General features: G+C 34.8%; 1 protein-coding gene and 1 long non-coding RNA gene across 5 annotated transcripts; one reads left to right on the top strand and one right to left on the bottom strand.

The window, feature by feature from the left end:
• Positions 1 to 1,582: 1,582 nt before the first annotated feature.
• Positions 1,583 to 60,138, bottom strand: LOC129943486 (integrator complex subunit 11). Of its 4 annotated transcripts, none has more exons than XM_056052981.1 (3): positions 59,412 to 60,138; positions 30,027 to 31,004; positions 1,583 to 2,430 (listed from the first exon to the last, which is right to left on the bottom strand). In XM_056052981.1, the coding sequence occupies exons 1-3, from the start codon at positions 59,623 to 59,625 to the stop codon at positions 1,820 to 1,822; spliced, it is 1,803 nt and encodes a 600-aa protein (XP_055908956.1). In that variant the 5' UTR covers positions 59,626 to 60,138; the 3' UTR covers positions 1,583 to 1,819. The 4 variants fall into 4 exon arrangements, with proteins under 4 accessions (XP_055908956.1, XP_055908954.1, XP_055908955.1 ...); XM_056052979.1 differs by lacking the exon at positions 1,583 to 2,430 and adding an exon at positions 8,291 to 12,131; XM_056052980.1 differs by lacking the exon at positions 1,583 to 2,430 and adding an exon at positions 22,374 to 23,044.
• On the top strand, positions 52,429 to 53,632 carry LOC129943487 (uncharacterized). Its single transcript, XR_008781257.1, has 3 exons — positions 52,429 to 52,582; positions 52,646 to 52,774; positions 52,870 to 53,632. It is a non-coding gene; the product is annotated as an uncharacterized LOC129943487 (long non-coding RNA).
• Positions 60,139 to 60,948: the final 810 nt, after the last annotated feature.

Consider the following 60,948-nt stretch of genomic DNA (forward strand, 5'->3'; position numbering starts at 1 on the left):
AAAGTTGATGAATTTAAATATTTAGGGCTCACTATTGATTCCAGAATGAATTTTTTAAATCATACGAATAATTTGAGACAGTATCTTCGATGCACACTTAGACATTTCTATTATTTCCGTAGTATCGTTTCCTTTTATTTTGTGACCTAAAAATTCTACCTGTGCGCCATTTGTATTGTTTTAAGGTGCTTAAAACTTTGTTTATGAAGTCTGGTAATCGTAATTTTCGATTAATATCTAGTCACGGTTTGCGTGGAAACTCTTTGAACATGTACACGGTACCTTTTTTCGCACTACTGCATTTCGTAACTTTTTTTCTATTTTCTCTTTTCGTTTATTTAACAAGCTTCCTCAATCTGTAAGAGGAATTTCATCCCTTGGTTTGTTAATAAAACATTTGAAAATTTGGCTTTTTGGTTTTAATTATTCAAATTTTGAGTCATTCATTTCTGGCACTCTGGTTTAATTGAGTTTTTTTTGTATACCTATATTGTTTAAATATTTCTTATTTTTTTTTTGTTCCTTCTTGCATCTTTTCTTTGTGTTTTAAAAATATGAAAGCTAATAATAATGAATGTATTGATTGATTTTTGAAGTATGTACCTTGGTTTAATTTCATATCTTTTTCTTTTCTTTTATTAATTTACTAGCTATTTTTTAATCATTGTAATTTTTTACCGAGGGTCACCCTACCCATTAATTCATTTTCAATTTTTGTATTGCTTTTTTTTTGATGTGGCATTCAACACTATTTAATATACCTTGTATATTCGATACAGAATGTCACCATTTTTCTTATTTATATGATTTATTACATTTTATATATATATTATTATTTTGTAATTATGAATTTATAAGAAATAAACAAATTCTATCTATTCTATTCTATTCTATTCTATTCTATTCTATTCTATTCTATTCTATTCTATTCTATTCTATTCTATTCTATTCTATTCTATTCTATTCTATTCTATTCTATTCTATTCTATTCTATTCTATTCTATTCTATTCTATTCTATTCTATTCTATTCTATTCTATTCTATTCTATTCTATTCTATTCTATTCTATTCTATTCTATTCTATTCTATTCTATTCTATTCTATTCTATTCTATTCTATTCTATTCTATTCTATTCTATTCTATTCTATTCTATTCTATTCTATTCTATTCTATTCTATTCTATTCTATTCTATTCTATTCTATTCTATTCTATTCTATTCTATTCTATTCTATTCTATTCTATTCTATTCTATTCTATTCTATTCTATTCTATTCTATTCTATTCTATTCTATTCTATTCTATTCTATTCTATTCTATTCTATTCTATTCTATTCTATTCTATTCTATTCTATTCTATTCTATTCTTTTTGTTTGAGTTCACTTTTAACAAAATGTTTCTTAAAGGTTGTAAATAATACTCAGAACTGCAACATATCAAATTTTTAGACTGATTGCTTTTCGAATGTCGGACCCGCTATGTTTTCAGCATAGTTTTAATGATGAAGTAAGCGATTTTCTTCTGTGCTATTTAAATAAAAAAATATTAACAATAAATAAAATGAAACGCAACGTTTTAACAAGTTAATACTTTTTATTTGAGCCTCCTGCCTATTTTATACTGAAAAATTAATTATTATATCTTGTTTTTAAGTCGTTAACATTATCCGTAATAATAATAATAATAATATTAAAGTGATTTGTACCATGTATTCTTAAAATTAAAACAAAGATCGTATTCCCAGCTTATCTACACTTCTTAGATTCATTCCTTCTGCTTATATTAAAATCAAACTTAAAAAAAAAAAACTCTCACTTTATCAACTCATATTTCTAAATAAATCCAAAATATAAAAACAAATATCTTCATCTTTATCCTTCCATAGAACATTTAAAAGTGTTTCCGATTTATTCCTTCGATTCTTAACCAATCTAACTTCTACCTCTTGCACCGTAATCGTTCGATCATTTCGTATCAAAACATTCCAATCCAATAGTTTGCCTTTAAGAATCAAAAATAACTTATTTATAGTTCCCCAATGATTCGGATCCGAATCCCGAAATCTATATTCAATGGAATACTTTTTGGAAAAGGGCTTAGGATCTAGAATTTTGAGAGCATCTTCGATAGTCATTGGAACTATATGATTGTCTATAATCAAAAGTACTCCCGTCATTCTGGGACGTCTATTGGGATGCGGCGAATGAGCACAATACCATTTGGGCTTCTTTGTCTCTTCCAGGAATAGCTTAGCATTGGAGGGAACTTTTATAGGTACATCAATAACACAAGTTTCACCGATTTCTGGAATATAGCAATCAACTTCGAGAGTGTCTACTATAAGCCTTTTCATTTCCTGCAATTTATCACGCTCGCCATGAACCAGTAAGACGGATTTGGGGTCGCACATCTTGATAAGTTCCATTATGCCTAGGAGTTAAAAGGGTTTTTTTAACGTATGGTTTTTTGAAAAATAAAAATGAAAAATTGCCAAAACCACCACCGCACACACAACACTTATGTTTCATTTTTGTTTTTAAAATATAATTAACAAGATTTTTGAAATTTAAGCAAAACAGAAGAAATTGGAAATGTGTCACAGAGGTACCAATGTGCTAAAGAAACATAGTGCTGAAGCGATGAGGTTTTAGCAATGATTATTATTCGTACTTACATAATTCGAATTAAATCGATTTTCGAAACCATGACTGTAAAAGATAGAGGGAATGGTAATAACATTGCAGACTGGAGTCAAGGTGCTTATAATATTCAACCTTAAACAAGTCCAGTTGTTATTGCGACCCATCCAGTCTCAAAACTATCAAGTTTTCAAATTGTATTGAACAAGTTAACCTTTTTATTGAAAATTTATTGTTATTAATGTTAATTTGCTTACTATTAAAACATATTTACATACTTATCACATAAAGTACATACTATGTTTATATGCATTGAGCTCATAAGAAAGAAATATAAAAATAAATAAAAAAATGTTTTAACAACTGAGAATTTAACTAATTTTCACTTAAGGATAAAAAATATACACTATTTATTTATATAACATAGACTTTTAGTACTTACAAAGTATAGTTTAAATAATAGCGGAATTATAGGTAAAACATCTAAGTTTTGGATAGCCAATAGAAATATATATATTCTAACTTATTTCCAGGAATTCTAAAGGTGCTTGTAAATTTTTAGAGTTGTGAAGTAAAGTTCTTCAAATGCTTAAGAAGCCAATAAAGTTAAAATAATCATAATACAATTTTATAAGTTTTATTTTAGCTCATGCAGATTTGGGTCAAAATGGCTTTCTTATTTTTTAATTCTCAGCAGAACTTGAGGCCCTACAAACGATCAATTATTATATTATTGCCAAGTTTTACTGAATCCTTTTTCTGTCAAGTATCATGTCTACTAATAAGCCCCCACTCCTATGAATTAACATTGAGCAGGTTAAGGGACTTCATTTCAAGTAAACTTCATTCTTTGAACGTAAATTTTGACCATGCAACTAGTTAGTTTTTCAAATATCATGAATTTCAAATGCAGACCTTAACTTCGCAGACTTTAACTTTAAGTTTATAGTACGAAAAGTACCAGCCAAATTATTGCCAAAACAAAACACTTCTCAGGCAACCTACAAGTTCATTACGATTTTATTTTGTATTTCAAGGAAATATTAGTTGTTTATTTTCCAAATTGACAAGGAACACTGTTACAGAAAGTATTGAATGAAGTTGTGCTGAAAATAAATAAATCATAGAGTAATAAAGTTCAGCTTTCAGTTGAATGACAAAACATGATCAACTGTCAATTTGATAGAAGTAGACTTGGTTAATGGCTGCGTTCAATCTCAGACAGATAGGGTATCCGGATACCTTTTTGTTAGTGTTTTACGTGTGAAATAACAGCTGATCAAAAACAGCTGAGATGCAAAAAAGGAATCCAAAGGTATCCAAGAATTTCTGGGGTATGTAGCTATCTGACAGAACAGCTGATTCAACACATGGTTGAATTTCAAGAAACTTGAAAATTGATTTCAGCTTTTTGTATTTGTTGGTAACAAAAGATACAAAATGTTAGTTGAAGTTGTATTTGAGAACTTCTGTACATAATAGACGAGGAAGAAGCTATTCGCCTCCGAATCTTAGAAGGCAATTATGATCTATTTTTTTTTAACTTCAAATTGAGCTTAGGGGAAATATAACGTAGATTACAAATTAAGGTTATCTCTTATTTATTAAATTGTTACGCACCTATCAATTCATCATCGTACGACGAATCAGTTGTATTATCCATTAAATGTTTTATCTTACAACAATTTTGACTTCGAAACTTAGATGTTTCTCTGCTTTTTGTGAACAGCTAAATGTTGTTTTTATTTTTTGACAGCTACCAACTCGTTGCACAACGTATCTAAAAATCCACCTATCCAAGATCCAACACGATATTGAACGCAGCCAATAGTTAGGTAGATTTTTTTCCTTACTTTCCAGTCAACTTTCCATTAAAGGCACCTTAAGGGCATAAGGTACCCAGCTGTCAAAAAACTGCCTTCTAGTAAATGCAACTTTATTAGAAAATTGACTGAAGAAAAATCTTCATTTCTATCAAGTCTACTCTACTTATGTCGAAATGTAAGCTGTTTGTTCATTCAACTGAAAGCTGAGCTTATTTATTTCATGTCTAATTGTATTTAAAGTTTTCTTAAAAGTTTGTTTCTTGTCAAATTGGATGATTTTGAAATCCGTAGCGGAGTCAGACAGGGCTGTACCCTTTCGCCAATATTGTTTATGTTGGTGATAAGCGATGTACTGCGCGCAGCTTTGTCAGGTAGAGGAGGGATCTAATGGACTTTGATACCGTATTTAAAGCATTTGGATTACGCGGACGATTTTTGCTTACTCTATCATAGGATCATGGATCTCCATCAAATGACAACAAGAGTGGAAAGAGAAGCAGAAGTTGTGATGCTGAAAATTAATTCCGTCAAAACAAAAATGATCAGCCTCGGAACCCGACCATCCTCTCAAATAAATATTTCTTCGTAACCGGTGGAAAAAGTAGAAGTAAAGTCTCCATCGAAGGCGGAACCGAACAAGATGTCATCTGCAGCATCGGCAAAGTAAAAGTGGCGTTCGGTATGTTGTCAAAATTTGGAGGTATGTTGTCAAAATTTGGAGGAATAACTCTATCAGCTTAAGAATAAAGCTACGATTGTTTCGCACAAATGTGAAATCTGTGCTTCCTTATGGGTGCCGCACTTGGAGGGTTACTTCAGGCATTACAAGAAAGCTGCAAACCTTCGTGAATAGATGTCTTCGTAACATCCTAAGGATTTTCTAGCCAAACCGTATTTCAAATGAGGTCTTTCATTGAAGGACAGGTCATGAACGTATAGAATCTATAATACGAAGACGTAAGTGGCAATGGATTGGACATATGTACGCTCCGAAAAGGTAACGACTGCATTGCAGGCCAAGCCATGCAGTGGAATCTGCTCACACAAGAAAGATTAAGAGCTGGACAGTAGAGGCGGGTACCCGTGGCATGATGGTTAGTGCGTTGGACTGTCATGCAAGGGGTCTTGGGTTCAATCCCTGCCTGTGCCACCTTAATTTAAAAAAATTAATTTTCGCGGGTACTGCCTCTTGCGAGGAATTGACAAATCCTTCAAGAGTAATTCTTGTCATGAAAAAGTGCTTTCTCAAAAAAAACTAGCCGTTCGGATTCGGCCTAAAATTGTAGGTCCCTTCCATTCCTGACAACAGTACTCGCACACAGGAATGGTTGAGAGTTGTAAGTCACTAGGCCCTGGTTCACAACGGACTGTTGCGCCATTCCATTTGATTTTTTTGAGTGGAGGCGGGATTAACATTACTAGGCAAAAGTGTGAGGAAGCTAAAACACATCTCCGAAAACCGTACACGATTTCGCGTAGGCGTAGTAGAGGCTCTATTTCAAGTTCCCCTTAAGGGGTTCCCAACGGACTTAACAGGTCTGAGGACCTAAGTAAATAAAGTTGTCATATTGGAAAAATACAAAACACAATTTTTGATGGACTTGTAACCTGTGTAAGGAGTTTTGTGTGTAGATAATAATATTGTTGATAATAATAAGATGCTATTGAAACGGCAATTAAATGGAAATATTTCGTTTTTTTAGAGAATTGCCAAATTTTGAAGAGTATGCTCAGATTTTGAGCAGCTTGATTGAAGCGATTCGATTTATTTATGAAACACACTTGAACATGAGTACCCGTGGCATGATGGTTAGTGCGTTGGACTGTCATGCAAGGGGCTTGGGTTCAATCCCTGCCTGTGCCACCTTAATTAAAAAAAAAAAAAAAATTAATGTTTGCGGGTACTGCCTCTTGCGAGGAATTGACAAATCCTTCAAGAGTAATTCTTGTCATGAAAAAGTGCTTTCTCAAACTAGCCGTTCGGATTCGGCCTAAAATTGTAGGTCCCTTCCATTCCTGACAACAGTACTCGCACCCAGGAATGGTTGAGAGTTGTAAGTCACTAGGCCCTGGTTCACAACGGACTGTTGCGCCACCCCATTTGATTTTTTTGACACTTGAACATTTAATTAATTGTTATTGTTAATTTCATTAAGGGCATTCTGACAAAATTTGTGTTTACTTTGGGTACTTTTTCATTTTGAGGAAAAAAATTATAGATCGGCCAAAACCTCGGAGGCCAAGAAAGCGTAACAAATATGTTTGGCTTTATTTCTCTTAGAGAAAGCGAAATAAGTGTGAGTATCCAGCATTATGACTTATTAACAGTGAATTATGGGGGGCATGCTTCCCCCTTACAACCTACCTACTGGGGCTAATCGTGGAAGTGGAAGTGGAATTTGGGTTAGGTGCGAAGTTGGGTGTATGCAAACTTTCTTTGCAAATAAAAATCTGGGTTTATCTTTGGTCATAACGTAGTGAAAGGTTTTTGCAAATAAAATAGAATATCTTATCTTAGGTTTTCTAGAGTTTTATTGAAATTCATTATTTTGACTTTAAGAATAATCCACTGTAAAAAAAATCGTATTCCTTTTCCAATATGTCAAAGAATATTAAAAAAAAGGTAAATAAAATTATGCATTCAAAAATCACAACTTTCAGCTTTCAGTTGAATTAAAAAACATGATAAGCTGATATTTTAGCATAAGTAGACTTGACTTGATAGCAAGGGAAATTTTTCAATTCTAACTTCAGTCTACTTTCCAATTAAATTGACTTTTTTATAACTTACCGGCACTCTAGGGGTTATTAATAGCTGTAACATGCTTACGTTTAAACACTTTGCGAACGCGGTGCAAATTCGTCTTAAAGTTTTGGTAAAGCATTCCACATTCTTGATGTGCGATTTCTTGACAGTACGTCTGAAATTGAGCTCAAGGGTAAACTTATGATCATTTCTGGAAGTATGAGCATTACTTATGAATTTGATAAAACATTGGGCAGTTTCAGACAACATAAGGAACAGTCAACTTCATTCTTTGAACGTAAATTTTGACCAAGGCAACTAGTTAGTTTTTCAAGTGTCATGAATTCCACCAAAAACATAATTGTCTAAAAAACACTACTCAGGCAAACTACAAGTCCATCACGATTTGTATTTTGTATTGTAAAAAAATAATACTTATTTCTGTTCCGAATTGACAATTAAATCACAGAGTAAAAAGTTCAGCTTTCAGTTGAAAGAAAAAAACGTAATCAATTGTCATTTTGACATAACTACACTTGACTTGATAGTTAGGGAGATTTTTCTTGTCTAACTTTCCAGTCCACTTTCCAATAAAGTTGCTTTAATTGGAAGGCAATTGGACAGCTGGCCAATCGGAGACTAGAAACTTGCTTTACTTTCATGTCCCTTATGTCGTTTGAACCTGCCCATTGTCTGTAAAAATATCGGTAAATCAACGAGAGGTATAAACATTGCTGCATTGCGGTGCTCGAGTGATGTAAATGTTTCGGTAGGGGTTCTATAACCTATCGTTTTTATAGACCTTTTCTGATTCTTATATAAAAGACTTGAACTTCTATTAGGGACACTCACTCAAATATTCGAGAATGAAGGCTTTTTAAATTATAGCCAGATCAGGAGGAGTTACAAATTTCTTGCACTGTCGGAGAAAACATAAGCACCTAGTAGCATTTTTGATAATGTAATTCCATAAAAAGTGATGTGTGATAAACATACCGAGTACTGAAGGTTGATAAGTTTCCTAGATGCAAGTGGGTTACGCTTTAACGACAGGAGACAGCAGTTTTTGAAGCATTAAGTTCTGCACGGTTTGGAGACAAAATGGAGCTCTGGGGAATATCAGCATTTATTTTATGAATTTCAGACTTGAAACCTGCCAACACACAAAATCCAACGAAGAACAGATTTACAATACCAACAAAATACACAATTTCGATAAAATAACTTGGTGCCCAACTCTTAACAAATTTGAAAGTCAAGTTTTTGCAAGCTGGTCAATCAGGTAGGTAATATAGTAACTTGCCTTACTTTCAAAATTTTACTTATGTGTCACCTGAACCTGCCCAATAAGTTCAAAATGACTATTGTTAGAAATTGTTGATATGTTAGGCTGCCACCATAAATAATTGAGGAATTGGTTTTATAACTTGAATTTTTTAACAGAAATAAAAAAAAATTAGATTTAGAATTAATTTAAAAACAAAGAATTAATAATTATTTGGAATTCTAAATACTCTTGAATGCTTGAAACAAAGTCAGATCACACCTGTTAAGTTGTCTAGTATCGATGCAGTTGTTAACTTTCCATTTAAATTTGTTTTGCTTTAAACGAGATCACTTAGCAAGAAAAAAATTGCCATACTAATATTATAAATGCGAAAATAACTCTGTCTGTCTGTCTGTCTGTTATACAATGGCGCCTAAACTACTGAACCAATTTGCATGAAATTTGGTATGGAGATATTTTGATACCCGAGAAAGGACATAGGCTACTTTTTAACCCAGGAAAATGAAGCGTTTCTATGGGAAACTTTAAGTGAGCCGATCGCTTTTACGCCTAAGCTACTGAACAGATTTAAATGATATTTTGTAAGGAGATAGTTTGAGACTTAAGAGAGGACATGAGGACTTTTGACATCGGGAAAACAACGCATTCCTATGGGAAAAATTACTTTCCGGGGAATCTGACCGCTTTCACTCCTAAATCACCAAAGATTTGAATAATATTTGGATACTATTGGTATTACGGGAAAACAACGCATTCAAAACCCTTATGAAATAAGTTGTCGAACATGTTAAACTTATCATGCACGTATATTAACACGGGCTTCGCGTGCCACGTTCCTCAAGCCCTAAACGTTAGACGCAAACTGTTGCTCCAGCATTATTTAATTTCAGGAACTTGGATTCTCCAAATTATGTGGATGAAGTTTAAACCTATCAGTCTGGTCGTTATTTCAGCAGCAACGAAGCTATGTGGCGTCTGTTAGGGTTTCCCTTACATGAAAGGCACCCCTCCGTTACACTCGCCACAGAGTGAATTTAGAAAACGGAGAAAGTTATATTTTACGGAAAATAATTTACAAGACCGCTTCTTTGCGTCGAGGTACCAAGGTATTACACCTGAAATGCAACACTAAAAGAAAAGAAACGTGCTCAAGGAGTGTAAGTTCAAAATCTGGATATGCCTTAGTGCGAGTATACACGGTCCATGTTAGTAACATGGAATATTTCTGTTTGAGAATTCTGTTACATCATGTGCGTGGACTAACCTCTTTTAATGATCTTAAAAAGCATAATGATCAAGAATCAAGATTTCGAAAGACGTGTGAGGTCAGAGGGTTATTAGAAAACGGGAACCAGTGGGAATTAACTTTAGAAGAGGCCGCACAATGCAAATCTTCTCCCAAAGTGCGAGAGCTTTTTGTTATATTAGTAGCAACATGTGGACTGTAAAATCCTCAACAATTGTGGGATAAGTTTAAAAATGATATGGCGGATGATATTTTACACAGAGTTCAAGAACAAAATCCGACTGATATAATTTACAATGAGGCATTAACTTTTGTAGAAGATCGCGTTATAAATATTACTGGGAAAGATTTGTCTGAATTTGGGATGACCAGACCACAGAGAATTCGGGAAGTGAGCAGTGATTTAGTTCGAGAATTAAATTATGATAATGTCGCTCTAGAGCAGAGAATAACAGATGTGAGAGGGCAATTTAAGCTCCAACTAATGAGCTAGTTAGGCAGATAAGCGAACAAATTATGTCGGACGTAGAGGGAGATATCTTCGAGTACCTTTCAGTAGACAACGTTATGGACACGGAGCAAGTAACATCATACCCCATATAGTTTCTTCATTCTTTGGAATTATCAGGGGTGCCTTCTCATAAGTTGAGATTGAAGGTTGGTGTTCCAGGCCTGTTAATGAGCAATCTTCACGCACCAAAGTTATGTAATGGTACACGGCTACAAATTACTCACCTAGGACGAAATATTATAAAAGCTATAATAATGACTGGAATAGCAAAAGGACATATAAATTAAATTGGGTGGCGCAACAGCGAAAGGAAAACAATTCCAACCGATTTGCCGTTCAAGTTTAAAAGAGTACAGTTTCCTCTGAAAGCAGCATTTGCAATAACAATAAATAAAGCTCAGGGGCATTTTCCTATTTAATTTCCTATCCATCCACCCTAGTTCAATGCATTAGTCTCTTATTTGTGTTAAATAAATATGGACCTTGTTGAGACTGCCATTATTGTATATTGAACCTTGTTGATAGAGGTTGAAAGTTTTCTAACCACTAATGCAATTGTTGACAGCTTAATAAAAAAAAACAGAGGTTTGTTAAGCAACACTTTTCAATTTATCAAAAGGTTATAACTGATTTGCTAAAGGTTCAAAACGACAGTAAAGCCTCTTTGATAAGTGTCAAAATGACAAATCTTTTTCTAAAAATGTAACTCCAGAATTTAAAGCCGGCCATTCAAGACACACACTAACTATCCAAATTGACTTGAGACTAAGGGAGAATAAAAGTGTTCATAATTATGAAAAAGACCTTCTTTACACACAGGACAGGTTAAACAAAATCTACATTAGCGCTGAGATAAAAAGTGTTACAGTGATTTGTTGTGGCTTGATACAGGCTTTTAGCCTTTTATATTGCAATAGAAATACATCAATCTATACTAAATCCTCTTAATCAAGACCATACATATACGCATAGCATAGCCTCAATGTTTCATATAAATATTTAAAGCTTCTTCTTTTACCTAGTTTTAAATAGTTTCTTAGAAGCTACGGGTTCATAACTTTAACAGATTTATGAGTTCATAACATTTACAAATTTAACAAAACTTTTAACCTAACTTAAAATAACTAAAGCTACGCTAAATTATATTTTTCTCGGTATCGGAATTTCTACTCGTAATCTTTTATTGCATTTTTCCCGGTTTTTAATGTTTATCGATCTCTTCTTTTTTTCAACTTAAATTAGACAAGACTTCCATTATATAACGAGCAATATCATCATCTCGATTTTTCCAAGAAATGGTTAAATTTGTTCTTGAGGGGACTTTTTCGTCAGGAACAACTACATCCAGTTCCACACTTTCCACGATAACTTTCGAATTATCTTCGTCTAATTTTACCTTCCAATCTTTCAGCTTTTCTCTGAACAAAATAAATAATTTATCTAAAGTTTTTAACTTTGGTTCAGATGATGATGACGGCGTTGTTGGATCATCGAGATTATATTTAGCACGAAAATTTAAAGTCTGTTCAATGTTAAAGTTTCCTTTGCAACCTTCAACAACATTCATATTCAACATGACTATTCGCTTTTCTTCAGCAACGTGGACGGTGAAGACGTTGGTGCGTTTAATTGGTGTGGGCGGAGGCCCTCGGGCCCGGCATATTCTTTTATGTTCGTTTGTAAATAGATGCAATTCGTGCTCGGTTGGCATTCTGACAAATGATTCAAATACACAAGTTTCGCCGGTCGAAAGAATTTCACATTCGAATCTGATTTCTTTGTTGGTTTTTGAAAGCAAAAGTTGTCGGTGCTCATGATGACCATGGACCAGGACAACATTTTTGGGAGCACATTGTTCAATAAGTTGTATTAGCCCTGTAATATATTAACAAAAAAAATAAACTAAAAGGTATAAATTTTGATTGTTTCAAAATGGGACTTATTTGTGAATTGATGTCCTTCACAAAGTATTTAGAAGTGATGATATTGCACAGTGGGTTAGTCCATAATTTTTCTTATAGTTTAATTGTGTTGGTTTTATAGTTTTATTATGTTTTGTTAGTATATTTTGCTAAAATGTTTTAGACTAGCGGTATATTGTTAAAATGATGCTGTTCCGAATATCAAGCAACAAAATATTAGGTTAATGTTATTTTTATAAGTTGCAACAATTAGAATATTTTGTTTTAAATACACTGCTTTATTTGGGTTACATGCAATCCGTCATAGTACATTTTTAACTTAGATTAATGCTTGTTGTTTTATACAGTGGTACTCTTATTACTTTTTCAACCAACACGAGAGCTGAGGTACAAATGTTTGACGTTGCACTCAAAACTCAAGCTTCTAATTGTTGTGCTTTCAATTATCTATGTACCTGTCAGATCGGAAACTTACTCATTGGCTTATACTTAGCACTTGTCATTCAGTATTCAGCTAAAAATATCCTATAGTACTCGTATAATATAATATTCTTATAGAATATATTTGAGAATTCCTTAAGAATGACATGGGTAAAATAAATCAATTTAGTATTGATCTACAGTGCATCACAAAAGTCATGGGACAAGAGTAATTATATTATGTACCTAGCAATCTTATTAAAAATTAGTACAAAAGCAAAGACTATAGGCAATCGATTTGCTGCTAAGTAGTAGCTAAGAAAGGCAAACAAAGAAAATTGGTAATTTATTAATTAACGGGAAAGATTCAGCATATAATATAAACAAGTACAAAATCTTATGTCACAAAAGTCATGGGACAAGACTAGAAAGGCAAACAAAGAAAATTGGCAATTTATTAATTAAGGGAAAAGTTTTACTAAATTGGTTGTCTCTTCGGTAGTAATAAGAGACCATTCCTCCATTAAACTTCTCTTCAACTCGGCCTTAGAATTAATCGTATGTTTCCAGAGATGTTCAATGGGGTTAAGATCCGGGGATTGAGGTGGTGTTTCGATGACCTTAGGACAATTGTATAGAAGACAGGACCGAACAGTAAACGATTTGTGTGTAGGATCGTTATCCTGGTAATAACTAAATGTGTTACGAAGTCCCATTTTTTCAGCGCTTTGGTGCAAATGGTTTTTCATTATGTTTAGATACACCCACTGAGTCATTGTCTCTTCAATAAAAACCAAATCGCCAACACCACCAGCTGACATACACCCCAGACCATAACCCCACCTCCTCCATGTTTGACTGTTGGAACAAGGTTCTTCTTTTTAAATTCTTCATTTGGCTTTCTCCATACTGTAATGCGCCCATCACTGCCGAAAATATTAAATTTACTTTCGTCTGCGTATACGACATTCTGCCAATAGGTAAAATCGAAATTTGTATGCGTTTGAGCGAATTGCAATCTATTCTTCCTATTTATTTCGCTGACATAAAATTTGCTGCTCTACCGTTGTAACCTGCCTTTCGTATAGTTCGTCTTATAGTTTTCGGTTTTACTATTTTTCCCGTTGTTTCCTCAAGTTCGCTGCCAGTTTCGGTGCACTAATTCTTGGGTTTTGTCTAAATTCTCTTAGAATCTTTCTTTCATCTCGAACATCTAACAGTTTTGGTCGGCCACTACGCGTTTGTTTTCAAATCTATTTTCTTCCCTATATCTTTTTATTACATTGAAAACTGGCGAATGACTTTTTTTTACTAAACTTGCTATTTCTCTTACAGTTTTATGTTCCTCGTAATTTAAAACAATTATTTTTCTAATTTCTTCCGATATTTCTTTTCGCGACATTTGCTTATTAAAAACGGCAATATTAAACTGATTTTTGAGCACCGGATTATTCTTTAACGACTAGCTAGCCAATATGGGTGTAGCGAAATGCAATAACCATAATGAACAATTTAAGACAAGGAAAAAATGCCGCTATTTCTAGTCTTGTCCCATGACTTTTGTGACATAAGATTTTGTACTTGTTTATATTAGCCGCGTTTTATTATCACCGTGATCTGATCCGGATCAGATCATGATAATAAAACAGCATTGGATCATCATATTTTTTATTATTTAAAGTTTGGTAGCAGTGTCAAATTCGTTCTTTCAAAAGTGACATTTCGAAGCAAAAAAAATATAAACAAATACCCAAAATGGTTGATCGAAGTATTCATTTTAATTTTTATTTCTTTTCTCTATTAAAAACTTTTATAATTTGCAGTTTTTATTTGAAAGTGATGAAAGCGAAGAATCAAACAATTCAATTTTATCCCTATTGAATCTTATCGATGATGATTCAAGTTCCAGTTGTAGCTCCACAACTTCTGAAAATGTGCAAATCACAAAAATCAAAAAAATGTTGAGAATACTTTTACATGGGAATTTTTTGAAACCATTCTTTAAATTGAAAATGGTTGTAAGAAATACTTAGGTGACATAAATTAGAACTCAGAACCGTCTGAACCATCTCAATGAAGAGAGTAGTTTTGAAATGACAGTGGTTTGTATGTAACACTTCCAAGAATTTCGAGAGAAAATCATACAAAATTCTTAAAAGTGTTACATACAACCCACGGTCATTTCAAAACTACTCTCTTCATTGGGATGGTTCAAACGGTTCGGAGTTTTCATTTATGTCTGCTAACTGATTCCGTAAACTCTATTAAATTCAAAAAATTATTTAAAAAAATTATTTCAAAAAATTTCCATCAAAAAATTGTTTTTTTTGAGAATCAAAAAATGTTGAAAAGACTTTTACATGGGAATTTTTTGAAATCCCTCTCTTAATTGAGATGAGTTCTAATTTATGTCACCTAAGTATTTCTTACAACCATTTTCAATTTAAAGAATGATTTCAAAAAATTCCCATGTAAAAGTATTTTCAACATTTTTTTCTGCTGCAGCTTTCGATTTTATTTATGTTTTTTGACATTTAAAGCAGGGTTGCTAATAGAACATTTTGCTCAATGATTTTTTTTTGTGCCTTTTTTTTGGGGAAAATAATACCCATAAATTATGTCAAATATACATTTTTTTGGACTTAATTATTTGAATTTCACCAATTAATTAGTTTTGTTAAAATATCTAATTATTTCATGGATTATATACCAAATAAATAAATATAAAGCTTCTCGCTTTTTATTTAGAAAAATATTTTATTTCAGTCAAATTAAAATGTTTATATGGCAATACAGGTTTTATTTAATTTGTTTGCAATGATACCAACATTTACATGTGAAATCACAATGATAGAGCGCTCCTTGTTGTGAAAAAAAGAATTAAATTTTGGATCTCAAATTGAGATCCAAACACAAAGAAGGATCTTGTGTTGTTGTTGTAATGCATGTAAATCCAAGATCCGGATCAGATCATGGTGATAATAAAACGCGGCTATTATATGCTGAATCTTTCCCGTTAATTAATAAATTACCAATTTTCTTTGTTTGCCTTTCTTAGCTACTACTTAGCAGTAAATCGATTGCCTATAGTCTTTGCTTTTGTACTAATTTTTAATAAGACTGCTAGATACATAATGTAATTACTCTTGTCCCATGACTTTTGTGATGCACTGTATATCTATCAAAATACAAATTTGACGTGTTTTTGCATTTCATGGTGCAAAATAAATTGATTCATCTTTGATTTCAGAACAAATCTTCCTAAGTGAATTTTTCGACAGATTTACCCCTCCTTCCATCAAAACTAATAAACTTTAACAGCTCTACAGTACTCAGTACTACGTACACGAAGTTACATTAAAATAATGACAAAAAATTAAAAAAAAAAGAGGCTGGGACCCACACTGATAACTTCCCATCCCGTCGGCCGATTTCTCTTGCTTAAAAGTTTGTCTACTGTACTCTAATAAATTTTTACCAAATTTGCGTACTATTTTTTGTAGATTTTATTTTTTATAAAAAAAGGACTGTTGGATTTTTATATAAAAATTACTGAATATTGAAAACAATATGTTCTGTGAAATAAAATAAGTTTGAAGCCAATATTTTTAATTTTTGAAAAGCTTTTTGAGCCGAAAGTAAATTTTTACCAAGTTTTAGTACGTATTGTTTTTTTTAGAGTTTTATTTTTTGTACAAAAACTGTCAATGCGAATTTTTTAAAAATTTTAACAAATGTTGCTCATAAGATAAAATTAATTTGAAGCCAATATTTAAAATTTTTGAAGAGATATTTGAGTCGAAATCAATTTTTACCAAATTATATACATTTTTTTTAGATTTTTATTTTTTGTAAAAAAAACTGTCAATTCGATTTTTTTTCAACATTTTTCAAAATATTTAAAACAATATTTCTTGTAAAATAAAATAAGCTTGAAGCCTAAATTTCAAGCTTTTGAAAAGATATTTGAATCGATATTCAATTTTGACGAACTTTGAGTAATGTTTTTTTTAGATTTTTCTAGCGTTTTTAGTACGTAAGATATTAAGGGTTAACCAAAATTTTCACCTTTTTTTCAAACTGCTATAATAAAAAAAACCACCCACGCAATTTTCTTGAGAGCCCTTTCTGCATCTTTCTGCCTTATTATCTGTATAACAAAATTTATTTGAAATCGATATCTCTTCTGGTTCTTGAGCTATGGAGGACGAAAAAAACGTCGCGAACGTACGGACGTACAATTTTCAATGTCGTAACGTCCAAATTAAGAAATAGCGCCCAAAAGATTTTGGTTTGTTGAGTCTTGAGACGCTTTTAAACAATGAGGTGTGTATGGTGCACCCTGCAACGCCTTCCTTTGGGCTCGCTATAGGTTTTAGGGTAGGTGCGAAGTTAAGTGTGTCCAAAGTTTATATTTAAAGAATGTGGATTTAAAAAATGTTTGCAAACACACAACATTGTCAGAATGCCCAAGTGCTGAAACACATAATATGTTTCTCTTGGGCGAGATGTAAATGAGTAATTTGGGATTCATGATATTTTAAGATTGATTTGAGCAATATGACAATTCTTTGTGGCATTTTATTCTAAAAAAGTTTTTGGGTGAAAAATTATCTTGGTGGTTTTCATTTGGCAATTAAAAAAGTTGTAAAAACACGTTTTTCATTTTTAATATTGTTATTTTGACAGATCAATAATTTCTAAGGCGCCAATTATAGCTATCATTGAAATCGAAAGGGAAAAATTTTTGAGTCGATATTACACGGTGTTTCCCTTTGATAAGAAATGAAAATTATGTACTGATCGATCGGAAATCACACAAAGATTAGTTTTGAGAAAAAAACGTCTAATTTGTATTTTTCTGGTTTCCGGACGGAAATTCATTTTCCTGAACAGCTGATACTTTTATGTTCAAAAGTAAAACGAATCGTTCCACTGATTTGTGTTCCAATTTCTCACAATTTCAATGACAGATATCTGTCATTAAAAGTTTTTCAATGGATTTCAATCAGGAATTTTTTTTCAATGACGGAAATGTTTCTTGATACCTATAAACGACCTGTCAAGAAAATTCCAATGTTTGTTTTCAATTATGAAAACCAATGATAGCTATAACTGGCGCCTAATAGTCGCTATGAAATGATTCCAACAAATTCCAACCATTATAAAAGGAACATAATAGGTCTGTTTTCTTTCCTAAGGCGCCAGTTATAGCTATTATTGGTTTTCATCATTGAAAACAAATATTGGAATTTTTTGACAGGTCGTTTACAGCTATCTTTTAAAATTTCAATCATTGTAAAAAATATCTTGCTTAAAATCCACCGAAAAATTTGTATTGCATAAAATATTTAATTGGAATTGTGTGAACTTGAATAGCCCTGAAAAGACCCTGAGTAGAGGGAAGAATGCCCCCACAGAAAAAAAAAATGTCTACTCTGTGTGCCATAAGTGTGTTTTTGTTCAAAGTTCGTTAAGTATATGTATATTAACAGTGCTGTGTTTTTTGTTTTGTGTTTTGTCAAATTATTAACTGTTTTTTTAAGTGTGACTACCGAAATAAACTTTTCCAGATGGCAGCTAATAATTTTCCTATAAGTTGTAATGCATTTTACGGAAATCGTAATCGTGGTGAAGATTCCGATGACGATGAATTGGACTTCGGAGCTTATGTACTCATCGGAGTCAGTCCTTCTGATGGAAATAGTAGTGATTCGGATCTCTCAGATTCTACTAAATCATCTGGAGAAGAAAACGAGGAAATTGAGCCTGAACAAATACCTGGAACATCTAAGAGAACAGACACATGGACATCAGTTACTTGATAGTCTCTAAAAGCTATTGTTTGTGAAAAAAAACACAGCAAGAGCAACTGATATTCCAATTCCGCCAGTGACATCAGCAATGCGGCCAATTGATGTATATAATCTTATGGCTACTGAAGACATTTTTCAGCTTATCGTTATCGAGACCAATAAAAATGTCAACAAATTCTTTCAAAATAACACTATAACACGTAACTCTCGCGGTGGGAAGATAAGATCATACCGGAGATCAAACAATTTTTGGGACTTGTAATGTATATGTTAATTGTAAAATATCCCTCACTATTGGAACACTGACAACTTTTTCAAGAACTCTTTCGTGCCCAAAGTGATGTCACGCAACAGATTTCAGCTGATTCTAAAGTTCATCCATTTTGCAGACAACTCGGCTTTTATAGATATAACCGACTAGGAAAGGTGAGTACGTTTCTTGAGCATCTGGAGAGGAACTTTGTAAACGCGCGAACTCAGAACGAAATTTCGATTGATGACGAATCTATGATTCCATGGCGTGGTAGACTCCAATTTCGCCAGTATAACCCCTCAAAATCACACAAATATGGTGTGAAAGTTCACAAGCTTTGTGATCCATGCGGTTATACCTACACCAGCTCAATATATGCAGGAAAACAGAAAGCAACATCCAAAGAGGTAGACCAACCCCAACAACCTCACACTCGACGCAAATTGTTTTAGATCTGGCCGAAAAATATTTAGATCAAGGAAGAACTATTGCAACCGATAACTTTTACACATCACTGTCTCTAGCCAAACATCTCCTTGATCGTCACACTCATATTTTTGGTACCCTAAGCTAAAAATAACATGAAGTAAAAGGCATGGAAGACTAGGGCATTGTAGTTGCAAAGTGGAAAGATAAACGGGACGTTCTCATGCTATCCACTAAACATGGCTTGGAGGAAGTAGGGACAGGAAAAAGAAATAGAGAAATAAAAAAATTACGTATGATCGTAGACTACAATCATGCTAACCAAGGAATCGATATTTCAGAAATGGCGCGCTACCTTACGCCACTATGGAAAATGGTTCGATGGTACCATAAAATAGCCTTTGAATTTTTGCTATCAACGTCCATATTGAACGCCTTGGTTCTTTACAAAAAACAAACGGGACGTTCTCATGCTATCCACTAAACATGGCTTGGAGGAAGTAGGGACAGGAAAAAGAAATAGAGAAATAAAAAAGTTACGTATGATCGTAGACTACAATCATGCTAACCAAGGAATCGATATTTCAGAAATGGCGTGCTACCTTACGCCACTACGGAAAACGGTTCGATGGTACCATAAAATAGCCTTTGAATTCATGCACAAACATCTAATGCCAAACATCAAATGAAGGAAACTGAAAATAAGAACTCAAGAAACTGAAAAATTAGAAAAAGATGCAGAGATTGTTATGATGCGACGAGTTAAAATGAGGGTCGAGAAGCTGCAGTAAAAAAGGTAAAGAAGGTGACCACCTTTTGTGCCACATGTGAAGGAAATCCTTCTCTATGTTTGGAGTGTTTCAATAAGCATCAAAAGTAAAAAAAATTATATCTATTTTTCGAATTATCTAATTTTTGATTTTTTTTATGTCAATAAAGTGAACTATACTTACATAGTACTTTCATACAAATGTTTTGTCAATAAAGTGAACTATTATTGGATGGATTAACCTGGGATTTTTTTTTATATAATTTAGACCTTTATCTAGGTGCCAACATTAAAAAGTAAGTGTTTCTTCAACAAGCCACTTCAGAAATAAATATTTAAAAATGTATAGCTTGTGACCGCCGCCGGAGGGTCACATGGCCTCTCAGGAGTTAAAAAATGTGATCGAAAGCGGGTCACATGGCAGCGAACGTGTTAATATTGTTTCCTCATTTTAATTGAATTTGCCCCTCACATACTTCCTCTGAAAATATGGGATGTCGTATTGAACGAAGCCACTCGTAAGCTCCTGCAAAGATTGAATCTCCACAGACTACCTTGGTCCGGCGTACTGCAGGAGTTTGGTAAATATCTGTTTGGCAATTTTTACATCCCTAATCATATTCGTTTGCATTAACATTTCAACATATGCCGGTTTTGTAACCCAGGAGATTAGCCTGTCGCTTGCGTAGGGCTCGAATTTTCTCTAAATGGGAAATATTTTCGAGGTTTTTCTCAAATTGTCCAGACGCCTTCCGGTTGCTGGCTTGCCAGATATTCCACTGCTTTGTTCGATCGGGGCAGTATTTGAGAAAACTTTTTACCATTTGTGGCTGGAGCGATACTCGCCAAGGACCATTTGTTGGGTGGGTCCACGGCCATGGACTCCAACAGGTTGGATGGGAAATCTCGAACCATGTTAAAGTTTGTGATATTGTGCACGAAGTTGTTCACAGAAACTTTCACTTTGTTATTGAAATGGGCTTGCTCCTTGCCCAGGTTCAACAGAACATCCTTCAGGATGTCATTGACTTTTACCGATAAGTTCAATTCATTCAATTTTAACTCCAACAAGTATTTAGTAGTACCCGTGGCATGATGGTTTGTGCGTTGGACTGTCATGCAAGGGGTCTTGGGTTCAATCCCTGCCTGTGCCACCTTAATTTATAAAAATTAATTTTCGCGTGTACTGCCTCTTGCGAGGAATTGACAAATCCTTCAAGAGTAATTCTTGTCATGAAAAAGTGCTTTCTATAACTAGCCGTTCGGATTCGGCCTTAAATTGTAGGTCCTTTCCATTCCTGACAACATTACTCGCACACAGGAATGGTTGAGAGTTGTAAGTCACTAGGCCCTGCTGTTCAGGAAAATGAGTTTCCTTTCGGAAGAAAGAAAAATACATTTGTAGAGAAAAATAAACGTGCAATTACACTTTTTTTTGTATATAATTTTCATTTCTTATCAAAGGGAAACATCATCAAAAATCGATTCAAACATTTTTACGGATCGATTTCAATGAAAGCTATAACTGGCCTTTATTGTTAACAGTCGTTAACTATTGTTCTTAGCTAGGCTATAACAAAAGATATCGACAAGTATCCAAGAATGGAGAGGTTCAGGTTTATGTTGTAAAGGACTTTGCAATTCGCCGTATTCCTTGAACGCAAAATTCAGAAGACATTAACTTCAACAAACTTGGAACTCTACTTTACTAACATTTACCTGCAGTTGGTCTTGCAAAAAGTACTAAACACATTATTGTTTACAAAACAAACTCATTGGACATAGTCTTAAGGTATAATGGGTTATACTTTGTATGGTAAAGAAATATTACTTATTGTTATTCCTCTTTAATTTTTTATATCCAACATTAAATAAATTACTGAGTCATAAGATTCAGCTTGATTTGATTGCACGACTTTTTAATAAAGTTGCCTTAATTGGAATGTGATTCTTTGAAACTTGCCTAACTTTCAAGACTGTTATGTCGTCTGAACCTGCCCAATTTCTGGTATATTTGGGCATGTGGCTATCTGACAGAAGAGCTAATTCGACATAAGGTTGAATATGAATGAATCCTAAATACCGAAAATTCAAAAGTGGAAAAAGGGAAGATTTTTGGAATTTTGAGATTTTAGTTTTCGAAAATATGGGCTTTCATTTTTGAATTTCTATTTCATATGGAAAATTAAAAAATGTATTCCAAGTTTTATTAACTTAACATTGTTTTAAAAAGGCTTCGGAAGCATAATTGTTTTATAGATTGAAATTTAACTTTTCTTAGGATTTATCAACCTTTTTAAATTGATTTTATCAGGGGACTATTTACCTACTACCCTAAAATTATCATTCAATATTCTTATAATATACAAAAATAAGAATTTTATTATGCTTTTACCTTAATATTGCCGAATTATTTTTAAAATTTTCACTTAATCTAGAACAGCAACTTAATACGTTTATTATTATAAAAACATTCGAAAGATAGTTTTGAAAAGTTAGTAAAACATAATTTCTTGTTGTAGCATATTTGGTTATGTATTTTAGCGTATGAAACATTGTACATCAGCTTATATTTTTCAGAATGTATAAAATGTATGCAGCAATATCGTCGTCAATATTTTTCCACGTTAGTGACACAATTTTTTGCTTGGAATCGTTCTCATCTGTACTAACACTTATTTTAATAGTTTCAACTGATATTGTATTGTCTTCTTCCATCTTAATCGGCCAACCAGCAAGTTGCTTCTTTAGTATTTCGAAAATCTTTACTGCAATATTTTCTTCCATTTCTAAATCTTCAAATATTATTTTCGAATTGAAATTAAAATTTTTCATAGCATCACATATATCACTTAAGACATCAGTTAAATTCTGTAATAATATTCGTTGTTCCTTAAATACCATAATCGTATAACATCTGGAAGTACTTTTTCGTGTTTGAGGACTTGGAAAGCGATTTGCACATATCTCGGAAATCATTTTAGGTCGCGAAGGAAGTGAAATTGTATCAGATGGAAGTGTTAGGGGTGTTTTTATTGAAGTTATTTCACCAAAAGTCGGAATGAAGCATTTTATTTTGAATTTTGCAATTATTGCGTCTTGCATAGACTTGGAGAGTCTTGGTTTGTTTTGAGCTAAAAGTATGTTTTTCGGCTCGCACATTTCGACAAGTTCTAAAAGGCCTGAAAATTTTGAAATTTAAATAAAAAACAAGAAGTTTTGTGATTTGAGAATATTATCCTTCCCAAGCTTACAAAGTTACACATGGACGATATTAATGTCACAATAATCCGAAGCATTCTATGTACCACAAACAACAAAAACCACTAAGTTGTCACCATTATACTTGAATAGTCACTGTGATGTCCAAGCCTTACTACTTAAATGTTTCACTATTCTTGAAATCAGTGAATTAAAAAAACACACTGGCCTGAGTTTTTGATAATCTTCCTCAAGAGTAAGGAACGATTATCCAAAAGGGATAAAACCTTCACCAATTTCTAAAACGTTCTTACACGATTCACTTCCAATTCTTGCAAGTTGCACTAAGCAAACTTTTATTTTTGTAACTGGTCATATTCATATCTTATTTTACGAATTAATAAATATTGTACCATCAAACATTAAAATTATTTAATTAAAATAAGTCTAAATGAATTTTATTATAATATTGCTCTAGTAGCCAACTTAACCCAGAAAATAGCTCTTATAAGGAATAGTAAATTTAACATTCGACTCAAAGCCGAAGATATCGAAGTACGGGGATGCTCTTTATATCCAGGCTCACACTGTAATATTTCACTTTAAGTGGTTCTATTGTTCCAACATATCAACAAGACTATCAATAGAAAATAATTTTCCACGAAACACGAAGCTTTAAAACAAGGTTTTAAGTTGACTATGGATACACTGACTTTCCTAAAGCTTTTGACCAACTTAGCCAAGGAATTATTTTATTTTAACTTAAATCTCTTGGTTTTCCACTATTTTTCTTAGTTTGGATCAAATTATTTAGATTTAGAAATTGTCATTCTGAACCTTTTGTTGCTCAATCTGCGAAGCCATCTTGGCCTTTTTGTTCATCCTGTCTATTAGCGATGTATCGTCATGCCTACGCTGCCCCTTGATAGGAATTAAGTACTTCCTTCCGGCTTCGACAGATGTGTTCGTAGAGTAGTGTTCAACATACAAAATACAATGACGTTATTTTAAAACTCAAAGTAACTCTGATATCTTGACATAATTTCTTTTCAATTAACTTCAACTAACGTTTGCTATTTAAATTCTTTGTTTCTTTTTTTTTTTTTTGCTAATGAGCTCACGATTCAAATTTTATTTAATATTTTTCACAGCACCATCTGTTGTGCGCGAAGATCTTCACATGCAGTGGGTAACAGGCTGATAGATCCAGCGAATCTAAAAACAATTATACGGTTGTAACGCCAAATTCAACTAAGTTATCGTCTACATTAACCTTACATATTAAAACTTAATATTCTATAACTATCCCACTTTAAATTTGAATTTTCCAAGTAACCCCGCATTTTCTAAGTAACAGTTTCTAAGGTTATCTTGTTCCACTTTTCCAGATTAGCTTTATTAAGGTAATTTTTACTGAAAATTTGATGCTTCCTCATGTTCCTGTCAAGCAATGCCCACAGATTTTTGAAGACATTGATATTCGGTGACAGTGATGTCAACCAAGATTGCACAATACCTGCTTCGGATCTTTGCCTTGGTAGTATCGAAATCAAGTCCCAGCTTCTCCGCTTTCGATTAAATTTTTGTGCAGTTTTGTGCATGTATTGTATAACCAACTCCTACACTGTGTAGGGTTAAAGTTTTCTTTTATGAGCTATTAATTAGGCTTACGCAACACTTAAGAAACCCCATTAAAACCAAAATTATTAAATTCTGAGAAAATAACAGAGTTTCAGAAGTTAGAGTCCCTACTCCACCATTACGGTCATATTTATGAAGCACACGGCATATTGTTTGGGCACTGCATGACTGATAACAATGGGTTTTCGGGACTTGTGAAATTACCTTGTGTTCATCTCCTGGAGTAAATATTTTATGCGGCGCACTTTGCCCTTTGTCTTCAAAACGATGTCCATGGACAAATTTATTTATGATATGCTGCATTGTTGACGGACTCGTGTTGAAGGCAAAAGTAATAAATATCGTAAAAACAATAAGGACAATTATTTAAAAAAATGTCACCCTAAAAAGCTTAACATATTACGGTTAACGCTAATAAAATTAGCTGGATCAAATAAACTACAATATTAAATTTGGCTGTTACAAAGCTTTACATACTTTAGTTTTACTTCTATTTCATTGTTAACATATTATGACTTATGATATATATAACGAGCTTTAAATTTTCTAATTTGAACTTGATCATTTCCCTTCTTTTTCTTATTTCTTTCAGCTTCAATTTTCAAAATAGAAAACAAGAACTAAAAAAATAAATACATATATTAAAGTGACGTTTCTGGTACCAACCAAACTTGTCAGAAAATACAATAATTACAAGAGGCTGAATGCGACCTACACTGATAACTACCCATCCCGTGTCGACAAAATTTAAATAACAATATTCTGTGTTAGATAAATAATTTGAAGTCAATAACGTCATTTATTTACGAGATATCGAGAATCAACATCCTACTATTTTTTGTAGATTTAAATTTTTATAAAAGCAACTGATCGCGGATTTTTATACAAGCTGCTGAATGTCGAACATAATATTTTCTATAAGATGTAATTAGTTCGAAGCCAATATCTACGATTTATACGATACTTACATAAGTCAAAAAACAGTTTTACGAGTAGGCAAGCAGAAATTGAAGTGCAAAAGTGATATAGATGTGAATGAACTAAACTTAAAATTCTTATCGATTCCAGATACTAATATCACCTATGTAAATAGAGTCCCGTTTAATAGCACTGTTGATACCACTGAAACACCGTTTTTCTTTGAAAGAATAGAAAGTACGAATGTCGTGGAAAGCTTTTTATCCATAAACTCTAATGCAGTTGGTATAGATGGAATACACCCGGTTTTTATGAAAGCTATACTACCTTTTTTGCTTCCGTATATAACTCACATTATCAATACAATCTTTTTGACCTGTGATTTTCCTTGTCAGTGGAAAAATGCAAAAATTATTCCAATACCTAAAAACTCATCGGGTGAGGAATTTAGGCCGATATCAATTCTTCCCTTTTTGTCAAAAATTTGCGAACGAATTATGCATAAGCAAGTTAATGATTACCTCGTACGTAATGATCTTCTCGTCTCAGTTCAGTCTGGTTTTCGTGCCAAACATAGCTGTACCACAGCAATTTTCAAAGTAGTTGAAGACATTAGAGCGCAACTAGATGAAGACCAGGTTACTTTTCTTGTCTTACTGGACTTCTCCAAGGCATTTGATATGGTTGACCACTCTATTCTTATTGATAAGATGAGCCACCGTTTCAATATGTCTTCTTCTGCTGTAAAATTGGTTTCATCTTATCTTAGTGATAGAAAACAGGCTGTCTTCTTAGAGACTGCCTTATCAAATGTTTGTCCTGTGTTACGGGGCGTTCCACAAGGATCGATTTTGGGCCCTCTGTTATTTTCTATGTACATAAATGACATACAACATACAATCTTAAATTCATCGAAACATTTTTATGCTGATGATATTCAAATATATAAAAGCTGCCCTCTTGGGCTCATAGAAAACTGTTCCAATGATCTGAACGATGATCTCCAAAGAATTATGAGGTGGTCGGTAAACAATGGTCTCTCGCTCAATCCGAAGAAATGTAAATGTCTTGTTATCTCGAAAAAGAAGCTAGATCTGTCTTATTTTCCCTCAATTATGCTTGGTTCTTCAAAAATTGAATTCGTGGATAAGTCAAAGAACTTAGGGTTGGTATTCAACCGAACTTTGACATGGAATGACCATGTTAATGAAGTTGTGGGTAAAACATATGGGGTTCTTCGAACTTTATGGACAGCTCAAAAGTTTACACCACCAAAGACAAGATTAGTTCTCGTTAAGACTTTGGTTATACCAGTTCTCGTATATGGTTGTGAAATATTTTATAACTGTGATACTGAAAGCAAAAGAAAACTTTCAAGTAGCATTCAATAGTGCTCTGAGCTATGTATACAATCTGAGGAGATTCGACCATATTTCACATTTGGAAAAAAATGTATTAGGCATGTCATTTTTTAATTATATGAAGTTTCGTACCATGTGTTTGTTATTTTCAATTCTAAAAACTATGCAGCCGTCATATCTTTTTGATAAAATCCGGCTTTCGACATCCAACAGATCTGCTTGTTTAATTTTACCACATTACACCTGCCTTACATCCGAGAAACAACTCTTTATCTCAGCTATACGCCTTTGGAATACAATTCCGCGAAACTTGAGAGAACTAAGTGACAAGCAACAATTTAGTGACGAGTTAAGACTGTATTTTATTAACCAAAGCAACAAGCTAACTTTCACCCCCAAACCCGCTCCCATTCACCCTTATCAAGCAACTTCAACTTTAACTTTTGTATGCTTGGAATAACGTAATGTTACTATGATTAATTTGTTTTATGTTTTATTTATTTTTCTTTTTTTATTATTATTTTGTAAGCATATAATTATTTTTTGTTATATTGTAAAGCTTTGTAATTTAAATATTTTTAATTTTCACAAATTTATAAGTGTACTCTTACTGTGAATTGGAATATAATAATAAATAATAATAACTTTTAGTATTGTTTTTGTTAGGTTTTTAATTTTTGTAAAAAAAATTCAATTCGCTTATTCTCAAAATTAATATGTAATTCAAGTCGCATATTGATTCGTGAGATATTTTGGGTTAACCAATGTTTGTTGAGAGTCTTTTCTGCATTATTATCTATAACAAAATTTATTTAAAATCGATATCTCTACTGGACGTACGAAGGTACGAACGTACGTACAGACTTACGCACAGACATCTGTCAATGTCAACATTTTCAATTTGACAAATTAGACCGATTACTATGGGAGGTTAATTAATAAAATAACTTAATGTTAACAATATTTGGTGTATGTTAAAATAATATTTCTTTTCCGAGATACTTTAGTCGAGAACCAATAATTTAAACTTGCTTTTTTTAGTGATCAATCCCATTTTTCTGATATGATTTGGAGTCAACCAATTTCTTCACTTTTTTTTTAAATTATGAAACCATAACTTTAAGTTTAAATAGAATATCTAATTAATGCCAGTCATACTAAAGTCCCAGTCTTGCATTACCAGATTTTGAACAGCATCCATTGTTTCGTACACAACAACTGATTTTGGATAACTTTCACGAGCTTTATAACTAAACTGCCGCTCATCTGAATAGGTTCAGAAATATTTTCACCTCACTGTTGAAAGAGCATCATTTTGTGCTTGTTTTGGGAGAAAGAAATGTGTCTTAAAGTTAGTAACACTAAATGTATCCATAAAATAACCATTTTTTTGGTTCATCTGAATAGGTTCAACAGAAAAAATTGCAGTTTGCGTTGAGTTGCGTGTTAATTGTAATCGAAATTTTATATGTCAATAAGGTTCGCGGAAAATCTTTAAGCGAGGAAGAAAAAGGCAAAATAAACGTATTTCAGCTCCGGGAATCGGTCCTAAGCCAACGACTATAGCGAAGAAAATTAAAAGAAGTCAAATCTGCGAAATATCCAAAATTATGAAAAAAACATGAAAGGATGAACTTATATAACTACATCAATGTCTGATAAACGTGCTATCATCAGGGCAGTTTCTAATTCTCATGATTCCGCGTAAAAAATAAAAACCGATGTCAATTGTAGTTTAGCTACGGTAAAACGCGTTATTAAAAGTGCTTCTCATTTGGAAAGAAAACAAAAAAACAACACTTAACGAATCCAGAAAACAAATTCGTCTCCAATTCTGTAAGAAATACCTGTTGTGTAAGTCAGAGTGGCAAAAAGTGATTATTTCAGATGAGAAAAAGTTTAATTTCAGAGGGCCATGACGGCTATAATTATTACTTTCATGACCTTCGAAAAGAGGAGTATTATGCATAGCTGTGAAGGCAGTGTTATGGTTTGGGTATTTCCTTCTACGGAGCCTTGGAGCTCCAATTTGTTACATCGAGAATGAACGCAAATTTTTATAAAGGTGTGCTAGAAAAAGCCTTCCCACAGATCTCTGACCTTTTTCGGAACAATATCTTGGACATTCCAACATAATAATGCACTTATCCTGACCTTAGCATAATAGATAATGTGTGGGAACTTCTCTCACGTAAAGTATACGAGTCAGGGAGGTAATTCGAAGACAAAAAGTCATTAATCGCAGCCATTAAGAAAACCTGGTTAGAAATTTCGCGTTTGTTTTATTCCATTTCATCAGTTGAACCTATTCAGATGAGCAGCAGGATAGAATAGTGTTATAAGATGGACCTGCACTTCAAACATGGATCTAAGCTGGTTTATGCATTCTTTTATAATCCATATCGAAAATCGTTTAAAACAACTTCATGAAGGCACAACTTTTAATCGCGCTCAAATACCAAAATAGTTTGAGAATAGTAAATCTCGAAAACGACAAACTTTTCAACACCAATTTCAAAAACCCCAACATTTGAATTTTATCAAGGCCGGAAATGTAAAGAGCAACCCCCGTATCAAAAAAGACGAACTTCGTAGTTGTGAACATACTAAATTTTTTCTTTCAAGTTCATTCTCTATTCGTATTAAGGGCCTTTAACTTCATAATTTTCAACATCACTGAATAGTCAATGACAAAATTTATAAATATTGCCCTTTAAATTTTAATTTAGTGAGAACATTAATTTAACAGAATACTTAAAATTTAATATGGTGAGTTTAATCTTACTTAAATACTATAAACTCTCGATATTTTAATTTAGTTTGTTGTCCAATTTATACACCGTTTAATACTTTTAAACACGGATACATATTAAAATAAGATTTAAATGGAAAACAATGTTTTAATCACCATGCGAATATTATGAATTTCACCAATAGTACAACAACAATGATGAAGCACACACAAAACCCAATGAAAAGCGAACACGGATGATTTCTTCCATAAATATACACAACCACATCACAATGTAAGTAAAGAACTCACCATTCAAATCAGCAACAGCATCAAAATCCATCTGCTCCACTTGCAATAGTACTTTGATAATCTCATTATTTCGAAATTGAATTTCCCTTGCACCTGACATAATCTTATGACCCAATGTTCCCTTTTCACAAATATCCGGCAGTATTAACAAATTCTTCTCATCATGTGCCCATTCTTTGAATATTTGCATCGACAAACCCGCCTGCAGCATACCATTTGTCGCCAACACCACCATTGGCTCCGGGTCATCAGTGTAACTCCGATGAAACGATTTGATGTGTTTAAATTCAAAAGCCTCCCCCTCGGGATTAGATTTGTGCATTTGTTGATTGGTCCAACTGATAAACATTTTATAATATGAATTTGTTCGCTCTGTCAAACTTTCTGTGGCAAAGTATATGGGGTAGGTCAGATTCATTTTCTGCCAATATTGGTCCAAAATCAGACAGAGTTCCTGAGCTCGACCCAATATGAAAATCGGTATGAGAACCTTACCCCCTCTCGACAGACAGTCGTGTACATATTTGAGGAAATCTTCATCGCTGCATCGTTTTTTTGTGGGATTTGTGGTGGCATAATGACTTTCGGTTATGAGTACATCTGGTTGACATTTGTCGATCCAGGCAGCACCCAGATGCCGGTCGGGATTCATATTGAAGTCACCAGTGTAGACGACCGATTGGGATCCAACTTTTATCCAGAACATTGCTGCACCTAATACATGACCGGCATAGTAGGCTTTGATTTCCAGCTCATTGTCAACCATAATACTCTGATGCAGATCGACGGCGGTTATTTTCTTTATGCAGTTTTTGACTGCTTGTGTTGAACAATAATTTGTGTTTCCTTTATTTTGGAGGTTTAGTTTACGTAATTCTTCATAGAGAATTGGCACGAGGGCTTTTGTTGGGCGGGTCATGTAAATTGGACCGTTAAAACCAATAACTTCTGACATGTATGGCAGGGCTCCACAATGTTCTAAAATGAAGGGTAAATGTTATATATTTTTTTTTAAACAAAAATTATTCTATTATGGTACTGACAAAGACCGTGTTATAATTGAATAATACCAATTAAGGTGCTGAAATAAGGGTTTAGATCTTGAGTACTTTCCAAAAGGTTTTTTTTAAAGAAGATTGGCATATCCTAAAACTTATCAAGACACACAAAACTTAGAACCTAACTTGCAAGAGGTTGAAATATAAAAGAACAGCCATGAACTCCAACACATGTGATTACTTTCTTACTTACTTAAGATGGCGCTACAGTCCGAGCGGGCCTGGGCCTCAACTAACATGCGTCTCCAGCCAGCTCGTTCTCCAGTTTCGCACGCCAAGTTGGTTGAAGTCCTCTCCCACCTGGGTGCGCCACCTGAGTCACGGTCTTCCTCTACTGCGCCGTCCCTCGGGATTGGATTCGAAGACTTTCCGGGCTGGAGCGTTGATGTCCATCCGCTCTACATGATCTAGCCATCTAAGCCGTTGGACTTTGATTCTGCTAACTAGGTCAGTGTCGCTGTACAGCCCGTACAGTTCGTCGTTATATCTTCTCCTCCATTCTCCATCTATGCGTACGGGACCATCCCGGAGAATTTTTCTCTCGAAGCATCGTAAGACGTTCTCATCTTTCTTTGACAGGGTCCAGGCCTCAGCACCATAAATGAGAACCGGGATGATGAGTGTCTTATAGATGTTCGAGAGAAGACTTTACTTCTCAATTGCCTTCTAAGTCCAAAGAATGAGCGATTTACAAGAGTTATTCTTCGTTTGGTTTCAGCGCTGGTGTCGTTGTCTGTGTTTAAAGCAGTGCCTAGGTAGACAAAGTCCTTAACTACCTCAAAGTTATAGCTATCCATGGTGACGTTTTGTCCAAGACGTCGTCGTTCAGTGTCCTTTTTTGATGACAGCATATACTTGGTCTTGCCCTCATTGACCACTAAACCCATCTTGTCTAAAACCTTTTTTGACATCAAATGAATCGGTAAGATTTTTTCCGACCTTGATAGAGCAGCGTGCATTCTCCATCGTCATTCTGCACAAACGGATAAGTTTGACAGGGATGCAAAAACTAGACATTCTCTGTAGAGCTCTTCCCTATGGATGCTGTCGTATGCGGCTTTAAAATCTATAAAGAGATGGTGGGTATTGATTTGAAGCTCCTGGGTTTTTTCCAAGATCTGCCGTAGTGTGAATATTTGGTCGATAGAGGACTTTCCTGTTTTGAAGCCACGCTGATAAAGACCTATCAAGTTGTTGACGAGCGGCTTCAGTCGTTCACATAATACGACAGAAAGGATCTAATATGCAAAGTTAAGGAGACTGATGCCTCTGTAGTTGGCGGAATTTATAGGGTCTCCTTTTTTATGTATCGGGCAAACTATGCTGAGATTCCACTCATGGGGCATGCTTTCTTCCGACCATATTTTGCAGATGAGTTGGTGCATGATCCCTACCAAGTCATCGCCTGCTGCTTTGAATAGTTCGCCAGCGATGCCGTCAGCCGCAGCAGCTTTGTTTGACTTCAGTTTAGATAAAGATATCTTCACTTCGTCGAGGTCGGGTAGGAGCAATTGTTGATCTGCGTTGCCGAGGGTGAGTGGTTCTATCTCACTTACAGAGGAATTACCTTCGTCATCGCCGTTTTATAATTTGGAGAATTGGTCTTTCCGTATTCTCAACATAGACTGCTGTTCCTCTGATTGTCCTTAGAGGCTTCGGTTCGTGGCTTGTATCCATGGGAGTTTTTTTAAACTTTAGGTAAAATTTACGAACCTCATTCCTGTTGTGAAATCCCTCTATCTCCTCGATCGCGAGCTTCTCATGCTCTCTTTTTTTCCATCTAAGAGGCCGGTGTTCCTCTCTCCTCTTCTGCTCGTAGAGCAGCTCTGGTCCTCCTGTGCAACGCCGTTTTGTATGACTGTTGTTTCGCTGCGTGCGCTTGTCGGCATGGATGTCAATCTGGTTGACGGTTGATTGATCAGGAGATTTCCATGTCCCCTTGTGGATATTGAGATGTGTGAACTGCGTACTAGCTACCAGAACGTCTCGCCACGCAGCGAAATCGATCAGCCTGAATCCGTTGTCGTTGGCATTAAAATCTCCTAAGACAATTTGAATGTCATAGCCAGGGCACTGCTCATAAGTCTTGCCCGAGAGCTCGAAGAATATGTCTTTGGTCTCTTTATCTTTCTCCTATGTTGGGGCATGCGCGTATATTAGGCTTATGTTGGCGAATTCAGCCTTGATGCGGACTGTCGTGATATGCTCGCTCACACTGTTGAAACTTAAGACTTTTTGCCTTAGTATAGTTCCAACAACAAATCCACACCCAAATAGACGCTGCCTTTGTTCTCGGTAGCAGTCGCCGAAGTATATATCACAGTCTTTTAGTTTGCGTTTGCCCGGTCTATTCCATCGCACTTCTTGCATGGCGGTAATATCTGCCTTGCAGCAGTTTAGGGCTTCTGCTAGTTGTTCGGCTGCACGTAGTCTGTTAAGGGACCTAACTTTCCACGTACAGATCCCAAGTTCGTTGTCCTTATTTCGTTTGCGTGGGTTGTCAAAAGTGAACCCGTCCGTATCCGAGGCTTGTTGGTGCTTCACAGATAAAGGTATTTTTTACGTGGCCAGGAAGTCAACCCGACGGCACAACCCACAACTTAGAGGACCAGATCCTTAGAATAACTCCAACGACGGGGAGCCGGATAAACCGCTCTTACAGGCCTGGGCTCTGAATAAGTCGTAGAAGCCCTATAAGGTGTTCACTAAGTTGTTCAACCTTACTGGAACTGTAGACGCCACCGTTGATTCCATCTCAAGAATTCGTCCGCTTCCGTCTGGATAAGGAGAGGTGCCTCATGAAAATACCTTTACAATTAGTTAACAAAAAAATACACTTAAAGCCACTACTTTAGGGAATCTCGAAAAATTTGGGAACACAATTTAAGTATTTCAGAAATGTAGCACTTGCTCAGAACTCAATGATAAGCTACTAAGCTTTATGTACCGAGAACCTGCTCCGACCAAAAATCTTAATTAAAATAAAAAGAAATTTCAATTTTTAACAGTTTTATAGTATCATCATTTTCACAGTATATTCAATATAAAATATCGGTAAATATATCAAAATTAATTGAGAGTAAAAAAAAAGAATATGATTTTTAATCAAAATTTTATTCAATATTCTGCAATAATTGAAGAATATAAGAACCAAGATCTTCGTCTTGATTTGTCCATGAGACCGAAACTATTTTCTGTGACTGATCAGTTTCGTTTTCATCTACTTGCACTTCAACACTCTCGACGGTTATAATGCAATTTTCCTGGAATGTAACCGTCCAATCGGTAAGCTTCTCCTGAAGAGTGGAAAATAATTTTTCTGCTGTCCTTAGTTTTGGTCCTGCATCATCCAGTTTAACTTTTGAAGTGAATTTCATGACGTGCCGACTGATCGATTGTTCCTTCAGACCCTCGGTAAGATTCATTAATAGTATTTTGTTTTCTTTCATGACAAGAACTCCGTGGACAAGACGACGTCTCTTTGGATCTGGCGGTTGAGCATTGTACATTTTAGTCTCGGCTTTTAGCAGCGACAGAGATGCATCGACTGGAATTTTCACCGGGGTGTTAATTATACAAGTTTCACCATTGGCCGGCATGAAACAGTCGATTTTGAATTCTTCCTTGATCTTTTCTAACAAAAATTTCATTCGGTCTGCTTCTCCATGCACCAGAAGCACGTTTTTGGGTTCGCAATTTTGAATGAGTTGCATTATACCTGAAATGAGTTCATTCCATCGTTATAGTGTTCCCTTAACCAAAAAGAAAAATAAAACTTACCTTTTGCATCTGCATGAGCACTGAAACTCATGTACTCTACAGACATCTTCACATCCACCATTTGTCGGTTTTCGAACTCAATTTTCTTCGCCCCTGCTAGGACCTTATGTCCGACTGTTCCCTGTACACAGTAACCGGGCATTATCACCATGTTGTTCTCATTCGGAGCCCACTTCTTGAATATCTGAAGCGAGAGTCCTGCGTGCAACATGCCGGGTGTTGCAAACACAACCATTGCCCCTGGGTTGTCAATGTATCCCTTGTCAAAGGCTTTAATGTGCTTGAATTCGAACATGTTGCGTTGCACGAAAGTCTTTCGAATCTTCTGATTGGTCCATGTGATAAACATTTTATAGTAAGTATTGGCCTTCTCTGTTAGACCCAGCGCAAAATAAATTGGATATTTTAGATTCATTCGTTCCCAGTATGTCTCTAAGAGAATACATAACTCTTGAGCTCTTCCCAAAGCAAATACGGGAATCAGAACTTTTCCACCCCTTGCGACACATTCATGAACTTTCTTCAGAAAATCTCTCTCCCTGCATCGTTTGGAATCACGGATTGTTGTGGCATATGTGCTTTCTGTTATCAGTAAGTCGGGACGACATTTATCAATCCATGCAGCACCCAAATGCCGATCGGGAGTCATATTGTAATCTCCAGTATAAACAACCGATTGCGAACCAACTTTTATCCAAAACATAGCTGCACCCAACACGTGTCCAGCATAATAGGCTTTGATTTCGAGATCATAGTCCACCATAACACTCTGATGGAGAGTGACGGCAGTCACCTTCTTCATGCAGTCCTTGATATTTTGAGTTGTGAAGAAATTTGATTCGCCTTTGCGTTCCACTGCAACTTTACGCATGTCTTCGAGAAGAATTGGAGCAATAGCTTTTGTTGGATGTGTCATGTAAATCGGACCCATGTATCCGACTATTTCCGACATGTACGGCAAAGCTCCACAATGATCTAGAAGGGTACAAAAGAAATAAAAAATATTGTTGTAAACTTATGTTAAGGACCGAAAACTCACAAAAAGGATAAATGGTTGTCAGTTCAGCGTTCAAAAATATTTTACTATATTTCACTTCACTTCAACACACTACGTAATATTTGAGGCAATATAAAAGAGTAATAAAGGAAAATATAACAAGCGATACACTTAAAAATATCATGCATAAATATAATATTGAAAAACACTCGGGTAAGGGTGAATCGAAAGTTGAATAGGGTAGGGAAATTAAGGTTAATTAATTTTACTAAAAGCTAACTTAAAGTCTATTTTTGTATTCACGAAAGTTTTAAGATTTGCAATTCTACAGTAGAAAGATATTTAATTTATTTTAAGAAATCAAATCCTTAAGCAGAAATGTTTCTTCTTTAGGCTTAAGCTTATATTGTTAATATATTAATATTTTAAATTCTTTACAAATTTCTTCCTGACGGGACCTGTGATAAGGCCAAATAAAATGTAATACTATTTTTTAAAGTTCATATTCCTAGTATTCTGGAATATGACTTCATTTTGCTTTGATGTAAGAACTAGACTTAAGTATTTTATTCATATTGTAGTTACTTATAAAGGACCTTTTCTTAAAGTTTATTTAATATTACCGTAATAAATTATGTTAAGCAATTTGACACCCGTTTTTAAGGGTATGGAATATCGTTTATTTTGTATCTTTGACCATAAGACGTTCCAGTTCTAATGTCCTTGATCTTTCTCTTTAATTCGCCTTTAATGTAGATTTTAAGTTATGTTAAAAACAAAGATTTATTTTAGGAGAGTATTTATATTCAGTTAATGTTTTACGTGAACTTTCATGTTGGTATGTGTTCTTTGGCATCATTGAAACCTCTGTTTTTCATTTTTATACTAGTTTAATATTTAAAATCACAACACGATTAAAATAACCTTTTTTCTAAATAGGAACTAGCTGTTTTATCAAAACGCGGCTATGTTTCGCTTTTATTTGTTGGGTATTAAGACCCTCTAAACTGCATCAACTATAGAGGCATCAGTATTCAATACCAAACTCGTCCAAACACTGCTCCATAAAGCTTACACATAACAGAACCTTACGATGCCAAACAAAGGCCATAGACAAGGTGGTGCGCTGCCATGCGATTTTTGTAACATCGTCCTTGAAATAATAGTACAAAGCTCCAACGTCACCACTAGAAAAACTATCTTTAAAAAGTCTGTCCAATTACTAGCGTATTCTCATGACATTGACATAATCGGTAGAACTCAGCATGATGTCAATGGGGCTTTGTGAGGCAGAGGCGGCAAAAATGGGTTTAACGTTAATGAGGGCAAATAAAGTCATCAAGAAAGGACCTACAACACCGACGTCTTGGTCAAAACGTCACCATCGACAGACGTAACTTTGAGGTAGTCAAGGACTTCGTCTACTTTAAACACAGAAAACAACACCAGCACTGAAATAAAAAAAAGAATAACTCTTGCTAACCGCTGTTTCTTTGGACTAAGAAAGCAATTGAGTAGCAAAACCCCTTTTTCGAGCGCCCAAAGTGTCGCTATATAAGACCCTTATCATCTTCGTCCTGCTATACGATGCAGATGAAAGCACCTTTCGTCGTTGCGAGAGAAAAGTCCTTCGCGTGAGCTACGGTCCCGTTTGCATAGAGAGGGAATGGAGGAGAAGATGGAACGACGAGCTGTACGGACTGTGCAGCGACGTAGACTTAACCAGAAGGGTAAAAGGCCAACGACTAAAATGGCTGGGTCAAGTAAAGCGTATGGAAACCAATGCACCGGCCCGGAAAGTCTTCGAATCTACACCAACAAAACAGCGCATTAGAGGAAGCCCGCGGATCAGGCCTCACAGGGTGAGGCCCTAGTTCACACAGGACTGTAGCGCCACCTTAAGTAAGTAAGTAAATAATTTCAATTTATATCCAATTGGTTTTTAATAAAATGAAGAAAATTATATTTTTTTCTTCTAATCTAAAATACTGAAGGAATTTTCATACCATTTTCCAGCTATAAATACATAAAAAAAGGATTGGTGGGTTATTTATTTTATATACAGTATCGGACGAAACCTTTTCAACTAGAAGTTAAACATGACAGTTTCTTTCAATATAGAAAATATTTATTCAAAAACTTAAATGAATATTGATTCATAACAAAAGCTGTGCATTTTAAATAAAAAATAAAGATATACTATTTTCAACATTATATTAAACTTTAACCCTTATTTTGAATGACTGATTTGCATCTCTTTTTTTTTTATAATAAACACACAATCAAGGGGATATTACTACCCTTATTATGAAGAGCCACAGTGTGAGCACTAGGAAGAGGAGAGAGGGTTTAAAAGGAGATGTCGGTGCACATTGGTTTTGAATTCCTGAATATTGCAATGACTAGGAAAGACAGAATGTGGTAAGGCATTCCATTTCGCGTAGTACGGCTAAAGAACGAATCTCAGTATTTGACAGTACGGCCGAAGTTGGGCTCGAGGGTATACTGATGAACATTCCTAGAAGCGCGAGTATTACGGTTGAACTGTTTAAGGGGAGGAATGCAGCTGGCTATTTCACAACAGCATAAGCCGTTAAAATAACGGTAAAAAAGGGTCAGACAAGAGACCTTACGACGATGTTCAAGCGAAGTAAATGAACTTATGATGATATTATCATCTATCAATTTAAATGCTCTACGTTCCATACTATCCAAGAGGCTTAAGTAAGTTCCAGGAGCACCAGCCCAGAGATGGGAATTATACTCAAGCTTTGGACGTATGTACATAAGTCTTGTAGATAACAGCCAGATCAGAAGGTTTGAAATATTTCTTGCTTCGCCTAAGGAAACCCAAACACCTTGCGGCATTTTTGGCGACATCGCGTATGTGATCAATTCACTCGGTATGGTTGGTGACACACATACCGAGAATATCGAGGTGTTCAGTCTCATTGATGCAAGTGCCATCTAAAGAAAAGGGCAAGGGGGGTATATCTCGCTTTAACGATACAAGACAGCATTGGGTTTTCGAAGCATTAAATTCCACGCGTTTTTTTAATCCCCATTGAACAATGCTGTTTAGGTCGGAATTAAATGAGTTTATCATATTTTGTCGTTGCAGTTCCACATCCGAAGAAGAGGGATGTGAATCTGAAAACGAGTATGAAAAGATAAGAGTACTATCTTCAGCGAAACAATGTATTGGATTAGAAGTTGCAGACAGGAGTACATTAATAAAAATGAGAAAGAGTGTTGGAAATAGAACAGAGCCCTGGGGCACACCAGCATTTATTTTATGGTTTTCAGACTTGAATCCATCCAATACTACTTGTATTGAACGATCCGAAAGGTAATTACTAATCCAATGAAGCAGGGATTGATGAAAACCGAAAGCACGTATTTTCGATAAGAGAGCCTGATGCTATTGAAATATCAAGTGCAATAATCTTACTTTCTCCAAAACGATGTAAAGATTTGCTCCACTGTTCGGTGAGATGAACCATAAGATCACCAGTGGACCTATTGCTACGAAAGCCGTATTGCCGGTCATTAAGAAGCTTTCGATCTTCAAGATATTTCTTGAGCTGATAATTAATCAGCGTTTCCATGACCTTGGAAAGAAGGGACTTAAGTGTAATCGGTCGGTAGTTAGAGGGTGAGAAAGATTCGCCTTTTTTGGGAATAGGCTGGACAAATGCCATTTTCCATCCGCTCGGAACGAGACCTGAGGAGTAGGACAAATGAAAAAGCTTACGCAGTGGTTTTGCCAGCGTTGAAGAACACCTCTTCAGAACAATAGCGGGGATACCATCCGGACCAGCGGATTTATGTGTGTTTAGATCTCTTAGGACTCTTGCCACAGTACGAGTGCGAAAAAAGATTGATCCCATAGAAACACTAACTCGTTCAAGTACAGGCGGAGTCATAACACTCACTGGCAGCGTAGAATTGGCGGCGAACTGCCTAGCAGCGAGATTAGCTTTCTCTAAAGAGCTAACAAAAGGAGTGTCATTGACAACGAGCGTAGGAACCGAAGAAGAGGAAGAATTGTTCATGTTTTTTAATGACCACAATTTTTACTGCCTTTGGGACATTACAGTATTTTTTGCCGTAACTCTTGGTCATTTGGTCCGTCGAATATGGGCGTTGAAATTAATTCAATTAAATTATGTATTGTTTTTGTAGAATTTCAATTTAAGCTGTCCTTATTTTCCCAAAAAAGTAATCCGGAATTTTAACGTTTTCCCTGTATTCACTTACCAATATAATTTGTTATTTAATATAATTTTAAAAATAACATACTTTTAATTTTTTTAAATACACACATTTTTTGATAAATGAAATGTTAAGTTTTTGAATAAATATTTTAAACATTTTATGAAACTGCCTTGTTTAACTTCTATTTGGAAATGTTTTTTTTTTGCTTATGTCTATCTTTTTAAAAAAAACAGCTTACTGTGCCCTTTGTTTGTTTTAAAAAATGATAACATTCATGGTAAAAACTGAAAATACAGTGAAATTGTTCAGATTTAATTATGTACGAGGTATGTTCAAAAAATACCCGGAATTTTCGTTTTTCAACAAAATATTTATTAATTCGTTTACATCAATGTGGTTCCCTTAAAAGTAGTCCCCCAGCGTTTTTTCCAATCTTCGAAGCACTCTCCGTATTCACTTTTTGATATGTCCTTGAGCATTCTCAGCGATTCGGCCTTTATTTCTTCAATCGAGGAAAAACGCCGTTCTTGCATGGGTCTCTTCAACTTTGGAAACAGGAAAAAGTCACACGGAGCCATATCTAGTGAATATGGAGCTTGGATCATGATTATTGTTTTTGGCCAAAAAATTACGAAAAAGCAACGACGAGTGAGCATGTGCGTTATCGTGGTGCAAAAGCCATTAATTGTTTTTGAATAAAACTGATCGTTTTTTTCGGATGGCTGCAAGCAAACGTGGCATAACTTCAAGGTAATACGCCTTTTTAATCGTACGACCTTGTGGTAAGAACTCTTAATGCACTATGCCATTATAATCGAAGAAAACAGTAAGAAAAACTTTAACATTTGATCGAACTTGACGTACTTTTTTCGTTGTTGACGTTGGATGCTTCCAGGTGGACGATTGTGCCTTGGTTTGATATCATAACCGTACATCAATGTTTCATCACCTGTTATGACCCTTTCAAGCAAACTTGGATCGTCGTTGACGTAATTTTATAGCTCCTGAGCGATGTTCATGCGACTGTTTTTTTGGTCAAACATTGTTTAAAAAAGCAAAAATCGCCGAGCTCATCAAAACACGTCTAACCTTAGCAACTGAAGCTGAAAATTGTATCATACTTTAGGGACATGTATACCAACACAATAGAAAACAAATTTTGACATCCGGACTCTCCAGACCCGCGAAATTTAAAAATACCGGGTACTTTTTGAACACACCTCGTATGTGTCTCAAATTCTTTTGTATTATTGTATGTTTGTAACGAATAAGCTTTAAAACTACTATAAGTGCTGTTTTCTATGTTTTTTAATAAATATACTAAACAAAACGAATATTTTTAGTCTGATTCAAAAACATTTGGCTTCTCTAATTTTTTCCAGGCTAAATTCGTATATTATTTGCTTATTTTAACATAAGTCTATAAGGAAGAGGCAGGAGCTAGGTCGAATTATAAAATTAAAAAAAAAAGAAATTCATTTTCTTATGAGTTGATTAACTGTTGTAATTCGTTTCAACTATTTTGTACGGTTTGTATTTCAAAGATTTCTGATCATTTTCTCAAACGTATTGGTTGATAAGGAGAATGAAATATTAACACAATTCACTATTTATTGTCTAATTGAAAATTTAAGGTCTTTGAAATGGTATTTTTAAATAAAGCCTTAGGTGCACATGAAGTAGTAATTATGAACGCCAATATAATGTTGTATAACTTTTCTACTTTTTGACGTTTTATTTTATTTAAATATTGTAATTGTTTACAGTAAGATTTAACATCTTATACAGTAGCTGTTAACTTATTTTACAAAAACGAACGATTGAGTTGAAAGCTACAGTAAGTTTTCGGCTGCTCGTGAAACTGCAGTTACAATAGACATTCACAACCATAAAATGTTGCAATTGTTTAAGCGCTAATAGACGTCAAAAAAAGTTCGCTCGGCAAAACATTTTTATTTGCATTTATATAATCACATTTAAAGACTCAAAGCGTGAAAAGTGATACTTTGGACCAGTTAAAAAATAAAAAAAAAACTAATTATTTGCGATAATTAAAGTTTAAATAGTTCTTTTAAAGAAAAATTAAAATCAAGTTTTTTTTTCATATTTTTTTTCCTTTGGTCTGATTGACAACGTATCCACACTCTTAAAAATTCTGATAAAATACTCTTAGTCCCATTTTTTTTTTGTGTTGGTATAATGAACCGTGACGCATTACGATCTGCGGGGAAACAGAAAACAATTACTCCCTCAACCTCTTTCGCATCGGCAGTACGCACTCCAACAAACACCACCAAACAAACGACACCCACATCCGTACTTAAAAGCATCAACTCAGACATGGACAAGTTGGTTCAGAGAAAAATTGATGATTTATTAAATCGCTTGACAAAAGATCTCCAAGACCTTCGGACCGATTTTCTCAAACAACTAACAACCATCGAAAACAACTTATTTGCTCTTATAACCGAAGCAAACACATCGGTGGATGCACTTAAAGACCGAGTTAAAATATTAGAATCACGCCTTGAATCAGAATCTCTCACTATCGTTAATGATAAAGTAACAGACCTACAAAAGAGATGTGACGTTTATGAACGAAGAGAAGTTTTCTCTGACGCCGTACTCCTCGGCATCCCAGAACTCCATAATGAAAACATCACATCTATATACAACAACATATGCAATGCCATCGAATGCACCCCTCCTCCCCTGAACACAGCTTTTAGAATCAAGATGAGAAACAAAAACCCTCTGCTAAAAATGCAGTATGTAATGAATTCAGACCGATCTCTATTCTCCCTTTCCTTTCTAAAGTTTGCGAAAGAGTAATGCAAAAACAATTAAACGAGCATATTAGGAGGAATAAACTGTTAGTTGACATTCAGTCGGGATTTCGACCCAAACACAGTTGCACTACTGCGCTTATGAAAGTGGTCGAAGATATCAGGAAAAGTCTTGACGACAACGATGTTACCTTTTTGGTCCTTCTAGACTTTTCGAAAGCCTTTGACATGGTCAATCATTCTCTTCTTCTAAGAAAACTACAGTTCTCCTTCAATCTGTCTTCTGATGCAATCAAACTAATTGCATCCTACTTAGGTGGCAGAATGCAAGCTGTGTATCTTGCTGGTAATTATTCAAGTTTCCTTCCTGTTCCCCGAGGTGTTCCCCAAGGATCCATACTGGCACCACTAATCTTCTCCCTATATATAAATGAAATCGCGTCCATCATTTCACAATCATCTAGGCACTTTTATGCCGATGACATCCAAATATACAAAAGCTGTTCACTCGGCCTAATTGAGAATTTCGTATTTACAATTAATGAAGAGCTTGGTTTGATTTTTGGTTGGTCAAATAGCAACGGCTTAAGTCTCAATCCCAATAAATGCAAATGTTTGGTAATTTCGCAAAAACCCTTGGATTTAACCTACTTCCCACCAATTACATTAAACAACATTGCACTAGAATTCGTAAGCACAGCTAAGAATTTAGGAATGTTCTTTAACCGAACGCTAACATGGAACAATCATATTTACTCTATTGTCGGGAAAACTTATGGAGTTCTCCGCACTCTTTGGACTTTCCAACAATACACCCCAATAAATACACGATTTATGCTGGCAAAAACCCTAATAATACCCGTACTTACTCAGGGTTGTGAAATTTTCCTAAACTGTGATTCGTTTTGTAAACAAAAACTAAAAGTCGCTTTCAATAGCACCATTCGTTATATCTACGGACTTAGAAAATATGATCATGTTTCGCACTTGAGTATGAGCCTTCTTGATATGTCATTTGAAAATTTCCTTCAATTTCGAACCCTTAAAATGCTTTATAATATAATTCAATCACGCGAACCAAATTATCTTTTCGAGATTCTTCGCTTCGCGGAATCAAACCGTGCGATATATTTAATGCTCCCTAGATTCACCTGCCTGACATCTGAACGACAATTCTTCATCGCCGCCATCCGAATCTGGAACTCACTCCCATCTTCTCTGAGAAAAATAAGTAGCATCAATCATTTTCACAACGAACTAATGGAATTTTTAAAACAACAAAGCAACTAACTTAACCTTTTATAGTCTATCTTTTTTTTTTCTATCTCTTTCTTTCTAAGCTTCAATTTCCTTATCTATTTCTTGCCATCTAGGTTTACATCTATTTATTATTAATATTATATTATCCTTTTCCATAATAAATTACTAAACATGTACAATAATTTTTTTTATATTCCATGTATTATATTATTCACAAAACTTGCACTATTTTAAAGGATTTATCTTACTATGTTAGTATATAAAAATACGTAATAAATGAAATGAAAACCAGGATAGGAATTACCAAGGTTTTAGCGAGAAGCAAAGACCAATTTGCCACTCTCTTCAGGTCTTCATTGACGCATAAAGCTCCATGTTCAATAAGGTCAATGGACAGTTGAAGTAATGCTGAACGTCATTAGCATATAAGTGAAAGCTGCAATTAACTAATGAAGATGGAAGTTCATTTACATATGCAGAAAATAAGAGAGGACCCAGTATGGAACCTTGTGGTACACCAGTGGCATTCGGCAACAAAATTGGCAGGGATTCACCAACTTGCACTGCTTGAATCCTATCAGTTAGATAAGACAAAATTAATTTATTTGCACTAGATTAACAATTAAAATTAACGGAATCGAAATCCTTCGAAAAATCCAAAAAAACTAGAAACGTAACCTCGTCTGTATCTAATGCTTTTTTTAATGTCATCAGTAAAGTTTAAAAACGCGGTAACACAGCTGTGTTTCTTCCGAAATCCAGATTGATAAGGGCTGAGCAGTGAGTTTGTAGATAAAAAGACGTTAATTTGCTTCTGAAGGATCCTTTCAAAAACTTTCGACAAAAATGGTAATACCGAAATAGGTCTAAATTCATCTTTTTTAGCGTTTTTGGGAAGTGGAGTGATTTTAGCAACTTTTCATGACTCAGGCTATATCGAGGACGGCAAAATAGTATTGAAAGCAAAAGTGATATATGGCAATATCATACACAGAAAGGTAGGATGTATATCGTCGAGCCTGACAGCTTTTGACTTAATAGAAAGAACACTAGGCTACATCAGCACTATCTACTGCAGAAAATTCAAAACCATGCTCATTACTGTCGCGTTGGTCAGAAATAGAAATTAAAGAAATTGAAGGCCAAATTTGTGGGACCTGTGGCGGAGAAAGAAAGAAGAAGAAATTAATTTTTCATAGAGTTTGTTGCCATAAATGTCCTCAACAACACTGTGTACTTTGAACAAGAATTTTTTATTGAAAAAAATTAAGAAAAAAAGAGAACAATTGAATAAGTTAAACCGCAAAGTTTGAAGGTTAATTTAAGTATAAGTTTATTACAAAGGTTAAAATAGAATATCCAATTATAACATATATCTTTGCGTTAACTTTAATTTGACATTGAATTCTTTTAAATTTTCGATAAGTTTAATTTTACATGCAAAGGTTGGCAATACTGTTTTTAAAGTTGAATTTACATTGCTTTTATTTAAATTTGATTAATTCTATTACTATTATTAATTTTATTATTTTATTAAATATTTCATGTATAATCGCACATTCTTCGCCCTCCAAGTTCTTGATTCCGGAGCCTTGTTCTGCAATCATCTGAACATGTCCCTTCTAGTTTCGCGTAGTACCACTATCTAATTTGAAATATAAACAAAGTGGAACAAATTAATAATGGAACAAATAGAATGACATAAAGTACAACAACAACAACAACATTATTGCACATAAACAATTCAACACTTCAATAGTGCAAACAGTTTACACATGAATGGAAAAGTTCCGTTATCCTTTTGCGACTATACTATGGACATGGTGCGTAAATTGATAACTGGTAACTGATCATTCCATCAATTAGTTATAGTTTTCTCTCGTACTCGTGTTCGTGTTGTTTACTTTCGTTCGTCGTCGCCGTGTGTTAAATTCTTTTGTTCATTTGTTTTGTTATTTTGTCTAATTTTAATAGTGTTTAATTGTTTTTTAGTATAATTTTGATAGTGTTTAATTGTTTTTGTTTATTTTAAAATATTAAAATAAAATTAATTTGTCGCGAGTGTTAATAGTGTTTACATGATATACATGATATTATTTATTGCTGATTGCTGGTCGCAGACGAATTGGGTAAGTGATTTTTTTTTTTTTTTATTATTTATTTATTTATTTTAAATTAATATATTTTATTTATTATTGCGGGCGGTTGTTTTTTTTTTTTTTTAATTAATTTAATAATTATTTCGGGCGATTAGGCGTGATTTTATTTTAATAATATGTGTATATTTAATATATTAAAATATGCATATGCCTCTTCGGGACTGTACCCCCTTTTTTGCTAAGGAAAGTACATACGCCGCGACCGAGTTGCATTATGTTTTAATGCTTCATACAACGGTACCTTAAGTTTTTATGTGCAATGAGTTGTTCTAAGTAAATTATATAATCTGTGGTGTGAAATATTTGTGCGTGGTGAAATTCATGTAAATATCAATGACGTAATTAATTCATTTTGTGTTATTTTATTTATTTGGATTATATTAGATTTTGACATCGCGAGTTAAGTTTGAATTTATATTTTCAATGGTGGTATTCGTGTTATGTGAAAATTTGTATTTTGTGAAAATTTATTGTTTATATTTTAATTAGTGCATTGATGCAGCTAGTGTTTTTTTTTTTTTTTGAAATATTAAATTAAGTATACTTTGTGATAGTACTTTAAATATTTATTTAAATTTTAATTAATTGTATGCAATGTACCTTAATATTAATAAATAAATGTTGAATAAATTTTATCTGTGTTTTAATTTCTAAATGTTGGACATAGCTGGTAGCTTTTTGCAGTGGCCATTTTAAATTATTTATTTGTTTGTTTACATTTTCTTTTAAGTTCGATTGTAAGAACAATTTGATTTTTGTTTGAATTTCGATGAAATAAAATTAAATTTTGAAATTAATTTGTTGTTTTATTTAATATTCTCATTTTATATTTATATATTTTGTTTCATGATTTCAATTGTATATCATATATGTTTGTAAAAATTTTAAGTTTTAATAAATGTTATTAAAAAATTAAACTGTGGTTTATTTAATTTTAACAATTATAGATTTTAGTTTATAAAAAACATTTTACACAACGCTGAAGCGATGGTTTTATTAATGAATTAATGATTTGATTAATTATTATTATATGTGTATTATTTTAATTTATTACATTTGAATATTATTATTTTATTTTCGAAATTTAATTTCCGGTGAAATAATTTGTGAAGAAATTTGATTGTTATTTTGAACGGTGGTGAAGTGATTTTGTGATTGACTTTTAAACGATTGTTTGTTGTTCAAGTGTTTCATTCGATGGCAAGCGACAAACTTTTGCGATGGGCCGTTTTATCATTCCGGATTTGGTTTTCACTGTAACAACACGGATTAATCCATCTGATCCCGGATGAGTTTCGTGAACGCGAGCTAGGTTCCAATTAGTCGGTGGAAATCTTTCATCTTTGATCAAAACGATATCTCCAATTTTGATATTTTCTTGGACTTTCATCCACTTCGGACGCTGTTGAAGCCGGGATAAGTATTCGGAACTCCATTTACTCCAAAATGTCTCCATTAACGCTTGGATTCGCTTCCATCTATCCATATACGTGATGTTGATGTCAATTTCACCTTGTGGCACAGCATGAAGGGATTCGCCGATTATAAAATGTGCTGGGGTTAACACATCTAAATCATCAATGCTATCGGAAAGAGGACACAAAGGTCTCGAATTCAAGCACGCTTCTATTTGAGTTAGAAGTGTTGTGAGCTCTTCAAAAGTTAATCTCTCTGTTCCAACGATCCGTTTTAAATGGTACTTGACCGACTTCACACCAGCTTCCCACAATCCACCGAAGTGAGGAGAAGCGGGAGGAATAAAATGCCATTCCGTACCTTGATTTGCAAGGTTTTCCGCGATTTCCTTAAAATCATGTTGTGCATCTTTTAACATTTTGTTTAGTTCAGTATTTGCTCCAACAAAGTTCGTACCACAATCACTATAAATTTGTTTGCAAATTCCCCGTCTGGCAGTAAATCTTCTAAATGCTGCCAAAAATGCTTGTGTCGTCAAGTCTGAAACGACTTCTAAATGTATAGCTTTTGTTGTCAGGCATATAAAGACAGCGAAATATCCTTTCAGGATTTTACTGCCGCGTGCCTTCCAGGCTTTGATTTCGATGGGTCCTGCGTAGTCAACGCCCGTGTGACAAAATGGTCTGGCCATACGAACTCTTGCAGCTGGTAAATTTCCCATCAGTTGCTGCATCTCTGCAGCCTTTTGCCGATAACAAGTCGTGCAATGATGTAGTTGGTACTTCACACTTCTTCGAATTTGGCCAATCCAAAATCGTTGACGTATGTACGCTATCATTTGTTGGATTCCACCATGCAAGGTATTTTTGTGAGCGTCTTTTGCCACAAGTCTTGTGAAATGGTGACTATTATTCAACAAAATTGGATGCTGCGCCTCATAAGGTAGCAGTGAGTTTTGAAGCCGACCGCCGACTCTCATAATTCCGTTGGTATCAATGAATACATTTAGTGATTGTAATTGTTTGGGTATTTTATTATTTTCTTGCATATCTTTCAATTCTTTGGAGAACATCTCGCTCTGAGCTGTTTTGATAGCAAGAGTTCGAGCTGCTTCCAACTCCGACACCCTTAATGGTCCGGTGAGTTTCGAGGCAGTCACTACCACATTGCTAATGTTTGACTTTTTTTTGACCAGACTCATGGCTCGGAGATTGGTTTTGTATCGAAGCCACCACGCTATTACTCGAATTACCTTGTGTAAGCTCGAGATCCTGTGAATAATTACGCTGGTGAGTTCTTCAGCAACTTGAATGGTATGGATCTTTACTGGACGACGTTCTTCTTCTGTTTCAACACTTTCAACTTGACCGGGTACATCAAACTCCCACATCGATCTTAAAAATTTTGGACCGTTCCACCAGACATCTAAGGATTCCATAATTGATGGATATACGCCACGGGATGCCAGATCAGCTGGATTGTGCTGTGTTGGTACATGAGACCAACAATCGCTGCCTATTAATCGTTGTATTTCGGATACTCGATTTGAAACGAATGTTGTCCAATTTGATGGAGTTGTTCGAATCCAAGCAAGAGCAATTGTAGAATCAGTCCAGGCAAAGATGCGAACATTAGGAATGGCTAAGACATCTCTAGTATATTGCAAAAGTTGTGCCAAAATGACTGCACCGCAAAGTTCAAGGCGAGGTAACGTGATCGTCCGCTTGCTCGGAGCAATCTTCGTCTTTGCTAGAAGTATGTTATTGTGGATAGCTCCTTTGTTATCTAATACTCGAACATAAACCACTGCTCCATATGCTTTGGTTGAAGCATCGCAGAAGCCATGCAACTCGATTGCTTTATTTGATGGGCTCATTCGATTCCATCGCGGAATTCTCACATTTTCTATCATCGGAAGTTCTAGCTGAAAAGCTTCCCAACTCTTCTTGATTTGGGCTGGAACTTCCTCGTCCCAATCACATCCGTGATCCCAGAGCTTCTGCATAATAATCTTTGCAGTGATTATGCATGGTGAAATCCATCCAAGCGGATCGAAAAGCTTGGCGACGGTCGATAAAATTGTTCTTTTCGTTGTCGTTTCATTTGGTTCCTGTGCATTTTTATATGAAAAGAAATCGCAGCTAGGAAACCATTTTATGCCAAGAGTTTTCACGTGATTGGACAGATCAAAAGGAAGCTCGAAATCGTATTCGCGATCTTGAATTAATATATCTTCAATCAAGTCTCTATGATTGGCTGTCCACTTGCGTAGATTAAAACCGGCTGACGATAAAAGTTCTTTTGCTTCATCTCGTTTTCTTCTTGCTTCTTCCATAGAATCTGCACCGCTAATCAAATCATCAACATACATATCTTCTCGTACGACCTTCGCCCCCACAGGATACTTATCCTGTTCATCTTGGGCTAAACGTTGTAGGGTTTTTATGGCTAAATAAGGAGCACTTGCTGTACCAAACGTTACAGTCTTGAGCTTGTAAAGCTTCAAAGGTTCTGTTCGGTTTTCTCTCCACATGATGATTTGATAAAAGCAATCTGGATGACTCACCAAAATTTGTCGGTACATCTTTTCTATGTCGGCAGTAAAAGTATATCGGTGTGTTCGCCATCGTATGACGAGATCTATAATAGATGTTTGTAGCTTTGGACCGACCAGAAGATAATCATTAAGAGATTTTCCATTCGAATCTTTCGAAGCAGCATCAAAAACAACTCGAGTCTTCGTAGTTGTGCTTGATTCCTTAATCACAGCATGATGTGGTAAGATAAAGTGGTTTGGTGTGTTGAGTACCTCATCATCGTTACTGATCTGCTCCATGTGATGGAGCGTCTCATATTCTTTTATACATTTTATGTAGTCAGCTCGAAGAGTTGGGTTAGCTTCAAGCTTCTTTTCAAGATGAAGAAAACGTTGATAAGCCATCTGTCGACTGGATCCCATCTTTGGCAACGTGTCATCTTTGAATGGCATTTTTACTTGATATCGACCATTAGCTAAACGTCGAGTATATTTTTCGAAATGTGCCTCGCAAGCTACGTTTTCTTCGGTCTCATGAACTTGAAACGGTAACTCTTCCATTTCCCAAAACTTCTGTAGTTGAAGGTTCAAATCAGTTGTTTGAAAGAAACTGCGGATTTGTTGACGAGGATGTGTTGAAACTCTTCCTAGTACAATCCAGCCCAATTCCGTTTTTTGTGCCATCGGTCCGGTGCCATCTTCCGGGCGTTTAATTTCCGGTAGAAATATTTGGGCACAAACGTCACTGCCTAAAAGTAAATCGATTGGTGCTGGTACGTGGAGATGTGGATCTGCCAACGGAAGTCCAATAAGGTGTTTCCATGTATCAGGCACCATTCTTTGGGTTGGTAGAAGGCCAGTGAGCGACTTAAATGTGAATGCCTGTAAGGCAGTTTGAAACGGTGAGTGGCAAGATATTATCTGTACCTGTACAGCGTTCTGCGATGTGCCACTACTGACCAACCCCAGCCCTGATACCTCGACACATGTCTTCAATTTTTTCAACTTAAGCAACTGAGCAGCTTCTTCAGTAATAAATGAAGATTCAGAACCTGTATCAATCATGGCTCTTAAAAAATGTAACCGGCCGTCTGAAGAACGGGCCTTAACTATAGCGGTTGCTAATAGCACTTGGTGAGAGAAATCTCGATCACCATATGAAGTGTGATAGTTTAAGGTGGTGGAATTTTGAGCATCATTGTTGGGTTGGAATTCGAAGGCATTTGCATTCATTGTTGTTTGAACTACATTTGAGGTAGTTGCTCTCGGCTGTGTTGGAAATCTCGAAGAAGATTGTGCGGGATTTCTTTGGATATTGTTATTCTGCACTTGTTGGTTTACGTGCAACAAAGAATGATGTCTCTGCTGACAAAAGAAGCAGCATAGTGGACTTGGACATTCATTTAAGAAATGCCTGTAAGAAAGGCAATTTTCACATACCTTCAACCGTCGAACAACATCTGTACGACCCATGGTATCCATATTTAAAAATTGTTGACATCTTTTCAAGGAATGCTTTTCTTTATTACATAATTTACATATTAAATTTTCAGTCACAGTTGGTTTAGCAGGCTTAAATTTTTGCTTAGCAAGTAAAACCTTGGACTTCAGTGGAAAACGTAGTTTCGCATTAGCTGCTGGATCAAATTTGGTGTAATTTGAAGTACTCTGATCCTTTTGATCGAAAACCTCAAGAGTTCGAAAACGTTTTTCCAAAAATGAGGTAAATTCATTGAATTTTGGTAGTTCTTTTTTATCACCTAAACTTTCTTCCCACAGCTTTTGAGTAGCCGACGGCAATTTCTGGTTAATGAACCAGATGAGAACAATGTCCCACTTTTCAACCGGAACATCCATATTTTGCAACGCAATAAAACATTCTTTTGTAGTGTACAATAGATTTCTTAAACCTGTGGCAGTTTCACGAGGAAGTGGAGACTGTCCAAAAAGTTGTTGCATTTGGATATGCACCAGAATGCGTTTATGGTCATATCTTTCCTTCAAAAGTGTCCATGCCTTCTCATAATTGGCAGCTTCAACAGATAAATTATGAAGGAATCGTTTTGCGTCATCAGTTAAACAAGACTGTAGAAAATGGAGCCTATCTAAATCTGTCAAACTTTTGTTGTTGTGGACCAGCGCCTGAAATCTATCATAAAATGGCCGCCAGGTGGTATATGAACCATCAAACTTAGGAAGATCGATGCGAGGCAACCTAACTTCTGAATGGGCGGATCGCTGTCCTTCAGAAACAGAAGCAATATAAGCTTTGTCGTCCAACTTGACTGCAGGTGGAGGCGTCGAAAACTTTTCTAATGATTCCATTAAAATGGCTTTATAGTCAAGGTAAATATCACTAATTTTGTCATATATAACCTTCAAGTCTTCTAATTTTAAGCCTTCTTCCAGACAACCTCCACCAACAATTGCCTCATGATAAAATTTGGCCGATTTTTCATCATCATTCAACTTATCTAAGCGTCCTGATATGTGTGTCTTTGTCAAGCGTTCTTTTGGCGACTTTTTAAAATTTTCAAGGTCTCTCACTATTTTATTGAGAATTCCTTTTTGGAGTTCACCATATTTAAAACCTTTACGGTCCATTTTGTTACTTAAATATTTTTATCTTACAGATAGGACCACAGAAATTAATATTGACGAGTTTACAACACAAATTAAGCAAGACTTACTGCGTTGTTTGAAGATATTGATGCTGCTGTTGAAGCTGGTGATGCCGGTGTAACCTTTACTGCCGCTGTCGATGTCGCTGCCGCTGTCGCTGTCGCTGCCGCTGTCGCTGTCGCTGCCGCTGTCGATGTCGCTGCCGCTGTGGATGTCGCTGCCGCTGTCGCCGCCGCCGCTGTAGTTGATATTTATATTGTTTAGATGCAATTTGCTTGCGATTTTTATATCGCGATTTAGATTTAAAGTTTTTTATGTAAATATTTGTAATTTGTAAATTGTATTGTCACAGATTTACGTTAACACTTTTGAGGTTATAAAGTATGACAAATTAATATGTATATTTAACTTTTAAATTTGATGTTGTTTTTAAGTTATAAAATTAAATTATTTAATTAATTTTGAATCAAATATTTAAAGAAGGCTCGAAGGACCAATGTGTACTTTGAACAAGAATTTTTTATTGAAAAAAATTAAGAAAAAAAGAGAACAATTGAATAAGTTAAACCGCAAAGTTTGAAGGTTAATTTAAGTATAAGTTTATTACAAAGGTTAAAATAGAATATCCAATTATAACATATATCTTTGCGTTAACTTTAATTTGACATTGAATTCTTTTAAATTTTCGATAAGTTTAATTTTACATGCAAAGGTTGGCAATACTGTTTTTAAAGTTGAATTTACATTGCTTTTATTTAAATTTGATTAATTCTATTACTATTATTAATTTTATTATTTTATTAAATATTTCATGTATAATCGCACAAACACCAAATTTTGACTTTCCAATTGCGATTCTGCGTAGATTTTTAAAGGGCTGACGAAATGTTGGTATTTACTCTCGCGTATTATAGCTACTACTCTGTTACGTGAGTGAACAAAACATACGATGCAGCTCGGTTAGTAGATATCTTTTCCAATTCGTATAGATATCATCTCACTGTTACATTAAGTCTCTAATGGCACGAGAAAACCATGGATTATTGTTTTGTTTAATAGTTTTTGTTTTTAAAGGGGCATTATACAGTTCAGAGTTATTATTTGTTAAAAATTAAATCTGATCATTTGAGGAAGGCATATATTATATAGAATCCCAATTTGTTTCTCGTGTTTGAGTTTCAAGTTCTTGCACATTTATTTTATAGAAATCTCGATAAGTGATTTTTTCATCTAAATAATTAAGGCTAAAGTTAAGTATTAGAAAAATCAAATCATGCTTAGAAAAAGCAGAAGCCGAAAGTTGATCATACAATGCAATATTATTCTTGTCACTCACAAACATAGGGTCCAATAACAATGAGTCCCTTCCTTGTAACTGGGTAACTGGTGTAAACTCGTACTAAATTGAAAGATTACATATGATATGTGAAAACGTTAGGATTCAAGAGATTGTAGTTGAAATCACCACAGAGCATAAAGAAGTTTCTTACAATACCACATATATAGCGGTGCGAAATCAATCTATCTATTTGGCCTGTATATGGCGCCCACTATTAAATTTTCTTGACTACCTATGATTTCAACGAATAATTCTATAGCACTTTCCCCAGTTGCTGAAAGTTTAAGTTTTCATCTAATTTTGTTCCTAACATAAATCGCAACACCACCCCAATAAAATCGAATCGGTTAAATCGAAAACCACAAAAACCCGCTAAGCAACAGATCTCATTATAGAGAGTTCCATTCTGTCACAACTGCACTCGCAGCTCAGCAATACTAGCAAATAGTCTATTATGGGCATACTTTTTGCGGGTTAAAATTCTCCAAAGATTTTGAATGGGGTTGCAATCTTGAGAACGTGACGGCCATTCCATCAAATTAATGTTGTTCGATCCGAACCAATCCAAACTTTGGAGACTTACATAAATTGGGGCATTATCTTGCTGGAAGACATGCTCAACTCGACGAAATCGTCTTAAATAAGGTACCAAATTCTCCGCAAGGACCGAAGTGTTGCCAGAACTGTTCATTCTATTAAAGGTGAAGGCAAGTACAACCTTACCACTCTCGCAGAAGGCCCCGCAAACCATACAGTTGTCACCCCAAGTTTCTTTTGTGAAAACATTTTTTTTCTTTCCTCAAATCTTGACAATATCCGCTAAAACCATTCCAATACATCAAAATCTGTTTTTAATTTTTATACACCAGGAGAGGAAATAACGGTACTTTATTTTCTTCTCAACATGCTTGATCAGTAATGTAACTTAATAAAAAAAAATTAGTAAGGAGTCACTTATACAAGGCACTGTATCTTTGGCCAAAACGATAGAAACATTTGATGCTTTTGGGCTTAACGTTTTTTTAATAAGTAAAGATATCAATCCCAAAAAAATCAGAAGATCTCCATTAAAAAATAAAGAAACTTTAATACGAATATGTAAAGCCTTTACGCAGTTTTTCAAAATAATGTGGAAAGCAACAAATCAACTATTTTTTAAACATTTTAGATGATTATATTTGCAATTTTGTATGTTTCTTCTAAATATTTTCGCTTTCTAACAAATTTGTTTTTGTTTTTTTTTTTTTTATAGCGTTTTTGTGTTTAAAATAATATGAAATTGGTAAAATATTAATGAGCAGCAGTCAGTTAAACAAAAAAACAAGTGTTTTTTTTAGTATCCAGAATAGCCTCCCTCACAATTTAATTTTTTACCGCCTCTATACGACGCGACGCCACATACACTCAATAAGTTTTTGTCATTTACTAACCAGAATGACGTTCTATTGATTTTGTTTATTAAGCCACAGTTTGTATTTATTGCTAAAAACGCTCACAAATCCTCAACCGGGTTCCGTTTCGAGGACTGAGATGGCTAGGGTACCACAAACATTCGCCGGAGCCAAGGTAAGTAGAAATGGCGATCTCAAGGCAAATTAGCGTTGTAGTGCGCCATTTTGATACCGAAAACTCGTTTGACCTGTGATAGAAAGGGAAAGATTTATAAAGAAGCTTTATAGCGATTATGTTAGAGCCATTTTGTCGCATTGAGAAAAAAGATTAGGTCTCTAATCTTTGTCTCAGATAGCTCATCAAGTTCGTGAAAGAATGCTTTTCCAAAGTATTTCATTCTAGTGTTTGCCAAAGCAGGACATTTGCAGAGGAAATGGATTATCGTTTCACTTTCTCTTTGGTCACTACAACTACGGCAAAAGGTGTTGTAAGAGATACCCAACTTCTCCGCATGAACTCCTGTAGGCCAATATCCGGTACAAACCGCAACAATCCTGGCTATGTCTTGCCTTGGCCTGCATAGAAGATCGTTTGTACGGCTTTTATTATAGGTGGGCCATATATTCCTAGAAATAATGCAGTTGGGTAAATTGATCCACCTTCGGTTTGCTTCAGTTTGGTAGATAGAAAAGATTTTACCCTTCATAGCACCAAGAGGTTATGTTAACCATTTCCGCAAGTGATCTGTGAAGGGCCGATCCTTGCCTGGCTAGCTCGTCAACCCGTTCATTTCCCACGATACCACTATGGCCTGGAACCCAGATCAGGGTGACATCGAGGTTAATATTCAGGCTCGCAAGCTCATAGCGACATTGCTGGACCAATTTAGATGAGGATGTGGCCGAGTTAATAGCTTTGACAGCTGCCTCTAAAGATAGTTGCATTTCGGTTTTGGTTTAGGTTTGTTTAAGTATCTTACATGCCTATCTTATTGCCAGCAGTTCAGCCTGAAAAACGCTAGCAAAGTCAGGACGCCTAATGGATTTAGCTACATTTAGGGACTCAGAAAAAATCCCAGAACCAACTCCGCACTCCATCTTTGAGCCGTCAGTAAAGATGGTTGTGTCGAAACCTATCGACATGATGTCATCCTCCCAATCTTCTCTGGATGGGAAAATAACCTTAAAACCCTTACTAAGGCCCAAAGTAGGAGTGCAGTAGTCAGTGTCTACCATGATAATATCTGAGGGAATCAATTTCGTTGTGTTGCTGTGACCATAAGGTTTTGACCACCAGCTGTTTGATTCCTTCAGACTAATAGCGCTGCAGAAAACTATGTATTTAATAAAAAGGTCGATTGGTAGAAGATCCAAAATAACGGTTAAGGCGTCCGTTGGGCAAGTACGCATGGCCCCTGTGGTGTCCACGCAAGCTGTTCTATGAACCTTCTTTAGCTTATCAATATTATAGGCTTTGCTAAGAGTAGGCCACCACACAATCGAACCATATGTTAAGATTAAACGTAGGCTTTGTACGGCCATAAAATCATCTTCGACTGAAGTCCCCACTTTTTGCCGAAAGTTTTGCTGCAGGCGTAGAAAGAAACACAGGCCTTCTTAGCCCGTACTCCAATATTTAGTTCAAAGTTTAGTTTAGGGTCGAGTATACATCCCAAATATATTGCACTGGAAGACAATGATAGGATTTGACCGTTGAGTCGAGGTAGCGTGAAGGGCGGTACTTTAGTTTTGATGGTAAAGAGCAACAGTTCAGTTTTACTTTGGTTAACTCCTGACTCCGTGATTTCACTAATCACAGGGGTGTACTTTTCTGACACCAATAGCACCAAATCCTCCGCATAGGCTACCGCCTTCACTCCACATCTCTCTAATTTAACGAGAATTGTATCCATGACCAGAAGCCATAGAAGAGGCGAAAGGACACCACCCTGGGTTGTTCCCCTACTCACGTGCTACGCCGGAGCCAAATACTCAACAATTTTAAGAAGGGCTTGAGATTATTATTTTACTAAAAATGCCAATTAAGAGGCATTTTCTCCTTAGCTATGGAAGCATTACCTCTTTCATAATTATAATAGGTCCAACAATAAACAAATGAAAACAACCCTACACAATGGCGCTACAGATTATACAGGAAGTAAAACTCTTTTTCTTTTAGGACAAGTAACATTTTTTCCGCGGTCAGAATCAAGAAACTTTATTTTTGTTTCATCATTCCAAATATGGCGAGGAAACATCGTTTACCTTGTTTCTATTATTTTGAATATGCCATCAAAAAATCTGCACCTCGTTTTTGACACGCAACCTGACCTTAAAAAATTCGCTAGAAATTGCAATTTCAGAAAAAGGATTTCATGTGGCAAAAATATACTAATTTAACGATGATGCGTTTAAGGCGTAAACGAGGGGCGAATTGCACTTTAGTATCTTGAAACTTAAAAAAATAATACATTTAAACAAAAATATCAATTACTTCTGTTTGTGGATAGATTTATTTTTGATATTTACTCGATCCTTGTGCGAGTTTAATTAAATGAATTCTGTTACACAAACTTTGTAGCTATTTTACTAGAGCATAGCCCGTTAACGATAAAAGATTGGATTGGATTATCGAATCATTCAATTCCACTAGTATTTATTTTGTAGTTTTCAAACTTGAACTTATTCAATACTACTTGTATTGAACGGTCCGCAAGGTCATTTTAAATCCATCAAAACTAATGGCACACATTTTCGATAAGAGAGCCTAATGCTAAACCCAATCAAATTCTTTTTAAATATCAAGCGCAACAACCTTACTTCCTCAAAAACGATGTAAAGATTTGTTACACTTATCAATGATATAAATCATAAGATCACCAGTGGACCTATTGCTACGAAAGCCCCGTTCTGTCGGTCATTAAAAGTTTTATCTTTGAGATATTTCTTGAGCTAATTATTACTCAGCGTTTCCATAACCTAGGAAAGAAGGGACGTTAGTGCAAACGGTCGATAATTATAAGGGGAAGATGATTCGTTTTTTGGGTATGGGCTGGACAAATGCCGTTTTCCTTCCGCTCGGAACGAGATACGAAGAGTGAATAGCTTAAATGGCTTACACCACCAAAACAATAGTGAGTATACCCTTCGCGCCATCGGATTTGTGAATGTTTGATATTCATATTTCCACTCTTTCACATTTCTAACTATATTTTTAAAGCTTAAGAAATCTAGCAGAGTATCTGTATTCTATTTTCAAGCTATGCGCTTCAACTTCAGATGCAACTCGTTACGGGTAATAAGTTTTAAAACAATGTGTAGAACGACGAACATTTTAAATAATCAAGTTGAAAGCCTTGCCTTTAGATTCCGTAATAATCCTAGAAACTATCATATTGTTGCATTCGGTTCCCCACTTTTGAATAAATTCTTTTCAATGTTTCATTACAAAAATGTATCCGGAGCTTCATTAATACTCACCTGTTTACTTGAAAGGTTAGAATAATGTAACTTGTAATTTTATCTTTTGGTATTGCTTCGAGATAGTGAAATACAAGGTCAAGGGGTACCTATAATCAACATCGTGTACATAATTCCACACAAAAGCTTTTGGAACTGCTAATTTTCGACTTTACACACACGTAAGCCTACACACATGCTGTAGACATACGTAGAGCACTAGTAACAAAAATATATGTACTTTAATTCAATTCAAACTCAAAAGTAAACAAACTTTAAAGAACACTCGAAAGCAAATTTGTATTTCGTCAGAAAAAAAGAAGAATTTTTATAGAAACAAAACAAAAAATAATCCAACACTTACCCAAATGGAAATGTGATATGATAACACAATCGATGTGACTGGTAATTGGTCCTTCAGGAACGATGTACGAGAAATCGGGAAAGCGCCGCTCGTCGTTGAAACCCATGTGCATGCCGCAGTCGAGCATTATGTTCTTGCCGCCCATGGACAGCAACAGACAACTCCGACCAACATCTTGGCCTGCTCCCAATGGGGTAAGTTTAATGTCAGGCATTTTGAAACTTCTTCAATTGTCTTTTAATCTATTTATTTATCAACAATTAATAAAAAGCTTAATGAAAAACACGTTTAAGAACACCGATGATTTGCCGATGAACGTATGAAAACTGAAACCACTTCACATATATTTCGTCGGTGTTATTTGTCTTGCTTTTGATTATGAAGACCTGCTGTCAGTTTATGAAGTTCGTTTATCATTCGACTCTCGATTGATATAAATTGTTGTTTATGTTCACAGCACTGTGATTATGATGAAATCAGAATGTTATCATTTTGTAACCATGTTCATAGTCACATGAAATAACCCGTTAAAGTTTAGAGTTTAATTTAATTCTTTATTGGAATGTAATGAATTAATTCAAATGAAAATTAGATTAAGACAAAAGTTAGAATTCTATTTATTTAGCACTCGAATATTTTATAAAATATGGAAAGCGAAATTCAAGTGTTATCGACTGTTCGTTGTAGTTACGCACAGCTCACTCACTTCACTCACTGTTGAACGCTGCTGAAGCTGTCAAATGTCAAAATGCAATAGTCATTCAATTCACAATATTGTCGGTAGGGTAGATTTTGAGGTGAATTAGAAAAATTGTGTTCAGAGAGTTTAAGGACTATTTGAGGTTTGATTACATTTAATTTAAGGTGTAGATGCATTTCAGATTGTTTGTAAAAATTACAAAGCCAGACATTGAAGTATAATCTAGGATCAGGAAATATTTATGTTCCTAAACAACATTTCTTGACATATTGGGTGAAAAGAAAGTATCTCTATGCGACGTTGAATTTTCCAATTTTTGGCCATGTGGCAAGCTTAAATTAGTGTACTTATCCGGAATAAAACTGTTTGAGTACTAAATAGGATTTTCATAAGAAATCCAAAACCTGGTTTGCGATAAATTATTGGTTTTGGCCGAATTATTCGTAAGCTACAAGGTCTCGAAAGAAACTAGTTTCATATAAAACATGCCAAAACCTAGTAGCAGTAGCTGTAGTCAAAATAAATATTTTACTTCGATAATTTGAAATTTTGTGCACTTTTTTATATTGAAATAATTTGTGGAACACATTAGCGAATGGTGTGTTTCACATCTATCTTTCTCGTAAATGTATGTGTTGGGTAACTATTTGTCATTTTACTTTTATGTGAGATTTTCTATAGGAATACGAATCGGCTTAAAGTCCATATAAAGATTTTGACTAATGAGAATTGAGAATTAACCCATTTTCGGGGTTATTGCATTAATTGTGTAATAACCGAATAAAGAGGTGATTTATTCTTATTCTAATGTTTTTTAATGTGCCATTGTTTGCCGAA

The sequence above is a fragment of the Eupeodes corollae genome, chromosome 1 (genome assembly GCF_945859685.1).
Source record: "Eupeodes corollae chromosome 1, idEupCoro1.1, whole genome shotgun sequence".
In the NCBI taxonomy this organism is placed as follows: domain Eukaryota; kingdom Metazoa; phylum Arthropoda; class Insecta; order Diptera; family Syrphidae; genus Eupeodes; species Eupeodes corollae.

Excerpts from the sequence above, each read along its gene's own strand:
- LOC129943486 (XM_056052979.1), bottom strand. The coding sequence starts at position 59,625 with ATGCCTGACATTAAACTTACCCCATTGGGAGCAGGCCAAGATGTTGGT. Across the intron at positions 31,005-59,411 it reads CATATCACATTTCCATTTGG|AACATTGTGGAGCCCTGCCA; the intron begins GTAAGTGTTGGA and ends CCTTCATTTTAG. Across the intron at positions 12,132-30,026 it reads TGCTGTTGCTGATTTGAATG|GGCTAATACAACTTATTGAA; the intron begins GTGAGTTCTTTA and ends AATATATTACAG.